Genomic DNA, 72,089 nt, shown 5'->3' on the forward strand with positions numbered 1-72,089 from the left:
CCGCCCACTGCCCCAGCCCCAGTTCAGCGGCCGAAAATCAGCCCTGTCTGAGTCTCCTGCCTCTAGAAGGAGTATTAGACCAACACTTCTAGAAAATGGGGTCCTCACGGGCAACTCATTGGAGGGACAGAAATAAATCTTTGCCGACTTTCTGCTGAAACTTAGGAGCGTTCACACCAAAGCCTCTTACAAGGTCAGCTCTTTAGCTAAACATGAGCTCATGATCTAAATTTACACAATAATGAAGTGATCAGCTACAAGGGGAGACAATCAGCAAAAACAATCAATACCAGAATTAGATTCCCAAGGCCATCCATCAGATGTTGGAATAATCAGGTGCAAGGCAGGATATATACATAACACTGGAACTGAAACAAGAAACAAGGGTGTTTTCAAATTCTGGTACGATCTCTAAACCATTTTTAAAGTACATGTCATTGATAAAGCTAAATACTCAAAGGTTGTGTAATCCAACAGATTAATCATTGAGAAGAGTGAAATTATGCTGTTTTGAAAATTATGGCAGGTGAGATTTTCTTCCTAATTATATAAGAAGATTTCTCTAAAACATACACATTATTTCAAAGACTTATTGGCTGTGAAATAAGTTAGGGTATTTCAAATGGCTTGTCTGCAATGAAAGGTGCTATGTAGGGAATCACAGAAAGTCGAGGGGAAAATATGTCAATATATACATTGCTATAGGTTGAACTAAGCCTTAGGACAGCAACAATGTAGAGGACCTGACCCTTAGAAGCTTACAAGTAAGCTGGAATCTTCAAAAGTTCCAATATTTATAAGTAAAAAGATTTATTAAAATGAATAACCAAGTGTTTGAATTGACATCAGAAGATCAAACCAATAAACCCTGAGAACATAGATAAAAGATAAATAAAGATATGAGCAGAACTTAATACAACAGCAAACGTATAAAATTGAGGTGATTTAGTAAGTCCAAAGAATATTCTTTGAAAAGATTGAAAAGACACACTTTGATTAAGGAAAACAAAAACATAAGTGAAGAATATACAGAAAGAATCAGGACAATGTTATAGCAGAGAATATATGAAATGCCAGTAAATTTGAACATTTCTGTAAAGGGGACCATTTCCTAGCTCCTAAAGTTTACCAAAACTGACACAAGAGGAAGTCATTTAAGGTCATCATGTCTGCCCTTGGCATTCTCGGAACGCCCTGGCCTCAGAATGCAGCAACTGTAGTCCATGGTAACCTGAGGAGAGGGGGCGGGGCTGAGGCAGGTTGGAACACTGCCCTCACTGAGGGAGTGGGTGTGGCCATCTCTGCTGTGACTGAACAAAGGGAAGGGGAGCATGGGGCCGAGGGCAGGGCCGTCAGAGCCCGGCAGGCCCAGTGGGGTGTCACAAGCATTTAGGCCCAGGCCAAAGGGCGCCTTCTTTGTCTGAAGAGCTGCCCAAACTCTCACCTTTCCACTCAGGCCGCCGTCTTACTTGAAGTGTGTGTGGAACCTCTCCACGCAGTACACCTCGCTGCACAGCTAACCATAGGTCTGGGCATCGTAGCTTCCTGCCAGGTGACCGATGTTTGCAGGTAGATCGGTCCCTGGGACACACGCGGAGAGGCTCCTGCCCGGGCCACAGGCCGCCCACTACCCCAGCCCCAGATTGGTGCCGCACAGCAGCCCTGTCTGAGTCCCCTCCCTCTAGAGGGAGTATTTAAACAACACTTCTAGTAAACGGAGTCCTCGCGCGCAACTCATTGGAGGGACACAAATTAATCTTTGCCGACTTTCTGCTGAAACTTAGGAGCATTCACACCTAAGCCTCTTACACGGTCAGCTGTTTAGCTAAACATGAGCTCATGATCTAAATTTACACAATAATGAAGAGATCAGCTACAAGGGGAGACAATCAGGAAAAACAATCAATACCATAATTAGATTCCCAAAGCCATCCATCAGATGTTGGAATAATCAGGTGCAAGGCAGGATATATACAGAAAACTGGAACTGAAACAAGAAACAAGGATGTTTTCAAAGTCTGGTAGGATCTCTAAAACATTTTTAAAGTACATGTCATTGATAAAGCTAACTACTCAAAGGTTGTGTAATACAACAGATTAATCATTGAGAAGAGTGAAATTATGCTGTTTTGAAAACTATGGCAGGTCAGATTTTCTGCCAAATTATATAAGAAGATTTATCTAAAACCTACACATTATTTCAAAGACTTATTGGCTGTGAAATAAGTTAAGGGTATTTCAAATGGCTTGTCTGCAATGAAAGGTGCTATGTAGGGAATCACAGAAAGTCGAGGGGAAAATATGTCAATATATACATTGCTATAGGTTGAACTAAGCCTTAGGACAGCAACAATGTAGAGGACCTGACCCTTAGAATCTTACAAGTAAGCTGGAATCTTCAAAAGTTCCAATATTTATAAGTAAAAAGATTTATTAAAATGAATAACCAAGTGTTTTAATTGACATCAGAAGATCAATCCAATAAACCCTGAGAACATAGATAAAAGATAAATAAAGATATGAGCAGAACTTAATACAACAGCAAACGTATAAAATTGAGGTGATTTAGTAAGTCCAAAGAATATTCTTTGAAAAGATTTAAAAGACACACTTTGAGTAAGGAAAACAAAAACATAAGTAAAGAATATATAGAAAGAGTCAGGACAATGTTATAGCAAAGAATATATGAAATGCCAGTAAATTTGAATATTTCTGTAAAGAGGACCATTTCCTAGCTCCTAAAGTTTACCAAAACTGAGACAAGAGGAAATCATTTAACGTCCTCATGCCTGCCCTTGTCATTCTGAGACCGAACTGACCTCAGAATGCAGCATCTGTAGTCCATGGTAACCTGCGGAGGTGGGGCGGGGCTGAGGGAGTTTGGAACACTGCCCTCACTGAGGGAGTGGGTGTGGCCATCTCTGCTGTGACTGAACAAAGTGCAGGGGAGCAGGGGTCCCAGGGAAGGGCACTCAGAGCCCAGCAGGCCCAGTGTGGTTTCACAAGCATTTAGGCCCAGGCCAAAGGGTGCCTTCTTTGCCTGAACAGCTGCCCAAACTCTCACCTTTCCACTCAGGCTACCCTCTTTCTTGAAGTGCGTGTGGAAGCTGTCCGCGCAGTACACCTCGCTGCACAGCTAACCATAGGACTGGGCATCGTAGCTTCCTGCCAGGTGACCGAAGTTCGCAGGAAGATGGGTCCCTGGGACACACAAGGAGAGGTTCCTGCCGGGGCCACAGGCCGCCCACTGCCCCAGCCCCAGTTCAGCGGCCGAAAATCAGCCCTGTCTGAGTCTCCTGCCTCTAGAAGGAGTATTAGACCAACACTTCTAGAAAATGGGGTCCTCACGGGCAACTCATTGGAGGGACAGAAATAAATCTTTGCCGACTTTCTGCTGAAACTTAGGAGCGTTCACACCAAAGCCTCTTACAAGGTCAGCTCTTTAGCTAAACATGAGCTCATTATCGAAATTTACACAATAATGAAGTGATCAGCTACAAGGGGAGACAATCAGCAAAAACAATCAATACCAGAATTAGATTCCCAAGGCCATCCATCAGATGTTGGAATAATCAGGTGCAAGGCAGGATATATACATAACACTGGAACTGAAACAAGAAACAAGGGTGTTTTCAAATTCTGGTATGATCTCTAAAACATTTTTAAAGTACATGTCATTGATAAAGCTAAATACTCAAAGGTTGTGTAATCCAACAGATTAATCATTGAGAAGAGTGAAATTATGCTGTTTTGAAAATTATGGCAGGTGAGATTTTCTTCCTAATTATATAAGAAGATTTCTCTAAAACATACACATTATTTCAAAGACTTATTGGCTGTGAAATAAGTTAGGGTATTTCAAATGGCTTGTCTGCAATGAAAGGTGCTATGTAGGGAATCACAGAAAGTCGAGGGGAAAATATGTCAATATATACATTGCTATAGGTTGAACTAAGCCTTAGGACAGCAACAATGTAGAGGACCTGACCCTTAGAAGCTTACAAGTAAGCTGGAATCTTCAAAAGTTCCAATATTTATAAGTAAAAAGATTTATTAAAATGAATAACCAAGTGTTTGAATTGACATCAGAAGATCAAACCAATAAACCCTGAGAACATAGATAAAAGATAAATAAAGATATGAGCAGAACTTAATACAACAGCAAACGTATAAAATTGAGGTGATTTAGTAAGTCCAAAGAATATTCTTTGAAAAGATTGAGAAGACACACTTTGATTAAGGAAAACAAAAACGTAAGTAAAGAATATCCAGAAAGAGACAGGACAAAGTTATAGCAGAGAATATATGAAATGCCAGTAAATTTGAATATTTCTGTAAAGGGGACCATTTCCTAGCTCCTAAAGTTTACCAAAACTGACACAAGAGGAAATCATTTAAGGTCATCAGATCTTCCCTTGGCATTCTCGGAATGCCCTGGCCTCAGAATGCAGCAACTGTAGTCCATGGTAACCTGAGGAGAGGGGGCTGGGCTGTGGCAGGTTGGAACACTGCCCTCACTGAGGGAGTGGGTGTGGCCATCTCTGCTGTGACTGAACAAAGGAAAGGGGAGCATGGGGCCGAGGGCAGGGCCGTCAGAGCCCTGCAGGCCCAGTGGGGTGTCCCAAGAATTTAGGCCCAGGCCAAAGGGCGCCTTCTTTGTCTGAACAGCTGCCCAAACTCTCACCTTTCCACTCAGGCCGCTCTCTTACTTGAAGTGTGTGTGGAACCTCTCCACGCAGTACACCTCGCTGCACAGCTAACCATAGGTCTGGGCATCGTAGCTTCCTGCCAGGTGACCGATGTTCGCAGGTAGATCGGTCCCTGGGACACACGCGGAGAGGCTCCTGCCCGGGCCACAGGCCGCCCACTGCCCCAGCCCCAGATCAGGGGCCGCAAAGCAGCCCTGTCTGAGTCCCCTGCCTCTGGAGGGAGTATTGTACCAACACTTCTATAAATAGGTGTCGTCGCGGGCAACTCATTGGAGGGACACAAATAAATCTTTGCCGACTTTCTGCTGAAACTTAGGAGCGTTCACACCTAAGCCTCTTACAAGGTCAGCTGTTTAGCTAAACATGAGCTCATGATCTAAATTTACACAATAATGAAGAGATCAGCTACAAGGGGAGACAATCAGCAAAAACAATCAATACCAGAATTAGATTCCCAAGGCCATCCATCAGATGTTGGAATAATCAGGTGCAAGGCAGGATATATACATAAAACTGGAACTGAAACAAGAAACAAGGATGTTTTCAAAGTCTGGTACGATCTCTAAAACATTTTTAAAGTACATGTCATTGATAAAGCTAAATTCTCAAAGGTTGTGTAATCCAACAGATTAATCATTGAGAAGAGTGAAATTATGCTGTTTCGAAAACTATGGCAGGTCAGATTTTCTGCCTAATTATATAAGAAGATTTATCTAAAACATACACATTATTTCAAAGACTTATTGGCTGTGAAATAAGTTAAGGGTATTTCAAATGGCTTGTCTGCAATGAAAGGTGCTATGTTGGGAATCACAGAAAGTCGAGGGGAAAATGTGTCAATATATACATTGCTATAGGTGAACTAAGCCTTAGGACAGCAACAATGTAGAGGACCTGACCCTTAGAAGCTTAGAAGTAAGCTGGAATCTTCAAAAGTTACAATTTTTATAAGTAAAAATATTTATTAAAATGAATAACCAAGTGTTTTAATTGACATCAGAAGATCAAACCAATAAACCCTGAGAACATAGATAAAAGAAAAATAAAGATATGAGCAGAACTTAATACAACAGCAAACGTATAAAATTGAGGTGATTTAGTAAGTCCAAAGAATATTCTTTGAAAAGATTGAAAAGACACACTTTGAGTAAGGAAAACAAAAACATAAGTAAAGAATATATAGAAAGAGTCAGGACAATGTTATAGCAAAGAATATATGAAATGCCAGTAAATTTGAATATTTCTTTAAAGGGGACCATTTCCTAGCTCCTAAAGTTTACCAAAACTGAGGCAAGAGGAAATCATTTAAGGTCCTCATGCCTGCCCTTGGCATTCTGAGAACGCCCTGGCCTCAGAATGCAGCATCTGTAGTCCATGGTAACCTGCGGAGGGGGGGCGTGGCTGAGGTAGTTTGGAACACTGCCCTCACTGAGGGAGTGGGTGTGGCCATCTCTGCTGTGACTGAACAAAGTGCAGGGGAGCAGGGGTCCCAGGGAAGGGCACTCAGAGCCCAGCAGGCCCAGTGTGGTTTCACAAGCATTTAGGCCCAGGCCAAAGGGTGCCTTCTTTGCCTGAACAGCTGCCCAAACTCTCACCTTTCCACTCAGGCCACCCTCTTTCTTGAAGTGTGTGTGGAAGCTGTCCGCGCAGTACACCTCGCTGCACAGCTAACCATAGGCCTGGGCATCGTAGCTTCCTGCCAGGTGACCGAAGTTCGCAGGAAGATGGGTCCCTGGGACACACACGGAGAGGCTCCTGCCCGGGCCACAGGCCGCCCACTGCCCCAGCCCCAGTTCAGCGGCCGAAAATCAGCCCTGTCTGAGTCTCCTGCCTCTAGAAGGAGTATTGGACCAACACTTCTAGAAAATGGGGTCCTCACGGGCAACTCATTGGAGGGACAGAAATAAATCTTTGCCGACTTTCTGCTGAAACTTAGGAGCGTTCACACCTAAGCCTCTTACAAGGTCAGCTCTTTAGCTAAACATGAGCTCATTATCGAAATTTACACAATAATGAAGTGATCAGCTACAAGGGGAGACAATCAGCAAAAACAATCAATACCAGAATTAGATTCCCAAGGCCATCCATCAGATGTTGGAATAATCAGGTGCAAGGCAGGATATATACATAACACTGGAACTGAAACAAGAAACAAGGGTGTTTTCAAATTCTGGTACGATCTCTAAAACATTTTTAAAGTACATGTCATTGATAAAGCTAAATACTCAAAGGTTGTGTAATACAACAGATTAATCATTGAGAAGAGTGAAATTATGCTGTTTTGAAAATTATGGCAGGTGAGATTTTCTTCCTAATTATATAAGAAGATTTCTCTAAAACATACACATTATTTCAAAGACTTATTGGCTGTGAAATAAGTTAGGGTATTTCAAATGGCTTGTCTGCAATGAAAGGTGCTATGTAGGGAATCACAGAAAGTCGAGGGGAAAATATGTCAATATATACATTGCTATATGTTGAACTAAGCCTTAGGACAGCAACAATGTAGAGGACCTACCCTTAGAAGCTTACAAGTAAGCTGGAATCTTCAAAAGTTCCAATATTTATAAGTAAAAAGATTTATTAAAATGAATAACCAAGTGTTTTAATTGACATCAGAAGATCAAACCAATAAACCCTGAGAACATAGATAAAAGATAAATAAAGATATGAGCAGAACTTAATACAACAGCAAACGTATAAAATTGAGGTGATTTAGTAAGTCCAAAGAATATTCTTTGAAAAGATTGAAAAGACACACTTTGATTAAGGAAAACAAAAACATAAGTGAAGAATATACAGAAAGAATCAGGACAATGTTATAGCAGAGAATATATGAAATGCCAGTAAATTTGAACATTTCTGTAAAGGGGACCATTTCCTAGCTCCTAAAGTTTACCAAAACTGACACAAGAGGAAGTCATTTAAGGTCATCATGTCTGCCCTTGGCATTCTCGGAACGCCCCGGACTCAGAATGCAGCAACTGTAGTCCATGGTAACCTGCGGAGAGGGGGCGGGGCTGAGGCAGGTTGGAACACTGTCCTCACTGAGGGAGTGTGTGTGGCCAACTCTGCTGTGACTGAAAAAAGGGAAGGGGAGCATGGGGCCGAGGGCAGGGCCGTCAGAGCCCGGCAGGTCCAGTGGGGTGTCACAAGCATTTAGGCCCAGGCCAAAGGGCGCCTTCTTTGTCTGAACAGCTGCCCAAACTCTCACCTTTCCACTCAGGCCGCCCTCTTACTTGAAGTGTGTGTGGAACCTCTCCACGCAGTACACCTCACTGCACAGCTAACCATAGGTCTGGGCATCGTAGCTTCCTGCCAGGTGACCGATGTTCGCAGGTAGATCGGTCCCTGGGACACACGCGGAGAGGCTCCTGCCCGGGCCACACGCCGCCCACTACCCCAGCCCCAGATTGGTGCCGCACAGCAGCCCTGTCTGAGTCCCCTCCCTCTAGAGGGTGTATTTAACCAACACTTCTAGAAAACGGAGTCCTCGCGTGCAACTCATTGGAGGGACACAAATTAATCTTTGCCGACTTTCTGCTGAAACTTAGGAGCATTCACACCTAAGCCTCTTACACGGTCAGCTGTTTAGCTAAACATGAGCTCATGATCTAAATTTACACAATAATGAAGAGATCAGCTACAAGGGGAGACAATCAGCAAAAACAATCAATACCAGAATTAGATTCCCAAGGCCATCCATCAGAAGTTGGAATAATCAGGTGCAACGCAGGATATATACATAAAACTGGAACTGAAACAAGAAACAAGGATGTTTTCAAAGTCTGGTAGGATCTCTAAAACATTATTAAAGTACATGTCATTGATAAAGCTAAATACTCAAAGGTTGTGTAATACAACAGATTAATCATTGAGAAGAGTGAAATTATGCTGTTTCGAAAACTATGGCAGGTCAGATTTTCTGCCTAATTATATAAGAAGATTTCTCTAAAACATACACATGATTTCAAAGAGTTATTGGCTGTGAAATAAGTTAAGGGTATTTCAAATGGCTTGTCTGCAATGAAAGGTGCTATGTAGGGAATCACAGAAAGTCGAGGGGAAAATATGTCAATATATACATTGCTATAGGTTAAAGTAAGCCTTAGGACAGCAACAATGTAGAGGACCTGACCCTTAGAAACTTACAAGTAAGCAGGAATCTTCAAAAGTTCCAATATTTATAAGTAAAAAGATTTATTAAAATGAATAACCAAGTGTTTTAATTGACATCAGAAGATCAAACAAATAAACCCTGAGAACATAGATAAAAGTTAAATAAAGATAAGAGCAGAACTTAATACAACAGCAAACGTATAAAATTGGGGTGATTTAGTAAGTCCAAAGAATATTCTTTGAAAAGATTGAAAAGACACACTTTGATTAAGGAAAACAAAAATGTAAGTAAAGAATATACAGAAAGAGTCAGGACAAAGTTATAGCAGAGAATATATGAAATGCCAGTAAATTTGAACATTTCTGTAAAGGGGACCATTTCCTAGCTCCTAAAGTTTACCAAAACTGACACAAGAGGAAATCATTTAAGGTCATCATGTCTGCCCTTGGCATGCTCGGAACGCCCTGGCCTCAGAATGCAGCATCAGTAGTCCATGGTAACCTGCGGAGAGGGGGCGGGGCTGAGCGAGTTTGGAACACTGCCCTCACTGAGGGAGTGGGTGTGGCCAGCTCTGCTGTGACTGACAAAGTCCAGGGGAGCATGTGGCCGAGGGCAGGGCCCTCAGTGCCCGGCAGGCCCAGTGGGGTGTCACAAGCTTTTACGCCCAGGCCAAAAGGCGCCTTCTTTGTCTGAACAGCTGCCCAAACACTCATCTTACCACTCAGGCCGCCCTCTTACTTGAAGTGTGTGTGGAACCTGTCCACGCAGTACACCTCGCTGCACAGCTAACCATAGGTCTGGGCATCGTAGATTCCTGCCAGGTGACCGAAGTTCGCAGGCAGATGGGTCCCTGGGACACACGCGGAGAGGCTCCTGCCTGGGCCACAGGCCGCCCACTACCCCAGCCCCAGATTGGGGGCCACAAAGCAGCCCTGTATGAGTCCTCTGCCTGTAGAGGGAGTATTGGACCAACACATCTAGAAAACGGGGTCCTCGCGGGCAACTCATTGGAGGGACACAAATAAATCTTTGCCGACTGTCTGCTGAAACTTTGGAGCGTTCACACCTAAGCCTCTTACAAGCTCAGCTGTTTAGCTAAACATGATCTCGTGATCGAAATTTACACAATAATGAAGAGATCAGCTACAAGGGGAGAAAATCAGCAAAAACAATCAATACCAGAATTAGATTCCCAAGTCCATCCATCAGATGTTGGAACAATCAGGTGCCAGGCAGGATATATACATAAAACTGGAACTGAAAGAAGAAACAAGGATGTTTTCAAAGTCTAGTACGATCTCTAAAACATTTTTAAAGTACATGTCATTGATAAAGCTAAATACTCAAAGGTTGTGTAATACAACAGATTAATCATTGAGAAGAGTGAAATTATGCTGTTTTGAAAACTATGGCAGGTCAGATTTTCTGCCTAATTATATAAGAAGATTTATCTAAAACCTCCACATTATTTCAAAGACTTATTGGCTGTGAAATAAGTTAAGGGTATTTCAAATGGCTTGTCTGCAATGAAAGGTGCTATGTAGGGAATCACAGAAAGTCGAGGGGAAAATATGTCAATATATACATTGCTATAGGTTAAAGTAAGCCTTAGGACAGCAACAATGTAGAGGACCTGACCCTTAGAAACTTACAAGTAAGCAGGAATCTTCAAAAGTTCCAATCTTTATAAGTAAAAAGATTTATTAAAATGAATAACCAAGTGTTTTAATTGACATCAGAAGATCAAACAAATAAACCCTGAGAACATAGATAAAAGATAAATAAAGATATGAGCAGAACTTAATACAACAGCAAACGTATAAAATTGAGGTGATTTAGTAAGTCCAAAGAATATTCTTTGAAAAGATTGAAAAGACACACTTTGATTAAGGAAAACAAAAATGTAAGTAAAGAATATACAGAAAGAGTCAGGACAAAGTTATAGCAGAGAATATATGAAATGCCAGTAAATTTGAACATTTCTGTAAAGGGGACCATTTCCTAGCTCCTAAAGTTTACCAAAACTGACACAAGAGGAAATCATTTAAGGTCATCATGTCTGCCCTTGGCATGCTCGGAACGCCCTGGCCTCAGAATGCAGCATCAGTAGTCCATGGTAACCTGCGGAGAGGGGGCGGGGCTGAGCGAGTTTGGAACACTGCCCTCACTGAGGGAGTGGGTGTGGCCAGCTCTGCTGTGACTGACAAAGGCCAGGGGAGCATGTGGCCGAGGGCAGGGCCCTCAGTGCCCGGCAGGCCCAGTGGGGTGTCACAAGCTTTTACGCCCAGGCCAAAAGGCGCCTTCTTTGTCTGAACAGCTGCCCAAACACTCATCTTACCACTCAGGCCGCCCTCTTACTTGAAGTGTGTGTGGAACCTGTCCACGCAGTACACCTCGCTGCACAGCTAACCATAGGTCTGGGCATCGTAGATTCCTGCCAGGTGACCGAAGTTCGCAGGCAGATGGGTCCCTGGGACACACGCGGAGAGGCTCCTGCCTGGGCCACAGGCCGCCCACAACCCCAGCCCCAGATTGGGGTCCACACAGCAGCCCTGTCTGAGTCCTCTGACTGTAGAGGGAGTATTGGACCAACACATCTAGAAAACGGGGTCCTCGCGGGCAACTCATTGGAGGGACACAAATAAATCTTTGCCGACTTTCTGCTGAAACTTTGGAGCGTTCACACCTAAGCCTCTTACAAGCTCAGCTGTTTAGCTAAACATGATCTCGTGATCGAAATTTACACAATAATGAAGAGATCAGCTACAAGGGGAGAAAATCAGCAAAAACAATCAATACCAGAATTAGATTCCCAAGGCCATCCATCAGATGTTGGAACAATCAGGTGCAAGGCAGGATATATACATAAAACTGGAACTGAAAGAAGAAACAAGGATGTTTTCAAAGTCTAGTACGATCTCTAAAACATTTTTAAAGTACATGTCATTGATAAAGCTAAATACTCAAAGGTTGTGTAATACAACAGATTAATCATTGAGAAGAGTGAAATTATGCTGTTTTGAAAACTATGGCAGGTCAGATTTTCTGCCTAATTATATAAGAAGATTTATCTAAAACCTACACATTATTTCAAAGACTTATTGGCTGTGAAATAAGTTAAGGGTATTTCAAATGGCTTGTCTGCAATGAAAGGTGCTATGTAGGGAATCACAGAAAGTCGAGGGGAAACTATGTCAATATATACATTGCTATATGTTGAACTAAGCCTTAGGACAGCAACAATGTAGAGCACCTGACACTTAGAAACTTGCAAGTAAGCTAGAATCTTCAAAAGTTCAAATCTTTATAAGTAAAAAGATTTATTAAAATGAATAACCAAGTGTTTTAATTGACATCAGAAGATCAAACAAATAAACCCTGAGAACATAGATAAAAGATAAATAAAGATATGAGCAGAACTTAATACAACAGGAAAAGTATAAAATTGAGGTGATTTGGTAAGTCCAAAGAATATTCTTTGAAAAGATTGAAAAGACACACTTTGATTAAGGAAAACAAAAACATAAGTAAAGAATATACAGAAAGAGTCAGGACTATGTTATAGCAGAGAATATATGAAATGACAGTAAATTTGAACATTTCTGTAAAGGGGACAATTTCCTAGCTCCTAAAGTTTACCAAAACTGACACAAGAGGAAGTCATTTAAGGTCATCATGTCTGCCCTTGGCATTCTCGGAACGCCCTGGCCTCAGAATGCAGCAACAGTAGTCCATGGTAACCTTCGGAGAGGGGGCGGGGCTGAGGGAGGTTGGAACACTGCCCTCACTGAGGGACTGGGTGTGGCCTTCTCTGCTGTGACTGAACAAAGGGCAGGGGAGCTTGGGGCCGAGGGCAGGGCCCTCAGAGCCCCGCAGGCCCAGTGGGGTGTCACAAGCATTTAGGCCCAGGCCAAAGGGCGCCTTCTTTGTCTGAACAGCTGCCCAAACTCTCACCTTTCCACTCAGGCCGCCCTCTTACTTGAAGTGTGTGTGGAACCAGTCCACGCAGTACACCTCGATGCACAGCTATCCATAGGTCTGGGCATCGTAGCTTCCTGTCAGGTGACCGAAGTTCGCAGGTAGATGGGTCCCTGGGACACACGCGGAGAGGCTCCTGCCCGGGCCACAGGCCGCCCACTACCCCAGCCCCAGATTGAGGCCACAGAGCAGCCCTGTCTGAGTCCCCTCCCTCTAGAGGGAGTATTGGACCAACATTTCTAGAAAACGGAGTCCTCGCGGGCAACTCATTGGAGGGACACAAATAAATCTTTGCCGACTTTCTGCTGAAACTTAGGAGCATTCACACCTAAGCCTCTTACAAGGTCATCTGTTTAGCTAAACATGAGCTCATGATCTAAATTTACACAATAATGAAGAGATCAGCTAAAAGGGGAGACAATCCGCAAAAACAATCAATACCAGAATTAGATTTCCAAGGCCATCCATCAGATGTTGGAATAATCAGGTGCAAGGCAGGATATATACATAAAACTGGAACTAAAAGAAGAAACAAGGATGTTTTCAAAGTCTGGTAGGATCTCTAAAACATTTTTAAAGTACATGTCATTGATAAAGCTAAATACTCAAAGTTTGTGTAATACAACAGATTAATCATTGAGAAGAGTGTAATTATGCTGTTTTGAAAACTATGGCAGGTCAGATTTTCTGCCTAATTATATAAGAAGATTTATCTAAAACATACACATTATTTCAAAGACTTATTGGCTGTGAAATAAGTTAAGGGTATTTCAAATGGCTTGTCTGCAATGAAAGGTGCTATGTAGGGAATCACAGAAAGTCGAGGGGAAAATATGTCAATATATACATTGCTATAGGTTGAACTAAGCCTTAGGACAGCAACAATGTAGAGGACCTGACCCTTAGAAGCTTACAAGTAAGCTGGAATCTTCAAAAGTTCCAATATTTATAAGTAAAAAGATTTATTAAAATGAATAACCAAGTGTTTTAATTGACATCAGAAGATCAAACCAATAAACCCTGAGAACATAGATAAAAGATAAATAAAGATATGAGCAGAACTTAATACAACAGCAAACGTATAAATTGAGGTGATTTAGTAAGTCCAAAGAATATTCTTTGAAAAGATTGAGAAGACACACTTTGATTAAGGAAAACAAAAACGTAAGTAAAGAATATCCAGAAAGAGACAGGATAAAGTTATAGCAGAGAATATATGAAATGATAGTAAATTTGAATATTTCTGTAAAGGGGACCATTTCCTAGCTCGTAAAGTTTACCAAAACTGACACAAGAGGAAATCATTTAAGATCATCAGGTCTGCCCTTGGCATTCTCGGAACGCCCTGGCCTCAGAATTCAGCATCTGTAGTCCATGGTAACCTGCGGAGAGGGGGCGGGGCTGAGTGTGGTTGGAACACTGCCCTCACTGAGGGAGTGGGTGTGGCCATCTCTGCTGTGACTGAACAATGGCAGGGGAGCAGGGGTCCCAGGGAACGGCCCTCAGAGCCCAGCAGGCCCAGTGTGGTGTCACAAGCATTTAGGCCCAGACCAAAGGGCGCCTTCTTTGTCTGAAGAGCTGCCCAAACTCTCACCTTTCCACTCAGGCCGCCCTCTTACTTAAAGTGTGTTTGGAAGCTGTCCGAGCAGTACACTTCGCTACACAGGTAACCATAGGTCTGGGCATCGTAGCTTCCTGGCAGGTGACCAAAGTTCGCAGGCATATGAGTCCCTGGGACACACGCGGAGAGGCTCCTGCCCGGGCCACAGGCCGCCCACTGCCCCAACCCCAGATCAGGGGCCGCAAAGCAGCCCTGTCTGAGTCCCCTGCCTCTGGAGGGAGTATTGTACCAACACTTCTAGAAATAGGTGTCGTCGCGGGCAACTCATTGGAGGGACACAAATAAATCTTTGCCGACTTTCTGCTGAAACTTAGGAGCATTCACACCTAAGCCTCTTACAAGGTCAGCTGTTTAGCTAAACATGAGCTCATGATCTAAATTTACACAATAATGAAGAGATCAGCTACAAGGGGAGACAATCAGCAAAAACAATCAATACCAGAATTAGATTCCCAAGGCCATCCATCAGATGTTGGAATAATCAGGTGCAAGGCAGGATATATACATAAAACTGGAACTGAAACAAGAAACAAGGATGTTTTCAAAGTCTGGTACGATCTCTAAAACATTTTTAAAGTACATGTCATTGATAAAGCTAAATACTCAAAGGTTGTGTAATCCAACAGATTAATCATTGAGAAGAGTGAAATTATGCTGTTTCGAAAACTATGCCAGGTCAGATTTTCTGCCTAATTATATAAGAAGATTTATCTAAAACATACACATTATTTCAAAGACTTATTGGCTGTGAAATAAGTTAAGGGTATTTCAAATGGCTTGTCTGCAATGAAAGGTGCTATGTAGGGAATCACAGAAAGTCGAGGGGAAAATGTGTCAATATATACATTGCTATAGGTGAACTAAGCCTTAGGACAGCAACAATGTAGAGGACCTGAACCTTAGAAGCTTACAAGTAAGCTGGAATCTTCAAAATTTACAATTTTTATAAGTAAAAATATTTATTAAAATGAATAACCAAGTGTTTTAATTGACATCAGAAGATCAAACCAATATACCCTGAGAACATAGATAAAAGAAAAATAAAGATATGAGCAGAACTTAATACAACAGCAAACGTATAAAATTGAGGTGATTTAGTAAGTCCAAAGAATATTCTTTGAAAAGATTTAAAAGACACAGTTTGAGTAAGGAAAACAAAAACATAAGTAAAGAATATATAGAAAGAGTCAGGACAATGTTATAGCAAAGAATATATGAAATACCAGTAAATTTGAATATTTCTGTAAAGGGGACCATTTCCTAGCTCCTAAAGTTTACCAAAACTGAGACAAGAGGAAATCATTTAAGGTCCTCATGCCTGCCCTTGTCATTCTGAGAAGGACCTGGCCTCAGAATGCAGCATCTGTAGTCCATGGTAACCTGCGGAGGTGGGGCGGGGCTGAGGGAGTTTGGAACACTGCCCTCACTGAGGGAGTGGGTGTGGCCATCTCTGCTGTTACTGAACAAAGGGCAGGGGAGCAGGGGTCCCAGGGAAGGGCACTCAGAGCCCAGCAGGCCCAGTGTGGTTTCACAAGCATTTAGGCCCAGGCCAAAGGGTGCCTTCTTTGCCTGAACAGCTGCCCAAACTCTCACCTTTCCACTCAGGCCACCCTCTTTCTTGAAGTGCGTGTGGAAGCTGTCCGCACAGTACACCTCGCTGCACAGCTAACCATAGGACTGGGCATCGTAGCTTCCTGCCAGGTGACCGAAGTTCGCAGGAAGATGGGTCCCTGGGACACACACGGAGAGGCTCCTCCCGGGGCCACAGGCCGCCCACTGCCCCAGCCCCAGTTCAGCGGCCGAAAATCAGCCCTGTCTGAGTCTCCTGCCTCTAGAAGGAGTATTGGACCAACACTTCTAGAAAATGGGGTCCTCACGGGCAACTCATTGGAGGGACAGAAATAAATCTTTGCCGACTTTCTGCTGAAACTTAGGAGCGTTCACACCAAAGCCTCTTACAAGGTCAGCTGTTTAGCTAAACATGAGCTCATTATCGAAATTTACACAATAATGAAGTGATCAGCTACAAGGGGAGACAATCAGCAAAAACAATCAATACCAGAATTAGATTCCCAAGGCCATCCATCAGATGTTGGAATAATCAGGTGCAAGGCAGGATATATACATAACACTGGAACTGAAACAAGAAACAAGGGTGTTTTCAAATTCTGGTACGATCTCTAAAACATTTTTAAAGTACATGTCATTGATAAAGCTAAATACTCAAAGGTTGTGTAATCCAACAGATTAATCATTGAGAAGAGTGAAATTATGCTGTTTTGAAAATTATGGCAGGTGAGATTTTCTTCCTAATTATATAAGAAGATTTCTCTAAAACATACACATTATTTCAAAGACTTATTGGCTGTGAAATAAGTTAGGGTATTTCAAATGGCTTGTCTGCAATGAAAGGTGCTATGTAGGGAATCACAGAAAGTCGAGGGGAAAATATGTCAATATATACATTGCTATAGGTTGAACTAAGCCTTAGGACAGCAACAATGTAGAGGACCTGACCCTTAGAAGCTTACAAGTAAGCTGGAATCTTCAAAAGTTACAATATTTATAAGTAAAAAGATTTATTAAAATGAATAACCAAGTGTTTTAATTGACATCAGAAGATCAAACCAATAAACCCTGAGAACATAGATAAAAGATAAATAAAGATATGAGCAGAACTTAATACAACAGCAAACGTATAAAATTGAGGTGATTTAGTAAGTCCAAAGAATATTCTTTGAAAAGATTGAGAAGACACACTTTGATTAAGGAAAACAAAAACGTAAGTAAAGAATATCCAGAAAGAGACAGGACAAAGTTATAGCAGAGAATATATGAAATGCCAGTAAATTTGAATATTTCTGTAAAGGGGACCATTTCCTAGCTCCTAAAGTTTACCAAAACTGACACAAGAGGAAATCATTTAAGGTCATCAGGTCTTCCCTTGGCATTCTCGGAACGCCCTGGCCTCAGAATTCAGCATCTGTAGTCCATGGTAACCTGCGGAGAGGGGGCGGGGCTGAGTGTGGTTGGAACACTGCCCTCACTGAGGGAGTGGGTGTGGCCATCTCTGCTGTGACCGAACAATGGCAGGGGAGCATGGGTCCCAGGGAAGGGCCCTCAGAGCCCAGCAGGCCCTGTGTGGTGTCACAAGCATTTAGGCCCAGACTAAAGGGCGCCTTCTTTGTCTGAAGAGCTGCCCAAACTCTCACCTTTCCACTCAGGCCGCCCTCTTACTTGAAGTGTGTTTGGAAGCTGTCCGCGCAGTACACTTCGCTACACAGCTAACCATAGGTCTGGGCATCGTAGCTTCCTGGCAGGTGACCGAAGTTCGCAGGCATATGAGTCCCTGGGACACACGCGGAGAGGCTCCTGCCCGGGCCACAGGCCGCCCACTGCCCCAGCCCCAGATCAGGGGCCGCAAAGCAGCCCTGTCTGAGTCCCCTGCCTCTGGAGGGAGTATTGTACCAACACTTCTAGAAATAGGTGTCGTCGCGGGCAACTCATTGGAGGGACACAAATAAATCTTTGCCGACTTTCTGCTGAAACTTAGGAGCGTTCACACCTAAGCCTCTTACAAGGTCAGCTGTTTAGCTAAACATGAGCTCATGATCTAAATTTACATAATAATGAAGAGATCAGCTACAAGGGGAGAAAATCAGCAAAAACAATCAATACCAGAATTAGATTCCCAAGGCCATCCATCAGATGTTGGAATAATCAGGTGCAAGGCAGGATATATACATAAAACTGGAACTGAAACAAGAAACAAGGATGTTTTCAAAGTCTGGTAGGATCTCTAAAACATTTTTAAAGTACATGTCATTGATAAAGCTAAATACTCAAAGGTTGTGTAATCCAACAGATTAATCATTGAGAAGAGTGAAATTATGCTGTTTTGAAAACTATGCCAGGTCAGATTTTCTGCCTAATTATATAAGAAGATTTCTCTAAAACATACACATTATTTCAAAGACTTATTGGCTGTGAAATAAGTTAGGGTATTTCAAATGGCTTGTCTGCAATGAAAGGTGCTATGTAGGGAATCACAGAAAGTCGAGGGGAAAATATGTCAATATATACATTGCTATAGGTTGAACTAAGCCTTAGGACAGCAACAATGTAGAGGACCTGACCCTTAGAAGCTTACAAGTAAGCTGGAATCTTCAAAAGTTACAATTTTTATAAGTAAAAAGATTTATTAAAATGAATAACCAAGTGTTTTAATTGACATCAGAAGATCAAACCAATATACCCTGAGAACATAGATAAAAGAAAAATAAAGATATGAGCAGAACTTAATACAGCAGCAAACGTATAAAATTGAGGTGATTTAGTAAGTCCAAAGAATATTCTTTGAAAAGATTTAAAAGACACACTTTGAGTAAGGAAAACAAAAACATAAGTAAAGAATATATAGAAAGAGTCAGGACAATGTTATAGCAAAGAATATATGAAATGCCAGTAAATTTGAATATTTCTGTAAAGGGGACCATTTCCTAGCTCCTAAAGTTTACCAAAACTGAGACAAGAGGAAATCATTTAAGGTCCTCATGCCTGCCCTTGTCATTCTGAGAACAACCTGGCCTCAGAATGCAGCATCTGTAGTCCATGGTAACCTGCGGAGGTGGGGCGGGGCTGAGGGAGTTTGGAACACTGCCCTCACTGAGGGAGTGGGTGTGGCCATCTCTGCTGTGACTGAACAAAGTGCAGGGGAGCAGGGGTCCCAGGGAAGGGCACTCAGAGCCCAGCAGGCCCAGTGTGGTTTCACAAGCATTTAGGCACAGGCCAAAGGGTGTCTTCTTTGCCTGAACAGCTGCCCAAACTCTCACCTTTCCACTCAGGCCACCCTCTTTCTTGAAGTGTGTGTGGAAGCTGTCCGCACAGTACACCTCGCTGCACAGCTAACCATAGGACTGGGCATCGTAGCTTCCTGCCAGGTGACCGAAGTTCGCAGGAAGATGGGTCCCTGGGACAAACACGGAGAGGCTCCTCCCGGGGCCACAGGCCGCCCACTGCCCCAGCCCCAGTTCAGCGGCCGAAAATCAGCCCTGTCTGAGTCTCCTGCCTCTAGAAGGAGTATTAGACCAACACTTCTAGAAAATGGGGTCCTCACGGGCAACTCATTGGAGGGACAGAAATAAATCTTTGCCGACTTTCTGCTGAAACTTAGGAGCGTTCACACCAAAGCCTCTTACAAGGTCAGCTCTTTAGCTAAACATGAGCTCATTATCGAAATTTACACAATAATGAAGTGATCAGCTACAAGGGGAGACAATCAGCAAAAACAATCAATACCAGAATTAGATTCCCAAGGCCATCCATCAGATGTTGGAATAATCAGGTGCAAGGCAGGATATATACATAACACTGGAACTGAAACAAGAAACAAGGGTGTTTTCAAATTCTGGTACGATTTCTAAAACATTTTTAAAGTACATGTCATTGATAAAGCTAAATACTCAAAGGTTGTGTAATCCAACAGATTAATCATTGAGAAGAGTGAAATTATGCTGTTTTGAAAATTATGGCAGGTGAGATTTTCTTCCTAATTATATAAGAAGATTTCTCTAAAACATACACATTATTTCAAAGACTTATTGGCTGTGAAATAAGTTAGGGTATTTCAAATGGCTTGTCTGCAATGAAAGGTGCTATGTAGGGAATCACAGAAAGTCGAGGGGAAAATATGTCAATATATACATTGCTATAGGTTGAACTAAGCCTTAGGACAGCAACAATGTAGAGGACCTGACCCTTAGAAGCTTACAAGTAAGCTGGAATCTTCAAAAGTTACAATATTTATAAGTAAAAAGATTTATTAAAATGAATAACCAAGTGTTTTAATTGACATCAGAAGATCAAACCAATAAACCCTGAGAACATAGATAAAAGATAAATAAAGATATGAGCAGAACTTAATACAACAGTAAACGTATAAAATTGAGGTGATTTAGTAAGTCCAAAGAATATTCTTTGAAAAGATTGAAAAGACACACTTTGATTAAGGAAAACAAAAACATAAGTGAAGAATATACAGAAAGAATCAGGACAATGTTATAGCAGAGAATATATGAAATGCCAGTAAATTTGAACATTTCTGTAAAGGGGACCATTTCCTAGCTCCTAAAGCTTACCAAAACTGACACAAGAGGAAGTCATTTAAGGTCATCATGTCTGCCCTTGGCATTCTCGGAACGCCCTGGCCTCAGAATGCAGCAACTGTAGTCCATGGTAACCTAAGGAGAGGGGGCGGGGCTGAGGCAGGTTGGAACACTGCCCTCACTGAGGGAGTGGGTGTGGCCATCTCTGCTGTGACTGAACAAAGGGAAGGGGAGCATGGGGCCGAGGGCAGGGCCGTCAGAGCCCGGCAGGCCCAGTGGGGTGTCACAAGCATTTAGGCCCAGGCCAAAGGGCGCCTTCTTTGTCTGAACAGCTGCCCAAACTCTCACCCTTCCACTCAGGCCGCCCTCTTACTTGAAGTGTGTGTGGAACCTCTCCACGCAGTACACCTCGCTGCACAGCTAACCATAGGTCTGGGCATCGTAGCTTCCTGCCTGGTGACCGATGTTCGCAGGTAGATCGGTCCCTGGGACACACGCGGAGAGGCTCCTGCCCGGGCCACAGGCCGCCCACTACCCCAGCCCCAGATTGGTGCCGCACAGCAGCCCTGTCTGAGTCCCCTCCCTCTAGAGGGAGTATTTAAACAACACTTCTAGAAAACGGAGTCCTCGCGCGCAACTCATTGGAGGGACACAAATTAATCTTTGCCGACTTTCTGCTGAAACTTAGGAGCATTCACACCTAAGCCTCTTACACGGTCAGCTGTTTAGCTAAACATGAGCTCATGATCTAAATTTACACAATAATGAAGAGATCAGCTACAAGGGGAGACAATCAGCAAAAACAATCAATACCATAATTAGATTCCCAAAGCCATCCATCAGATGTTGGAATAATCAGGTGCAAGGCAGGATATATACAGAAAACTGGAACTGAAACAAGAAACAAGGATGTTTTCAAAGTCTGGTAGGATCTCTAAAACATTTTTAAAGTACATGTCATTGATAAAGCTAACTACTCAAAGGTTGTGTAATACAACAGATTAATCATTGAGAAGAGTGAAATTATGCTGTTTTGAAAACTATGGCAGGTAAGATTTTCTGCCTAATTATATAAGAAGATTTATCTAAAACATACACATTATTTCAAAGACTTATTGGCTGTGAAATAAGTTAAGGGTATTTCAAATGGCTTGTCTGCAATGAAAGGTGCTATGTACGGAATCACAGAAAGTCGAGGGGAAAATATGTCAATATATACATTGCTATAGGTTGAACTAAGCCTTAGGACAGCAACAATGTAGAGGACCATACCCTTAGAAGCTTACAAGTAAGCTGGAATCTTCAAAAGTTCCAATATTTATAAGTAAAAAGATTTATTAAAATGAATAACCAAGTGTTTTAATTGACATCAGAAGATCAAACCAATAAACCCTGAGAACATAGATAAAAGATAAATAAAGATATGAGCAGAACTTAATACAACAGCAAACGTATAAAATTGAGGTGATTTAGTAAGTCCAAAGAATATTCTTTGAAAAGATTGAGAAGACACACTTTGATTAAGGAAAACAAAAACGTAAGTAAAGAATATCCAGAAAGAGACAGGACAAAGTTATAGCAGAGAATATATGAAATGCCAGTAAATTTGAATATTTCTGTAAAGGGGACCATTTCCTAGCTCCTAAAGTTTACCAAAACTGACACAAGAGGAAATCATTTAAGGTCATCAGGTCTTCCCTTGGCATTCTCGGAACGCCCTGGCCTCAGAATTCAGCATCTGTAGTCCAGGGTAACCTGCGGAGAGGGGGCGGGGCTGAGTGTGGTTGGAACACTGCCCTCACTGAGGGAGTGGGTGTGGCCATCTCTGCTGTGACCGAACAATGGCAGGGGAGCATGGGTCCCAGGGAAGGGCCCTCAGAGCCCAGCACGCCCTGTGTGGTGTCACAAGCATTTAGGCCCAGACTAAAGGGCGCCTTCTTTGTCTGAAGAGCTGCCCAAACTCTCACCTTTCCACTCAGGCCGCCCTCTTACTTGAAGTGTGTTTGGAAGCTGTCCGCGCAGTACACTTCGCTACACAGCTAACCATAGGTCTGGGCATCGTAGCTTCCTGGCAGGTGACCGAAGTTCGCAGGCATATGAGTCCCTGGGACACACGCGGAGAGGCTCCTGCCCGGGCCACAGGCCGCCCACTGCCCCAGCCCCAGATCAGGGGCCGCAAAGCAGCCCTGTCTGAGTCCCCTGCCTCTGGAGGTAGTATTGTACCAACACTTCTAGAAATAGGTGTCGTCGCGGGCAACTCATTGGAGGGACACAAATAAATCTTTGCCGACTTTCTGCTGAAACTTAGGAGCGTTCACACCTAAGCCTCTTACAAGGTCAGCTGTTTAGCTAAACATGAGCTCATGATCTAAATTTACACAATAATGAAGAGATCAGCTACAAGGGGAGACAATCAGCAAAAACAATCAATACCAGAATTAGATTCCCAAGGCCATCCATCAGATGTTGGAATAATCAGGTGCAAGGCAGGATATATACATAAAACTGGAACTGAAACAAGAAACAAGGATGTTTTCAAAGTCTGGTACGATCTCTAAAACATTTTTAAAGTACATGTCATTGATAAAGCTAAATACTCAAAGGTTGTGTAATCCAACAGATTAATCATTGAGAAGAGTGAAATTATGCTGTTTTGAAAACTATGCCAGGTCAGATTTTCTGCCTAATTATATAAGAAGATTTATCTAAAACATACACATTATTTCAAAGACTTATTGGCTGTGAAATAAGTTAACGGTATTTCAAATGGCTTGTCTGCAATGAAAGGTGCTATGTAGGGAATCACAGAAAGTCGAGGGGAAAATGTGTCAATATATACATTGCTATAGGTGAACTAAGCCTTAGGACAGCAACAATGTAGAGGACCTGACCCTTAGAAGCTTACAAGTAAGCTGGAATCTTCAAAAGTTACAATTTTTATAAGTAAAAATATTTATTAAAATGAATAACCAAGTGTTTTAATTGACATCAGAAGATCAAACCAATAAACCCTGAGAACATAGATAAAAGAAAAATAAAGTTATGAGCAGAACTTAATACAACAGCAAACGTATAAAATTGAGGTGATTTAGTAAGTCCAAAGAATATTCTTTGAAAAGATTTAAAAGACACACTTTGAGTAAGGAAAACAAAAACATAAGTAAAGAATATATAGAAAGATTTAGGACAATGTTATAGCAAAGAATATATGAAATGCCAGTAAATTTGAATATTTCTGTAAAGGGGACCATTTCCTAGCTCCTAAAGTTTACCAAAACTGAGACAAGAGGAAATCATTTAAGGTCCTCATGCCTGCCCTTGTCATTCTGAGAACGAACTGGCCTCAGAATGCAGCATCTGTAGTCCATGGTAACCTGCGGAGGTGGGGCGGGGCTGAGGGAGTTTGGAACACTGCCCTCACTGAGGGAGTGGGTGTGGCCATCTCTGCTGTGACTGAACAAAGTGCAGGGGAGCAGGGGTCCCAGGCAAGGGCACTCAGAGCCCAGCAGGCCCAGTGTGGTTTCACAAGCATTTAGGCACAGGCCAAATGGTGCCTTCTTTGCCTGAACAGCTGCCCAAACTCTCACCTTTCCACTCAGGCCACCCTCTTTCTTGAAGTGTGTGTGGAAGCTGTCCGTGCAGTACACCTCGCTGCACAGCTAACCATAGGACTGGGCATCGTAGCTTCCTGCCAGGTGACCGAAGTTCGCAGGAAGATGGGTCCCTGGGACACACACGGAGAGGCTCCTGCCCGGGCCACAGGCCGCCCACTGCCCCAGCCCCAGTTCAGCGGCCGAAAATCAGCCCTGTCTGAGTCTCCTGCCTCTAGAAGGAGTATTGGACCAACACTTCTAGAAAATGGGGTCCTCACGGGCAACTCATTGGAGGGACAGAAATAAATCTTTGCCGACTTTCTGCTGAAACTTAGGAGCGTTCACACCAAAGCCTCTTACAAGGTCAGCTCTTTAGCTAAACATGAGCTCATTATCGAAATTTACACAATAATGAAGTGATCAGCTACAAGGGGAGACAATCAGCAAAAACAATCAATACCAGAATTAGATTCCCAAGGCCATCCATCAGATGTTGGAATAATCAGGTGCAAGGCAGGATATATACATAACACTGGAACTGAAACAAGAAACAAGGGTGTTTTCAAATTCTGGTACGATCTCTAAAACATTTTTAAAGTACATGTCATTGATAAAGCTAAATACTCAAAGGTTGTGTAATCCAACAGATTAATCATTGAGAAGAGTGAAATTATGCTGTTTTGAAAATTATGGCAGGTGAGATTTTCTTCCTAATTATATAAGAAGATTTCTCTAAAACATACACATTATTTCAAAGACTTATTGGCTGTGAAATAAGTTAGGGTATTTCAAATGGCTTGTCTGCAATGAAAGGTGCTATGTAGGGAATCACAGAAAGTCGAGGGGAAAATATGTCAATATATACATTGCTATAGGTTGAACTAAGCCTTAGGACAGCAACAATGTAGAGGACCTGACCCTTAGAAGCTTACAAGTAAGCTGGAATCTTCAAAAGTTACAATATTTATAAGTAAAAAGATTTATTAAAATGAATAACCAAGTGTTTTAATTGACATCAGAAGATCAAACCAATAAACCCTGAGAACATAGATAAAAGATAAATAAAGATATGAGCAGAACTTAATACAACAGCAAACGTATAAAATTGAGGTGATTTAGTAAGTCCAAAGAATATTCTTTGAAAAGATTGAAAAGACACACTTTGATTAAGGAAAACAAAAACATAAGTGAAGAATATACAGAAAGAATCAGGACAATGTTATAGCAGAGAATATATGAAATGCCAGTAAATTTGAACATTTCTGTAAAGGGGACCATTTCCTAGCTCCTAAAGCTTACCAAAACTGACACAAGAGGAAGTCATTTAAGGTCATCATGTCTGCCCTTGGCATTCTCGGAACGCCCTGGCCTCAGAATGCAGCAACTGTAGTCCATGGTAACCTGAGGAGAGGGGGCGGGGCTGAGGCAGGTTGGAACACTGCCCTCACTGAGGGAGTGGGTGTGGCCATCTCTGCTGTGACTGAACAAAGGGAAGGGGAGCATGGGGCCGAGGGCAGGGCCGTCAGAGCCCGGCAGGCCCAGTGGGGTGTCACAAGCATTTAGGCCCAGGCCAAAGGGCGCCCTCTTTGTCTGAACAGCTGCCCAAACTCTCACCTTTCCACTCAGGCCGCCGTCTTACTTGAAGTGTGTGTGGAACCTCTCCACGCAGTACACCTCGCTGCACAGCTAACCATAGGTCTGGGCATCGTAGCTTCCTGCCAGGTGACCGATGTTCGCAGGTAGATCGGTCCCTGGGACACACGCGGAGAGGCTCCTGCCGGGGCCACAGGCCGCCCACTACCCCAGCCCCAGATTGGTGCCGCACAGCAGCCCTGTCTGAGTCCCCTCCCTCTAGAGGGAGTATTTAAACAACACTTCTAGAAAACGGAGTCCTCGCGCGCAACTCATTGGAGGGACACAAATTAATCTTTGCCGACTTTCTGCTGAAACTTAGGAGCATTCACACCTAAGCCTCTTACACGGTCAGCTGTTTAGCTAAACATGAGCTCATGATCTAAATTTACACAATAATGAAGAGATCAGCTACAAGGGGAGACAATCAGCAAAAACAATCAATACCATAATTAGATTCCCAAAGCCATCCATCAGATGTTGGAATAATCAGGTGCAAGGCAGGATATATACAGAAAACTGGAACTGAAACAAGAAACAAGGATGTTTTCAAAGTCTGGTAGGATCTCTAAAACATTTTTAAAGTACATGTCATTGATAAAGCTAACTACTCAAAGGTTGTGTAATACAACAGATTAATCATTGAGAAGAGTGAAATTATGCTGTTTTGAAAACTATGGCAGGTAAGATTTTCTGCCTAATTATATAAGAAGATTTATCTAAAACATACACATTATTTCAAAGACTTATTGGCTGTGAAATAAGTTAAGGGTATTTCAAATGGCTTGTCTGCAATGAAAGGTGCTATGTACGGAATCACAGAAAGTCGAGGGGAAAATATGTCAATATATACATTGCTATAGGTTGAATTAAGCCTTAGGACAGCAACAATGTAGAGGACCATACCCTTAGAAGCTTACAAGTAAGCTGGAATCTTCAAAAGTTCCAATATTTATAAGTAAAAAGATTTATTAAAATGAATAACCAAGTGTTTTAATTGACATCAGAAGATCAAACCAATAAACCCTGAGAACATAGATAAAAGATAAATAAAGATATGAGCAGAACTTAATACAACAGCAAACGTATAAAATTGAGGTGATTTAGTAAGTCCAAAGAATATTCTTTGAAAAGATTGAGAAGACACACTTTGATTAAGGAAAACAAAAACGTAAGTAAAGAATATCCAGAAAGAGACAGGACAAAGTTATAGCAGAGAATATATGAAATGCCAGTAAATTTGAATATTTCTGTAAAGGGGACCATTTCCTAGCTCCTAAAGTTTACCAAAACTGACACAAGAGGAAATCATTTAAGGTCATCAGGTCTTCCCTTGGCATTCTCGGAACGCCCTGGCCTCAGAATTCAGCATCTGTAGTCCAGGGTAACCTGCGGAGAGGGGGCGGGGCTGAGTGTGGTTGGAACACTGCCCTCACTGAGGGAGTGGGTGTGGCCATCTCTGCTGTGACCGAACAATGGCAGGGGAGCATGGGTCCCAGGGAAGGGCCCTCAGAGCCCAGCACGCCCTGTGTGGTGTCACAAGCATTTAGGCCCAGACTAAAGGGCGCCTTCTTTGTCTGAAGAGCTGCCCAAACTCTCACCTTTCCACTCAGGCCGCCCTCTTACTTGAAGTGTGTTTGGAAGCTGTCCGCGCAGTACACTTCGCTACACAGCTAACCATAGGTCTGGGCATCGTAGCTTCCTGGCAGGTGACCGAAGTTCGCAGGCATATGAGTCCCTGGGACACACGCGGAGAGGCTCCTGCCCGGGCCACAGGCCGCCCACTGCCCCAGCCCCAGATCAGGGGCCGCAAAGCAGCCCTGTCTGAGTCCCCTGCCTCTGGAGGTAGTATTGTACCAACACTTCTAGAAATAGGTGTCGTCGCGGGCAACTCATTGGAGGGACACAAATAAATCTTTGCCGACTTTCTGCTGAAACTTAGGAGCGTTCACACCTAAGCCTCTTACAAGGTCAGCTGTTTAGCTAAACATGAGCTCATGATCTAAATTTACACAATAATGAAGAGATCAGCTACAAGGGGAGACAATCAGCAAAAACAATCAATACCAGAATTAGATTCCCAAGGCCATCCATCAGATGTTGGAATAATCAGGTGCAAGGCAGGATATATACATAAAACTGGAACTGAAACAAGAAACAAGGATGTTTTCAAAGTCTGGTACGATCTCTAAAACATTTTTAAAGTACATGTCATTGATAAAGCTAAATACTCAAAGGTTGTGTAATCCAACAGATTAATCATTGAGAAGAGTGAAATTATGCTGTTTTGAAAACTATGCCAGGTCAGATTTTCTGCCTAATTATATAAGAAGATTTATCTAAAACATACACATTATTTCAAAGACTTATTGGCTGTGAAATAAGTTAACGGTATTTCAAATGGCTTGTCTGCAATGAAAGGTGCTATGTAGGGAATCACAGAAAGTCGAGGGGAAAATGTGTCAATATATACATTGCTATAGGTGAACTAAGCCTTAGGACAGCAACAATGTAGAGGACCTGACCCTTAGAAGCTTACAAGTAAGCTGGAATCTTCAAAAGTTACAATTTTTATAAGTAAAAATATTTATTAAAATGAATAACCAAGTGTTTTAATTGACATCAGAAGATCAAACCAATAAACCCTGAGAACATAGATAAAAGAAAAATAAAGTTATGAGCAGAACTTAATACAACAGCAAACGTATAAAATTGAGGTGATTTAGTAAGTCCAAAGAATATTCTTTGAAAAGATTTAAAAGACACACTTTGAGTAAGGAAAACAAAAACATAAGTAAAGAATATATAGAAAGATTTAGGACAATGTTATAGCAAAGAATATATGAAATGCCAGTAAATTTGAATATTTCTGTAAAGGGGACCATTTCCTAGCTCCTAAAGTTTACCAAAACTGAGACAAGAGGAAATCATTTAAGGTCCTCATGCCTGCCCTTGTCATTCTGAGAACGAACTGGCCTCAGAATGCAGCATCTGTAGTCCATGGTAACCTGCGGAGGTGGGGCGGGGCTGAGGGAGTTTGGAACACTGCCCTCACTGAGGGAGTGGGTGTGGCCATCTCTGCTGTGACTGAACAAAGTGCAGGGGAGCAGGGGTCCCAGGCAAGGGCACTCAGAGCCCAGCAGGCCCAGTGTGGTTTCACAAGCATTTAGGCACAGGCCAAATGGTGCCTTCTTTGCCTGAACAGCTGCCCAAACTCTCACCTTTCCACTCAGGCCACCCTCTTTCTTGAAGTGTGTGTGGAAGCTGTCCGTGCAGTACACCTCGCTGCACAGCTAACCATAGGACTGGGCATCGTAGCTTCCTGCCAGGTGACCGAAGTTCGCAGGAAGATGGGTCCCTGGGACACACACGGAGAGGCTCCTGCCCGGGCCACAGGCCGCCCACTGCCCCAGCCCCAGTTCAGCGGCCGAAAATCAGCCCTGTCTGAGTCTCCTGCCTCTAGAAGGAGTATTGGACCAACACTTCTAGAAAATGGGGTCCTCACGGGCAACTCATTGGAGGGACAGAAATAAATCTTTGCCGACTTTCTGCTGAAACTTAGGAGCGTTCACACCAAAGCCTCTTACAAGGTCAGCTCTTTAGCTAAACATGAGCTCATTATCGAAATTTACACAATAATGAAGTGATCAGCTACAAGGGGAGACAATCAGCAAAAACAATCAATACCAGAATTAGATTCCCAAGGCCATCCATCAGATGTTGGAATAATCAGGTGCAAGGCAGGATATATACATAACACTGGAACTGAAACAAGAAACAAGGGTGTTTTCAAATTCTGGTACGATCTCTAAAACATTTTTAAAGTACATGTCATTGATAAAGCTAAATACTCAAAGGTTGTGTAATCCAACAGATTAATCATTGAGAAGAGTGAAATTATGCTGTTTTGAAAATTATGGCAGGTGAGATTTTCTTCCTAATTATATAAGAAGATTTCTCTAAAACATACACATTATTTCAAAGACTTATTGGCTGTGAAATAAGTTAGGGTATTTCAAATGGCTTGTCTGCAATGAAAGGTGCTATGTAGGGAATCACAGAAAGTCGAGGGGAAAATATGTCAATATATACATTGCTATAGGTTGAACTAAGCCTTAGGACAGCAACAATGTAGAGGACCTGACCCTTAGAAGCTTACAAGTAAGCTGGAATCTTCAAAAGTTACAATATTTATAAGTAAAAAGATTTATTAAAATGAATAACCAAGTGTTTTAATTGACATCAGAAGATCAAACCAATAAACCCTGAGAACATAGATAAAAGATAAATAAAGATATGAGCAGAACTTAATACAACAGCAAACGTATAAAATTGAGGTGATTTAGTAAGTCCAAAGAATATTCTTTGAAAAGATTGAAAAGACACACTTTGATTAAGGAAAACAAAAACATAAGTGAAGAATATACAGAAAGAATCAGGACAATGTTATAGCAGAGAATATATGAAATGCCAGTAAATTTGAACATTTCTGTAAAGGGGACCATTTCCTAGCTCCTAAAGCTTACCAAAACTGACACAAGAGGAAGTCATTTAAGGTCATCATGTCTGCCCTTGGCATTCTCGGAACGCCCTGGCCTCAGAATGCAGCAACTGTAGTCCATGGTAACCTGAGGAGAGGGGGCGGGGCTGAGGCAGGTTGGAACACTGCCCTCACTGAGGGAGTGGGTGTGGCCATCTCTGCTGTGACTGAACAAAGGGAAGGGGAGCATGGGGCCGAGGGCAGGGCCGTCAAAGCCCGGCAGGCCCAGTGGGGTGTCACAAGCATTTAGGCCCAGGCCAAAGGGCGCCTTCTTTGTCTGAACAGCTGCCCAAACTCTCACCTTTCCACTCAGGCCGCCGTCTTACTTGAAGTGTGTGTGGAACCTCTCCACGCAGTACACCTCGCTGCACAGCTAACCATAGGTCTGGGCATCGTAGCTTCCTGCCAGGTGACCGATGTTCGCAGGTAGATCGGTCCCTGGGACACACGCGGAGAGCCTCCTGCCGGGGCCACAGGCCGCCCACTACCCCAGCCCCAGATTGGTGCCGCACAGCAGCCCTGTCTGAGTCCCCTCCCTCTAGAGGGAGTACTTAAACAACACTTCTAGAAAACGGAGTCCTCGCGCGCAACTCATTGGAGGGACACAAATTAATCTTTGCCGACTTTCTGCTGAAACTTAGGAGCATTCACACCTAAGCCTCTTACACGGTCAGCTGTTTAGCTAAACATGAGCTCATGATCTAAATTTACACAATAATGAAGAGATCAGCTACAAGGGGAGACAATCAGCAAAAACAATCAATACCATAATTAGATTCCCAAAGCCATCCATCAGATGTTGGAATAATCAGGTGCAAGGCAGGATATATACAGAAAACTGGAACTGAAACAAGAAACAAGGATGTTTTCAAAGTCTGGTAGGATCTCTAAAACATTTTTAAAGTACATGTCATTGATAAAGCTAACTACTCAAAGGTTGTGTAATACAACAGATTAATCATTGAGAAGAGTGAAATTATGCTGTTTTGAAAACTATGGCAGGTAAGATTTTCTGCCTAATTATATAAGAAGATTTATCTAAAACATACACATTATTTCAAAGACTTATTGGCTGTGAAATAAGTTAAGGGTATTTCAAATGGCTTGTCTGCAATGAAAGGTGCTATGTACGGAATCACAGAAAGTCGAGGGGAAAATATGTCAATATATACATTGCTATAGGTTGAACTAAGCCTTAGGACAGCAACAATGTAGAGGACCATACCCTTAGAAGCTTACAAGTAAGCTGGAATCTTCAAAAGTTCCAATATTTATAAGTAAAAAGATTTATTAAAATGAATAACCAAGTGTTTTAATTGACATCAGAAGATCAAACCAATAAACCCTGAGAACATAGATAAAAGATAAATAAAGATATGAGCAGAACTTAATACAACAGCAAACGTATAAAATTGAGGTGATTTAGTAAGTCCAAAGAATATTCTTTGAAAAGATTGAGAAGACACACTTTGATTAAGGAAAATAAAAACGTAAGTAAAGAATATCCAGAAAGAGACAGGACAAAGTTATAGCAGAGAATATATGAAATGCCAGTAAATTTGAATATTTCTGTAAAGGGGACCATTTCCTAGCTCCTAAAGTTTACCAAAACTGAGACAAGAGGAAATCATTTAAGGTCCTCATGCCTGCCCTTGTCATTCTGAGAACGAACTGGCCTCAGAATGCAGCATCTGTAGTCCATGGTAACCTGCGGAGGTGGGGCGGGGCTGAGGGAGTTTGGAACACTGCCCTCACTGAGGGAGTGGGTGTGGCCATCTCTGCTGTGACTGAACAAAGTGCAGGGGAGCAGGGGTCCCAGGCAAGGGCACTCAGAGCCCAGCAGGCCCAGTGTGGTTTCACAAGCATTTAGGCACAGGCCAAATGGTGCCTTCTTTGCCTGAACAGCTGCCCAAACTCTCACCTTTCCACTCAGGCCGCCCTCTTACTTGAAGTGTGTTTGGAAGCTGTCCGCGCAGTACACTTCGCTACACAGCTAACCATAGGTCTGGGCATCGTAGCTTCCTGGCAGGTGACCGAAGTTCGCAGGCATATGAGTCCCTGGGACACACGCGGAGAGGCTCCTGCCCGGGCCACAGGCCGCCCACTGCCCCAGCCCCAGATCAGGGGCCGCAAAGCAGCCCTGTCTGAGTCCCCTGCCTCTGGAGGTAGTATTGTACCAACACTTCTAGAAATAGGTGTCGTCGCGGGCAACTCATTGGAGGGACACAAATAAATCTTTGCCGACTTTCTGCTGAAACTTAGGAGCGTTCACACCTAAGCCTCTTACAAGGTCAGCTGTTTAGCTAAACATGAGCTCATGATCTAAATTTACACAATAATGAAGAGATCAGCTACAAGGGGAGACAATCAGCAAAAACAATCGATACCAGAATTAGATTCCCAAGGCCATCCATCAGATGTTGGAATAATCAGGTGCAAGGCAGGATGTATACATAAAACTGGAACTGAAACAAGAAATAAGGATGTTTTCAAAGTCTGGTACGATCTCTAAAACATTTTTAAAGTACATGTCATTGATAAAGCTAAATACTCAAAGGTTGTGTAATCCAACAGATTAATCATTGAGAAGAGTGAAATTATGCTGTTTTGAAAACTATGCCAGGTCAGATTTTCTGCCTAATTATATAAGAAGATTTATCTAAAACATACACATTATTTCAAAGACTTATTGGCTGTGAAATAAGTTAACGGTATTTCAAATGGCTTGTCTGCAATGAAAGGTGCTATGTAGGGAATCACAGAAAGTCGAGGGGAAAATATGTCAATATATACATTGCTATAGGTTGAACTAAGCCTTAGGACAGCAACAATGTAGAGGACCTGACCCTTAGAAGCTTACAAGTAAGCTGGAATCTTCAAAAGTTATAATTTTTATAAGTAAAAATATTTATTAAAATGAATAACCAAGTGTTTTAATTGACATCAGAAGATCAAACCAATAAACCCTGAGAACATAGATAAAAGAAAAATAAAGATATGAGCAGAACTTAATACAACAGCAAACGTTTAAAATTGAGGTGATTTAGTAAGTCCAAAGAATATTCTTTGAAAAGATTTAAAAGACACACTTTGAGTAAGGAAAACAAAAACATAAGTAAAGAATATACAGAAAGAGTCAGGACAATGTTATAGCAAAGAATATATGAAATGCCAGTAAATTTGAATATTTCTGTAAAGGGGACCATTTCCTAGCTCCTAAAGTTTACCAAAACTGAGACAAGAGGAAATCATTTAAGGTCCTCATGCCTGCCCTTGTCATTCTGAGAACGAACTGGCCTCAGAATGCAGCATCTGTAGTCCATGGTAACCTGCGGAGGTGGGGCGGGGCTGAGGGAGTTTGGAACACTGCCCTCACTGAGGGAGTGGGTGTGGCCATCTCTGCTGTGACTGAACAAAGTGCAGGGGAGCAGGGGTCCCAGGCAAGGGCACTCAGAGCCCAGCAGGCCCAGTGTGGTTTCACAAGCATTTAGGCCCAGGCCAAAGGGTGCCTTCTTTGCCTGAACAGCTGCCCAAACTCTCACCTTTCCACTCAGGCCACCCTCTTTCTTGAAGTGTGTGTGGAAGCTGTCCGCGCAGTACACCTCTCTGCACAGCTAACCATAGGACTGGGCATCGTAGCTTCCTGCCAGGTGACCGAAGTTCGCAGGAAGATGGGTCCCTGGGACACACACGGAGAGGCTCCTGCCCGGGCCACAGGCCGCCCACTGCCCCAGCCCCAGTTCAGCGGCCGAAAATCAGCCCTGTCTGAGTCTCCTGCCTCTAGAAGGAGTATTGGACCAACACTTCTAGAAAATGGGGTCCTCACGGGCAACTCATTGGAGGGACAGAAATAAATCTTTGCCGACTTTCTGCTGAAACTTAGGAGCGTTCACACCAAAGCCTCTTACAAGGTCAGCTCTTTAGCTAAACATGAGCTCATTATCGAAATTTACACAAAAATGAAGTGATCAGCTACAAGGGGAGACAATCAGCAAAAACAATCAATACCAGAATTAGATTCCCAAGGCCATCCATCAGATGTTGGAATAATCAGGTGCAAGGCAGGATATATACATAACACTGGAACTGAAACAAGAAACAAGGGTGTTTTCAAATTCTGGTACGATCTCTAAAACATTTTTAAAGTACATGTCATTGATAAAGCTAAATACTCAAAGGTTGTGTAATCCAACAGATTAATCATTGAGAAGAGTGAAATTATGCTGTTTTGAAAATTATGGCAGGTGAGATTTTCTTCCTAATTATATAAGAAGATTTCTCTAAAACATACACATTATTTCAAAGACTTATTGGCTGTGAAATAAGTTAGGGTATTTCAAATGGCTTGTCTGCAATGAAAGGTGCTATGTAGGGAATCACAGAAAGTCGAGGGGAAAATATGTCAATATATACATTGCTATAGGTTGAACTAAGCCTTAGGACAGCAACAATGTAGAGGACCTGACCCTTAGAAGCTTACAAGTAAGCTGGAATCTTCAAAAGTTACAATATTTATAAGTAAAAAGATTTATTAAAATGAATAACCAAGTGTTTTAATTGACATCAGAAGATCAAACCAATAAACCCTGAGAACATAGATAAAAGATAAATAAAGATATGAGCAGAACTTAATACAACAGCAAACGTATAAAATTGAGGTGATTTAGTAAGTCCAAAGAATATTCTTTGAAAAGATTGAAAAGACACACTTTGATTAAGGAAAACAAAAACATAAGTGAAGAATATACAGAAAGAATCAGGACAATGTTATAGCAGAGAATATATGAAATGCCAGTAAATTTGAACATTTCTGTAAAGGGGACCATTTCCTAGCTCCTAAAGCTTACCAAAACTGACACAAGAGGAAGTCATTTAAGGTCATCATGTCTGCCCTTGGCATTCTCGGAACGCCCTGGCCTCAGAATGCAGCAACTGTAGTCCATGGTAACCTGAGGAGAGGGGGCGGGGCTGAGGCAGGTTGGAACACTGCCCTCACTGAGGGAGTGGGTGTGGCCATCTCTGCTGTGACTGAACAAAGGGAAGGGGAGCATGGGGCCGAGGGCAGGGCCGTCAGAGCCCGGCAGGCCCAGTGGGGTGTCACAAGCATTTAGGCCCAGGCCAAAGGGCGCCTTCTTTGTCTGAACAGCTGCCCAAACTCTCACCTTTCCACTCAGGCCGCCCTCTTACTTGAAGTGTGTGTGGAACCTCTCCACGCAGTACACCTCGCTGCACAGCTAACCATAGGTCTGGACATCGTAGCTTCCTGCCAGGTGACCGATGTTCGCAGGTAGATCGGTCCCTGGGACACACGCGGAGAGGCTCCTGCCCGGGCCACAGGCCGCCCACTACCCCAGCCCCAGATTGGTGCCGCACAGCAGCCCTGTCTGAGTCCCCTCCCTCTAGAGGGAGTATTTAAACAACACTTCTAGAAAACGGAGTCCTCGCGCGCAACTCATTGGAGGGACACAAATTAATCTTTGCCGACTTTCTGCTGAAACTTAGGAGCATTCACACCTAAGCCTCTTACACGGTCAGCTGTTTAGCTAAACATGAGCTCATGATCTAAATTTACACAATAATGAAGAGATCAGCTACAAGGGGAGACAATCAGCAAAAACAATCAATACCATAATTAGATTCCCAAAGCCATCCATCAGATGTTGGAATAATCAGGTGCAAGGCAGGATATATACAGAAAACTGGAACTGAAACAAGAAACAAGGATGTTTTCAAAGTCTGGTCGGATCTCTAAAACATTTTTAAAGTACATGTCATTGATAAAGCTAACTACTCAAAGGTTGTGTAATACAACAGATTAATCATTGAGAAGAGTGAAATTATGCTGTTTTGAAAACTATGGCAGGTAAGATTTTCTGCCTAATTATATAAGAAGATTTATCTAAAACATACACATTATTTCAAAGACTTATTGGCTGTGAAATAAGTTAAGGGTATTTCAAATGGCTTGTCTGCAATGAAAGGTGCTATGTACGGAATCACAGAAAGTCGAAGGGAAAATATGTCAATATATACATTGCTATAGGTTGAACTAAGCCTTAGGAGAGCAACAATGTAGAGGACCATACCCTTAGAAGCTTACAAGTAAGCTGGAATCTTCAAAAGTTCCAATATTTATAAGTAAAAAGATTTATTAAAATGAATAACCAAGTGTTTTAATTGACATCAGAAGATCAAACCAATAAACCCTGAGAACATAGATAAAAGATAAATAAAGATATGAGCAGAACTTAATACAACAGCAAACGTATAAAATTGAGGTGATTTAGTAAGTCCAAAGAATATTCTTTGAAAAGATTGAGAAGACACACTTTGATTAAGGAAAACAAAAACGTAAATAAAGAATATCCAGAAAGAGACAGGACAAAGTTATAGCAGAGAATATATGAAATGCCAGTAAATTTGAATATTTCTGTAAAGGGGACCATTTCCTAGCTCCTAAAGTTTACCAAAACTGACACAAGAGGAAATCATTTAAGGTCATCAGGTCTTCCCTTGGCATTCTCGGAACGCCCTGGCCTCAGAATTCAGCATCTGTAGTCCAGGGTAACCTGCGGAGAGGGGGCGGGGCTGAGTGTGGTTGGAACACTGCCCTCACTGAGGGAGTGGGTGTGGCCATCTCTGCTGTGACCGAACAATGGCAGGGGAGCATGGGTCCCAGGGAAGGGCCCTCAGAGCCCAGCACGCCCTGTGTGGTGTCACAAGCATTTAGGCCCAGACTAAAGGGCGCCTTCTTTGTCTGAAGAGCTGCCCAAACTCTCACCTTTCCACTCAGGCCGCCCTCTTACTTGAAGTGTGTTTGGAAGCTGTCCGCGCAGTACACTTCGCTACACAGCTAACCATAGGTCTGGGCATCGTAGCTTCCTGGCAGGTGACCGAAGTTCGCAGGCATATGAGTCCCTGGGACACACGCGGAGAGGCTCCTGCCCGGGCCACAGGCCGCCCACTGCCCCAGCCCCAGATCAGGGGCCGCAAAGCAGCCCTGTCTGAGTCCCCTGCCTCTGGAGGTAGTATTGTACCAACACTTCTAGAAATAGGTGTCGTCGCGGGCAACTCATTGGAGGGACACAAATAAATCTTTGCCGACTTTCTGCTGAAACTTAGGAGCGTTCACACCTAAGCCTCTTACAAGGTCAGCTGTTTAGCTAAACATGAGCTCATGATCTAAATTTACACAATAATGAAGAGATCAGCTACAAGGGGAGACAATCAGCAAAAACAATCAATACCAGAATTAGATTCCCAAGGCCATCCATCAGATGTTGGAATAATCAGGTGCAAGGCAGGATATATACATAAAACTGGAACTGAAACAAGAAATAAGGATGTATTCAAAGTCTGGTACGATCTCTAAAACATTTTTAAAGTACATGTCATTGATAAAGCTAAATACTCAAAGGTTGTGTAATCCAACAGATTAATCATTGAGAAGAGTGAAATTATGCTGTTTTGAAAACTATGCCAGGTCAGATTTTCTGCCTAATTATATAAGAAGATTTATCTAAAACATACACATTATTTCAAAGACTTATTGGCTGTGAAATAAGTTAACGGTATTTCAAATGGCTTGTCTGCAATGAAAGGTGCTATGTAGGGAATCACAGAAAGTCGAGGGGAAAATATGTCAATATATACATTGCTATAGGTTGAACTAAGCCTTAGGACAGCAACAATGTAGAGGACCTGACCCTTAGAAGCTTACAAGTAAGCTGGAATCTTCAAAAGTTCCAATATTTATAAGTAAAAATATTTATTAAAATGAATAACCAAGTGTTTTAATTGACATCAGAAGATCAAACCAATAAACCCTGAGAACATAGATAAAAGAAAAATAAAGATATGAGCAGAACTTAATACAACAGCAAACGTATAAAATTGAGGTGATTTAGTAAGTCCAAAGAATATTCTTTGAAAAGATTTAAAAGACACACTTTGAGTAAGGAAAACAAAAACATAAGTAAAGAATATATAGAAAGAGTCAGGACAATGTTATAGCAAAGAATATATGAAATGCCAGTAAATTTGAATATTTCTGTAAAGGGGACCATTTCCTAGCTCCTAAAGTTTACCAAAACTGAGACAAGAGGAAATCATTTAAGGTCCTCATGCCTGCCCTTGTCATTCTGAGAATGAACTGGCCTCAGAATGCAGCATCTGTAGTCCATGGTAACCTGCGGAGGTGGGGCGGGGCTGAGGGAGTTTGGAACACTGCCCTCACTGAGGGAGTGGGTGTGGCCATCTCTGCTGTGACTGAACAAAGTGCAGGGGAGCAGGGGTCCCAGGCAAGGGCACTCAGAGCCCAGCAGGCCCAGTGTGGTTTCACAAGCATTTAGGCCCAGGCCAAAGGGTGCCTTCTTTGCCTGAACAGCTGCCCAAACTCTCACCTTTCCACTCAGGCCACCCTCTTTCTTGAAGTGTGTGTGGAAGCTGTCCGCGCAGTACACCTCGCTGCACAGCTAACCATAGGACTGGGCATCGTAGCTTCCTGCCAGGTGACCGAAGTTCGCAGGAAGATGGGTCCCTGGGACACACACGGAGAGGCTCCTGCCCGGGCCACAGGCCGCCCACTGCCCCAGCCCCAGTTCAGCGGCCGAAAATCAGCCCTGTCTGAGTCTCCTGCCTCTAGAAGGAGTATTGGACCAACACTTCTAGAAAATGGGGTCCTCACGGGCAACTCATTGGAGGGACAGAAATAAATCTTTGCCGACTTTCTGCTGAAACTTAGGAGCGATCACACCAAAGCCTCTTACAAGGTCAGCTCTTTAGCTAAACATGAGCTCATTATCGAAATTTACACAATAATGAAGTGATCAGCTACAAGGGGAGACAATCAGCAAAAACAATCAATACCAGAATTAGATTCCCAAGGCCATCCATCAGATGTTGGAATAATCAGGTGCAAGGCAGGATATATACATAACACTGGAACTGAAACAAGAAACAAGGGTGTTTTCAAATTCTGGTACGATCTCTAAAACATTTTTAAAGTACATGTCATTGATAAAGCTAAATACTCAAAGGTTGTGTAATCCAACAGATTAATCATTGAGAAGAGTGAAATTATGCTGTTTTGAAAATTATGGCAGGTGAGATTTTCTTCCTAATTATATAAGAAGATTTCTCTAAAACATACACATTATTTCAAAGACTTATTGGCTGTGAAATAAGTTAGGGTATTTCAAATGGCTTGTCTGCAATGAAAGGTGCTATGTAGGGAATCACAGAAAGTCGAGGGGAAAATATGTCAATATATACATTGCTATAGGTTGAACTAAGCCTTAGGACAGCAACAATGTAGAGGACCTGACCCTTAGAAGCTTACAAGTAAGCTGGAATCTTCAAAAGTTACAATATTTATAAGTAAAAAGATTTATTAAAATGAATAACCAAGTGTTTTAATTGACATCAGAAGATCAAACCAATAAACCCTGAGAACATAGATAAAAGATAAATAAAGATATGAGCAGAACTTAATACAACAGCAAACGTATAAAATTGAGGTGATTTAGTAAGTCCAAAGAATATTCTTTGAAAAGATTGAAAAGACACACTTTGATTAAGGAAAACAAAAACATAAGTGAAGAATATACAGAAAGAATCAGGACAATGTTATAGCAGAGAATATATGAAATGCCAGTAAATTTGAACATTTCTGTAAAGGGGACCATTTCCTAGCTCCTAAAGTTTACCAAAACTGACACAAGAGGAAGTCATTTAAGGTCATCCTGTCTGCCCTTGGCATTCTCGGAACGCCCTGGCCTCAGAATGCAGCAACTGTAGTCCATGGTAACCTGAGGATAGGGGGCGGAGCTGAGGCAGGTTGGAACACTGCCCTCACTGAGGGAGTGGGTGTGGCCATCTCTGCTGTGACTGAACAAAGGGAAGGGGAGCATGGGGCCGAGGGCAGGGCCGTCAGAGCCCGGCAGGCCCAGTGGGGTGTCACAAGCATTTAGGCCCAGGCCAAAGGGCGCCTTCTTTGTCTGAACAGCTGCCCAAACTCTCACCTTTCCACTCAGGCCGCCCTCTTACTTGAAGTGTGTGTGGAACCTCTCCACGCAGTACACCTCGCTGCACAGCTAACCATAGGTCTGGGCATCGTAGCTTCCTGCCAGGTGACCGATGTTCGCAGGTAGCTCGGTCCCTGGGACACACGCGGAGAGGCTCCTGCCCGGGCCACAGGCCGCCCACTACCCCAGCCCCAGTTTGGTGCCGCACAGCAGCCCTGTCTGAGTCCCCTCCCTCTAGAGGGAGTATTTAAACAACACTTCTAGAAAACGGAGTCCTCGCGCGCAACTCATTGGAGGCACACAAATTAATCTTTGCCGACTTTCTGCTGAAACTTAGGAGCATTCACACCTAAGCCTCTTACACGGTCAGCTGTTTAGCTAAACATGAGCTCATGATCTAAATTTACACAATAATGAAGAGATCAGCTACAAGGGGAGACAATCAGCAAAAACAATCAATACCATAATTAGATTCCCAAAGCCATCCATCAGATGTTGGAATAATCAGGTGCAAGGCAGGATATATACAGAAAACTGGAACTGAAACAAGAAACAAGGATGTTTTCAAAGTCTGGTAGGATCTCTAAAACATTTTTAAAGTACATGTCATTGATAAAGCTAACTACTCAAAGGTTGTGTAATACAACAGATTAATCATTGAGAAGAGTGAAATTATGCTGTTTCGAAAACTATGGCAGGTCAGATTTTCTGCCTAATTATATAAGAAGATTTCTCTAAAACATACACATGATTTCAAAGAGTTATTGGCTGTGAAATAACTTAAGGGTATTTCAAATGGCTTGTCTGCCATGAAAGGTGCTATGTAGGGTATCACAGAAACTCGAGGGGAAAATATGTCAATATATACATTGCTATAGGTTAAAGTAAGCCTTAGGACAGCAACAATGTAGAGGACCTGACCCTTAGAAACTTACAAGTAAGCTGGAATCTTCAAAAGTTCCAATCTTTATAAGTAAAAAGATTTATTAAAATGAATAACCAAGTGTTTTAATTGACATCAGAAGATCAAACAAATAAACCCTGAGAACATAGATAAAAGATAAATAAAGATATGAGCAGAACTTAATACAACAGCAAACGTATAAAATTGGGGTGATTTAGTAAGTCCAAAGAATATTCTTTGAAAAGATTGAAAAGACACACTTTGATTAAGGAAAACAAAAATGTAAGTAAAGAATATACAGAAAGAGTCAGGACAACGTTATAGCAGAGAATATATGAAATGCCAGTAAATTTGAACATTTCTGTAAAGGGGACCATTTCCTAGCTCCTAAAGTTTACCAAAACTGACACAAGATGAAATTATTTAAGGTCATCATGTCTGCCCTTGGCATGCTCGGAACGCCCTGGCCTCAGAATGCAGCATCTGTAGTCCATGGTAACCTGCGGAGAGGTGGCGGGGATGAGCGAGGTTGGAACACTGCCCTCACTGAGGGAGTGGGTGTGGCCAGCTCTGCTGTGACTGACAAAGGCCAGGGGAGCATGTGGCTGACGGCAGGGCCCTCAGTGCCCGGCAGGCCCAGTGGGGTGTCACAAGCTTTTACGCCCAGGCCAAAAGGCGCCTTCTTTGTCTGAACAGCTGCCCAAACACTCATCTTACCACTCAGGCCGCCCTCTTACTTGAAGTGTGTGTGGAACCTGTCCACGCAGTACACCTCGCTGCACAGCTAACCATAGGTCTGGGCATCGTAGATTCCTGTCAGGTGACCAAAGTTCGCAGGCTGATTGGTCCCTGGGACACACGCGGAGAGGCTCCTGCCTGGGCCACAGGCCGCCCACTACCCCAGCCCCAGATTGAGGCCGCAGAGCAGCCCTGTCTGAGTCCCCTGCCTCTAGAGGGAGTATTGGACCAACATTTCTAGAAAACGGAGTCCTCGCGGGCAACTCATTGGAGGGACACAAATAAATCTTTGCCGACTTTCTGCTGAAACTTAGGAGCGTTCACACCTAAGCCTCTTCCAAGCTCAGCTGTTTAGCTAAACATGATCTCGTGATCGAAATTTACACAATAATGAAGAGATCTGCTACAAGGGGAGAAAATCAGCAAAAACAATCAATACCAGAATTAGATTCCCAAGGCCATCCATCAGATGTTGGAACAATCAGGTGCAAGGCAGGATATATACATAAAACTGGAACTGAAAGAAGAAACAAGGATGTTTTCAAAGTCTAGTACGATCTCTAAAACATTTTTAAAGTACATGTCATTGATAAAGCTAAATACTCAAAGGTTGTGTAATACAACAGATTAATCATTGAGAAGAGTGAAATTATGCTGTTTTGAAAACTATGGCAGGTCAGATTTTCTGCCTAATTATATAAGAAGATTTATCTAAAACCTACACATTATTTCAAAGACTTATTGGCTGTGAAATAAGTTAAGGGTATTTCAAATGGCTTGTCTGCAATGAAAGGTACTATCTAGGGAATCACAGAAAGTCGAGGGGAAAATATGTCAATATATACATTGCTATATGTTGAACTAAGCCTTAGGACAGCAACAATGTAGAGCACCTGACACTTAGAAACTTGCAAGTAAGCTAGAATCTTCAAAAGTTCAAATCTTTATAAGTAAAAAGATTTATTAAAATGAATAACCAAGTGTTTTAATTGACGTCAGAATATCAAACAAATAAACGCTGAGAACATAGATAAAAGATAAATAAAGATATGAGCAGAACTTAATACAACAGGAAAAGTATAAAATTGAGGTGATTTGGTAAGTCCAAAGAATATTCTTTGAAAAGATTGAAAAGACACACTTTGATTAAGGAAAACAAAAACATAAGTAAAGAATATACAGAAAGAGTCAGGACAATGTTATAGCAGAGAATATATGAAATGACAGTAAATTTGAACATTTCTGTAAAGGGGACCATTTCCTAGCTCCTAAAGTTTACCAAAACTGACACAAGAGGAAGTCATTTAAGGTCATCATGTCTGCCCTTGGCATTCTCGGAACGCCCTGGCCTCAGAATGCAGCAACTGTAGTCCATGGTAACCTGCGGAGCGGGGGCGGGGCTGAGGGAGGTTGGAACACTGCCCTCACTGAGGGACTGGGTGTGGCCATCTCTGCTGTGACTGAAAAAAGGGCAGGGGAGCTTGGGGCCGAGGGCAGGGCCCTCAGAGCCCCGCAGGCCCAGTGGGGTGTCACAAGCATTTAGGCCCAGGCCAAAGGGCGCCTTCTTTGTCTGAACAGCTGCCCAAACTCTCACCTTTCCACTCAGGCCGCCCTCTTACTTGAAGTGTGTGTGGAACCAGTCCACGCAGTACACCTCGATGCACAGCTAACCATAGGTCTGGGCATCGTAGCTTCCTGTCAGGTGACCGAAGTTCGCAGGTAGATGGGTCCCTGGGACACACGCGGAGAGGCTCCTGCCCGGGCCACAGGCCGCCCACTACCCCAGCCCCAGATTGAGGCCACAGAGCAGCCCTGTCTGAGTCCCCTCCCTCTAGAGGGAGTATTGGACCAACATTTCTAGAAAACGGAGTCCTCGCGGGCAACTCATTGGAGGGACACAAATAAATCTTTGCCGACTTTCTGCTGAAACTTAGGAGCATTCACACCTAAGCCTCTTACAAGGTCATCTGTTTAGCTAAACATGAGCTCATGATCTAAATTTACACAATAATGAAGAGATCACCTAAAAGGGGAGACAATCCGCAAAAATAATCAATACCAGAATTAGATTTCCAAGGCCATCCATCAGATGTTGGAATAATCAGGTGCAAGGCAGGATATATACATAAAACTGGAACTGAATTAAGAAACCACATGTTTTCAAAGTCTGGTAGGATCTCTAAAACATTTTTAAAGTACATGTCATTGATAAAGCTAAATACTCAAAGGTTGTGTAATCCAACAGATTAATCATTGAGAAGAGTGAAATTATGCTGTTTTGAAAATTATGGCAGGTGAGATTTTCTTCCTAATTATATAAGAAGATTTCTCTAAAACATACACATTATTTCAAAGACTTATTGGCTGTGAAATAAGTTAGGGTATTTCAAATGGCTTGTCTGCAATGAAAGGTGCTATGTAGGGAATCACAGAAAGTCGAGGGGAAAATATGTCAATATATTCATTGCTATAGGTTGAACTAAGCCTTAGGACAGCAACAATGTAGAGGACCTGACCCTTAGAAGCTTACAAGTAAGCTGGAATCTTCAAAAGTTACAATATTTATAAGTAAAAAGATTTATTAAAATGAATAACCAAGTGTTTTAATTGACATCAGAAGATCAAACCAATAAACCCTGAGAACATAGATAAAAGATAAATAAAGATATGAGCAGAACTTAATACAACAGCAAACGTATAAAATTGAGGTGATTTAGTAAGTCCAAAGAATATTCTTTGAAAAGATTGAAAAGACACACTTTGATTAAGGAAAACAAAAACATAAGTGAAGAATATACAGAAAGAATCAGGACAATGTTATAGCAGAGAATATATGAAATGCCAGTAAATTTGAACATTTCTGTAAAGGGGACCATTTCTTAGCTCCTAAAGTTTACCAAAACTGACACAAGAGGAAGTCATTTAAGGTCATCCTGTCTGCCCTTGGCATGCTCGGAACGCCCTGGCCTCAGAATGCAGCAACTGTAGTCCATGGTAACCTGAGGATAGGGGGCGGAGCTGAGGCAGGTTGGAACACTGCCCTCACTGAGGGAGTGGGTGTGGCCATCTCTGCTGTGACTGAACAAAGGGAAGGGGAGCATGGGGCCGAGGGCAGGGCCGTCAGAGCCCGGCAGGCCCAGTGGGGTGTCACAAGCATTTAGGCCCAGGCCAAAGGGCGCCTTCTTTGTCTGAACAGCTGCCCAAACTCTCACCTTTCCACTCAGGCCGCCCTCTTACTTGAAGTGTGTGTGGAACCTCTCCACGCAGTACACCTCGCTGCACAGCTAACCATAGGTCTGGGCATCGTAGCTTCCTGCCAGGTGACCGATGTTCGCAGGTAGATCGGTCCCTGGGACACACGCGGAGAGGCTCCTGCCCGGGCCACAGGCCGCCCACTACCCCAGCCCCAGATTGGTGCCGCACAGCAGCCCTGTCTGAGTCCCCTCCCTCTAGAGGGAGTATTTAAACAACACTTCTAGAAAACGGAGTCCTCGCGCGCAACTCATTGGAGGGACACAAATTAATCTTTGCCGACTTTCTGCTGAAACTTAGGAGCATTCACACCTAAGCCTCTTACACGGTCAGCTGTTTAGCTAAACATGAGCTCATGATCTAAATTTACACAATAATGAAGAGATCAGCTACAAGGGGAGACAATCAGCAAAAACAATCAATACCATAATTAGATTCCCAAAGCCATCCATCAGATGTTGGAATAATCAGGTGCAAGGCAGGATATATACAGAAAACTGGAACTGAAACAAGAAACAAGGATGTTTTCAAAGTCTGGTAGGATCTCTAAAACATTTTTAAAGTACATGTCATTGATAAAGCTAACTACTCAAAGGTTGTGTAATACAACAGATTAATCATTGAGAAGAGTGAAATTATGCTGTTTCGAAAACTATGGCAGGTCAGATTTTTTGCCTAATTATATAAGAAGATTTCTCTAAAACATACACATGATTTCAAAGAGTTATTGGCTGTGAAATAACTTAAGGGTATTTCAAATGGCTTGTCTGCAATGAAAGGTGCTATGTAGGGTATCACAGAAACTCGAGGGGAAAATATGTCAATATATACATTGCTATAGGTTAAAGTAAGCCTTAGGACAGCAACAATGTAGAGGACCTGACCCTTAGAAACTTACAAGTAAGCTGGAATCTTCAAAAGTTCCAATCTTTATAAGTAAAAAGATTTATTAAAATGAATAACCAAGTGTTTTAATTGACATCAGAAGATCAAACCAATAAACCCTGAGAACATAGATAAAAGATAAATAAAGATATGAGCAGAACTTAATACAACAGCAAACGTATAAAATTGGGGTGATTTAGTAAGTCCAAAGAATATTCTTTGAAAAGATTGAAAAGACACACTTTGATTAAGGAAAACAAAAATGTAAGTAAAGAATATACAGAAAGAGTCAGGACAAAGTTATAGCAGAGAATATATGAAATGCCAGTAAATTTGAACATTTCTGTAAAGGGGACCATTTCCTAGCTCCTAAAGTTTACCAAAACTGACACAAGAGGAAATCATTTAAGGTCATCATGTCTGCCCTTGGCATGCTCGGAACGCCCTGGCCTCAGAATGCAGCATCTGTAGTCCATGGTAACCTGCGGAGAGGGGGCGGGGATGAGCGAGGTTGGAACACTGCCCTCACTGAGGGAGTGGGTGTGGCCAGCTCTGCTGTGACTGACAAAGGCCAGGGGAGCATGTGGCCGAGGGCAGGGCCCTCAGTGCCCGGCAGGCCCAGTGGGGTGTCACTAGCTTTTACGCCCAGGCCAAAAGGCGCCTTCTTTGTCTGAACAGCTGCCCAAACACTCATCTTACCACTCAGGCCGCCCTCTTACTTGAAGTGTGTGTGGAACCTGTCCACGCAGTACACCTCCCTGCACAGCTAACCATAGGTCTGGGCATCGTAGATTCCTGCCAGGTGACCAAAGTTCGCAGGCAGATTGGTCCCTGGGACACACGCGGAGAGGCTCCTGCCTGGGCCACAGGCCGCCCACTACCCCAGCCCCAGATTGGGGGCCACACAGCAGCCCTGTCTGAGTCCTCTGCCTGTAGAGGGAGTATTGGACCAACACATCTAGAAAACGGGGTCCTCGCGGGCAACTCATTGAAGGGACACAAATAAATCTTTGCCGACTTTCTGCTGAAACTTTGGAGCGTTCACACCTAAGCCTCTTACAAGCTCAGCTGTTTAGCTAAACATGATCTCGTGATCGAAATTTACACAATAATGAAGAGATCAGCTACAAGGGGAGAAAATCAGCAAAAACAATCAATACCAGAATTAGATTCCCAAGGCCATCCATCAGATGTTGGAACAATCAGGTGCAAGGCAGGATATATACATAAAACTGGAACTGAAAGAAGAAACAAGGATGTTTTCAAAGTCTAGTACGATCTCTAAAACATTTTTAAAGTACATGTCATTGATAAAGCTAAATACTCAAAGGTTGTGTAATACAACAGATTAATCATTGAGAAGAGTGAAATTATGCTGTTTTGAAAACTATGGCAGGTCAGATTTTCTGCCTAATTATATAAGAAGATTTATCTAAAACCTACACATTATTTCAAAGACTTATTGGCTGTGAAATAAGTTAAGGGTATTTCAAATGGCTTGTCTGCAATGAAAGGTACTATCTAGGGAATCACAGAAAGTCGAGGGGAAAATATGTCAATATATACATTGCTATATGTTGAACTAAGCCTTAGGACAGCAACAATGTAGAGCACCTGACACTTAGAAACTTGCAAGTAAGCTAGAATCTTCAAAAGTTCAAATCTTTATAAGTAAAAAGATTTATTAAAATGAATAACCAAGTGTTTTAATTGACGTCAGAATATCAAACAAATAAACGCTGAGAACATAGATAAAAGATAAATAAAGATATGAGCAGAACTTAATACAACAGGAAAAGTATAAAATTGAGGTGATTTGGTAAGTCCAAAGAATATTCTTTGAAAAGATTGAAAAGACACACTTTGATTAAGGAAAACAAAAACATAAGTAAAGAATATACAGAAAGAGTCAGGACAATGTTATAGCAGAGAATATATGAAATGACAGTAAATTTGAACATTTCTGTAAAGGGGACCATTTCCTAGCTCCTAAAGTTTACCAAAACTGACACAAGAGGAAGTCATTTAAGGTCATCATGTCTGCCCTTGGCATTCTCGGAACGCCCTGGCCTCAGAATGCAGCAACTGTAGTCCATGGTAACCTGCGGAGAGGGGGCGGGGCTGAGGGAGGTTGGAACACTGCCCTCACTGAGGGACTGGGTGTGGCCATCTCTGCTGTGACTGGACAAAGGGCAGGGGAGCTTGGGGCCGAGGGCAGGGCCCTCAGAGCCCCGCAGGCCCAGTGGGGTGTCACAAGCATTTAGGCCCAGGCCAAAGGGCGCCTTCTTTGTCTGAACAGCTGCCCAAACTCTCACCTTTCCACTCAGGCCGCCCTCTTACTTGAAGTGTGTGTGGAACCAGTCCACGCAGTACACCTCGATGCACAGCTAACCATAGGTCTGGGCATCGTAGCTTCCTGTCAGGTGACCGAAGTTCGCAGGTAGATGGGTCCCTGGGACACACGCGGAGAGGCTCCTGCCCGTGCCACAGGCCGCCCACTACCCCAGCCCCAGATTGAGGCCACAGAGCAGCCCTGTCTGAGTCCCCTCCCTCTAGAGGGAATATTGGACCAACATTTCTAGAAAACGGAGTCCTCGCGGGCAACTCATTGGAGGGACACAAATAAATCTTTGCCGACTTTCTGCTGAAACTTAGGAGCATTCACACCTAAGCCTCTTACAAGGTCATCTGTTTAGCTAAACATGAGCTCATGATCTAAATTTACACAATAATGAAGAGATCAGCTACAAGGGGAGACAATCCGCAAAAATAATCAATACCAGAATTAGATTTCCAAGGCCATCCATCAGATGTTGGAATAATCAGGTGCAAGGCAGGATATATACATAAAACTGGAACTGAATTAAGAAACCACATGTTTTCAAAGTCTGGTAGGATCTCTAAAACATTTTTAAAGTACATGTCATTGATAAAGCTAAATACTCAAAGTTTGTGTAATACAACAGATTAATCATTGAGAAGAGTGTAATTATGCTGTTTTGAAAACTATGGCAGGTCACATTTTCTGCCTAATTATATAAGAAGAATTATCTAAAACATACACATTATTTCAAAGACTTATTGGCTGTGAAATAAGTTAAGGGTATTTCAAATGGCTTGTCTGCAATGAAAGGTGCTATGTAGGGAATCACAGAAAGTCGAGGGGAAAATATGTCAATATATACATTGCTATAGGTTGAACTAAGCCTTAGGACAGCAACAATGTAGAGGACCTGATCCTTAGAAGCTTACAAGTAAGCTGGAATCTTCAAAAGTTCCAATATTTATAAGTAAAAAGATTTATTAAAATGAATAACCAAGTGTTTTAATTAACATCAGAAGATCAAACCAATAAACCCTGAGAACATAGATAAAAGAAAAATAAAGATATGAGCAGAACTTAATACAACAGCAAACGTATAAAATTGAGGTGATTTAGTAAGTCCAAAGAATATTCTTTGAAAAGATTTAAAAGACACACTTTGAGTAAGGAACACAAAAACATAAGTAAAGAATATATAGAAAGAGTCAGGACAATGTTATAGCAAAGAATATATGAAATGCCAGTAAATTTGAATATTTCTGTAAAGGGGACCATTTCCTAGCTCCTAAAGTTTACCAAAACTGAGACAAGAGGAAATCATTTAAGGTCCTCATGCCTGCCCTTGGCATTCTTAGAACGCCCTGGCCTCAGAATGCAGCATCTGTAGTCCATGGTAACCTGTGGAGGGGGGGCGGGGCTGAGGGAGTTTGGAACACTGCCCTCACTGAGGGAGTGGGTGTGGCCATCTCTGCTGTGACTGAACAAAGTGCAGGGGAGCAGGGGTCCCAAGGAAGGGCACTCAGAGCCCAGCAGGCCCAGTGTGGTTTCACAAGCATTTAGGCCCAGGCCAAAGGGTGCCTTCTTTGCCTGAACAGCTGCCCAAACTCTTACCTTTCCACTCAGGCCACCCTCTTTCTTGAAGTGTGTGTGGAACCTCTCCACGCAGTACCCCTCGCTGCACAGCTAACCATAGGTCTGGGCATCGTAGCTTCCTGCCAGGTGACCGATGTTCGCAGGTAGATCGGTCCCTGGGACACACGCGGAGAGGCTCCTGCCCGGGCCACAGGCCGCCCACTACCTCAGCCCCAGATTGGTGCCGCACAGCAGCCCTGTCTGAGTTCCCTCCCTCTAGAGGGAGTATTTAACCAACACTTCTAGAAAACGGAGTCCTCGCACACAACTCATTGGAGGGACACAAATTAATCTTTGCCGACTTTCTGCTGAAACTTAGGAGCATTCACACCTAAGCCTCTTACACGGTCAGCTGTTTAGCTAAACATGAGCTCATGATCTAAATTTACAGAATAATGAAGAAATCAGCTACAAGGGGAGACAATCAGCAAAAACAATCAATACCATAATTAGATTCCCAAAGCCATCCATCAGATGTTGGAATAATCAGGTGCAAGGCAGGATATATACAGAAAACTGGAACTGAAACAAGAAACAAGGATGTTTTCAAAGTCTGGTAGGATCTCTAAAACATTTTTAAAGTACATGTCATTGATAAAGCTAACTACTCAAAGGTTGTGTAATACAACAGATTAATCATTGAGAAGAGTGAAATTATGCTGTTTCGAAAACTATGGAAGGTCAGATTTTCTGCCTAATTATATAAAAAGATTTCTCTAAAACATACACATTATTTCAAAGAGTTATTGGCTGTGAAATAACTTAAGGGTATTTCAAATGGCTTGTCTGCAATGAAAGGTGCTATGTAGGGAATCACAGAAAGTCGAGGGGAAAATATGTCAATATATACATTGCTATAGGTTAAAGTAAGCCTTAGGACAGCAACAATGTAGAGGACCTGACCCTTAGAAACTTACAATTAAGCTGGAATCTTCAAAAGTTCCAATCTTTATAAGTAAAAAGATTTATTAAAATGAATAACCAAGTGTTTTAATTGACATCAGAAGATCAAACAAATAAACCCTGAGAACATAGATAAAAGATAAATAAAGATATGAGCAGAACTTAATACAACAGCAAACGTATGAAATTGGGGTGATTTAGTAAGTCCAAAGAATATTCTTTGAAAAGATTGAAAAGACACACTTTGATTAAGGAAAACAAAAACATAAGTAAAAAATATACAGAAAGAGTCAGGACAATGTTATAGCAGAGAATATATGAAATGCCAGTAAATTTGAACATTTCTGTAAAGGGGACCATTTCCTAGCTCCTAAAGTTTACCAAAACTGACACAAGAGGAAATCATTTAAGGTCATCATGTCTGCCCTTGTCATGCTCGGAACGCCCTGGCCTCAGAATGCAGCATCTGTAGTCCATGGTAACCTGCGGAGAGGGGGCGGGGCTCAGCGACTTTGGAACACTGCCCTCACTGAGGGAGTGGGTGTGGCCAGCTCTGCTGTGACTGAACAAAGGCCAGGGGAGCATGTGGCCGAGGGCAGGGCCCTCAGTGCCCGGCAGGCCCAGTGGTGTGTCACAAGCTTTTACGCCCAGGCCAAAGGGCGCCTTCTTTGTCTGAACAGCTGCCCAAACACTCATCTTACCACTCAGGCCTCCCTCTTACTTGAAGTGTGTGTGGATCCTGTCCACGCAGTACACCTCGCTGCACAGCTAACCATAGGTCTGGGCATCGTAGATTCCTGCCAGGTGACCGAAGTTCGCAGGCAGATGGGTCCCTGGGACACACGCGGAGAGGCTCCTGCCTGGGCCACAGGCCGCCCACTACCCCAGCCCCAGATTGGGGCCACACAGCAGCCCTGTCTGAGTCCTCTGCCTGTAGAGGGAGTATTGGACCAACACATCTAGAAAACGGGGTCCTCGCGGGCAACTCATTGGAGGGACACAAATAAATCTTTGCCGACTTTCTGCTGAAACTTTGGAGCGTTCACACCTAAGCCTCTTACAAGCTCAGCTGTTTAGCTAAACATGATCTCGTGATCGAAATTTACACAATAATGAAGAGATCAGCTACAAGGGGAGAAAATCAGCAAAAACAATCAATACCAGAATTAGATTCCCAAGGCCATCCATCAGATGTTGGAACAATCAGGTGCAAGGCAGGATATATACATAAAACTGGAACTGAAAGAAGAAACAAGGATGTTTTCAAAGTCTAGTACGATCTCTAAAACATTTTTAAAGTACATGTCATTGATAAAGCTAAATACTCAAAGGTTGTGTAATACAACAGATTAATCATTGAGAAGAGTGAAATTATGCTGTTTTGAAAACTATGGCAGGTCAGATTTTCTGCCTAATTATATAAGAAGATTTATCTAAAACCTACACATTATTTCAAAGACTTATTGGCTGTGAAATAAGTTAAGGGTATTTCAAATGGCTTGTCTGCAATGAAAGGTGCTATGTAGGGAATCACAGAAAGTCGAGGGGAAAATATGTCAATATATACATTGCTATATGTTGAACTAAGCCTTAGGACAGCAACAATGTAGAGCACCTGACACTTAGAAACTTGCAAGTAAGCTAGAATCTTCAAAAGTTCAAATCTTTATAAGTAAAAAGATTTATTAAAATGAATAACCAAGTGTTTTAATTGACATCAGAAGATCAAACAAATAAACCCTGAGAACATAGATAAAAGATAAATAAAGATATGAGCAGAACTTAATACAACAGCAAACGTATAAAATTGAGGTGATTTAGTAAGTCCAAAGAATATTCTTTGAAAAGATTGAGAAGACACACTTTGATTAAGGAAAACAAAAACGTAAGTAAAGAATATCCGGAAAGAGACAGGACAAAGTTATAGCAGAGAATATATGAAATGACAGTAAATTTGAACATTTCTGTAAAGGGGACCATTTCCTAGCTCCTAAAGTTTACCAAAACTGACACAAGAGGAAGTCATTTAAGGTCATCATGTCTGCCCTTGGCATTCTCGGAACGCCCTGGCCTCAGAATGCAGCAACTGTAGTCCATGGTAACCTGCGGAGAGGGGGCGGGGCTGAGGGAGGTTGGAACACTGCCCTCACTGAGGGACTGGGTGTGGCCATCTCTGCTGTGACTGAACAAAGGGCAGGGGAGCTTGGGGCCGAGGGCAGGGCCCTCAGAGCCCGGCAGGCCCAGTGGGGTGTCACAAGCATTTAGGCCCAGGCCAAAGGGCGCCTTCTTTGTCTGAACAGCTGCCCAAACTCTCACCTTTCCACTCAGGCCGCCCTCTTACTTGAAGTGTGTGTGGAACCAGTCCACGCAGTACACCTCGATGCACAGCTAACCATAGGTCTGGGCATCGTAGCTTCCTATCAGGTGACCGAAGTTCGCAGGTAGATGGGTCCCTGGGACACACGCGGAGAGGCTCCTGCCCGTGCCACAGGCCGCCCACTACCCCAGCCCCAGATTGAGGCCACAGAGCAGCCCTGTCTGAGTCACCTCCCTCTAGAGGGAGTATTGGACCAACATTTCTAGAAAACGGAGTCCTCGCGGGCAACTCATTGGAGGGACACAAATAAATCTTTGCCGACTTTCTGCTGAAACTTAGGAGCATTCACACCTAAGCCTCTTACAAGGTCATCTGTTTAGCTAAACATGAGCTCATGATCTAAATTTACACAATAATGAAGAGATCACCTAAAAGGGGAGACAATCCGCAAAAACAATCAATTCCAGAATTAGATTTCCAAGGCCATCCATCAGATGTTGGAATAATCAGGTGCAAGGCAGGATATATACATAAAACTGGAACTGAAATAAGAAACCAGGATGTTTTCAAAGTCTGGTAGGATCTCTAAAACATTTTTAAAGTACATGTCATTGATAAAGCTAAATACTCAAAGTTTGTGTAATACAACAGATTAATCATTGAGAAGAGTGTAATTATGCTGTTTTGAAAACTATGGCAGGTCAGATTTTCTGCCTAATTATATAAGAAGATTTATCTAAAACATACACATTATTTCAAAGACTTATTGGCTGTGAAATAAGTTAAGGGTATTTCAAATGGCTTGTCTGCAATGAAAGGTGCTATGTAGGGAATCACAGAAAGTCGAGGGGAAAATATGTCAATATATACATTGCTATAGGTTGAACTAAGCCTTAGGACAGCAACAATGTAGAGGACCATACCCTTAGAAGCTTACAAGTAAGCTGGAATCTTCAAAAGTTCCAATATTTATAAGTAAAAAGATTTATTAAAATGAATAACCAAGTGTTTGAATTGACATCAGAAGATCAAACCAATAAACCCTGAGAACTTAGATAAAAGATAAATAAAGTTATGAGCAGAACTTAATACAACAGCAAACGTATAAAATTGAGGTGATTTAGTAAGTCCAAAGAATATTCTTTGAAAAGATTGAGAAGACACACTTTGATTAAGGAAAACAAAAACGTAAGTAAAGAATATCCAGAAAGAGACAGGACAAAGTTATAGCAGAGAATATTTGAAATGCCAGTAAATTTGAATATTTCTGTAAAGGGGACCATTTCCTAGCTCCTAAAGTTTACCAAAACTGACACAAGAGGAAATCATTTAAGGTCATCAGGTCTGCCCTTGGCATTCTCGGAACGCCCTGGCCTCAGAATTCAGCATCTGTAGTCCATGGTAACCTGCGGAGAGGGGGCGGGGCTGAGTGTGGTTGGAACACTGCCCTCACTGAGGGAGTGGGTGTGGCCAGCTCTGCTGTGACTGAACAATGGCAGGGGAGCAGGGGTCCCAGGGAAGGGCCCTCAGAGCCCAGCAGGCCCAGTGTGGTTTCACAAGCATTTAGGCCCAGGGCAAAGGGTGCCTTCTTTGCCTGAACAGCTGCCCAAACTCTCACCTTTCCACTCAGGCCACCCTCTTTCTTGAAGTGTGTGTGGAAGCTGTCCGCGCAGTACACCTCGCTGCACAGCTAACCATAGGACTGGGCATCGTAGCTTCCTGCCATGTGACCGAAGTTCGCAGGAAGATGGGTCCCTGGGACACACACGGAGAGGCTCCTGCCCGGGCCACAGGCCGCCCACTGCCCCAGCCCCAGTTCAGTGGCCGAAAATCAGCCCTGTCTGAGTCTCCTGCCTCTAGAAGGAGTATTGGACCAACACTTCTAGAAAATAGGGTCCTCACGGGCAACTCATTGGAGGGACAGAAATAAATCTTTGCCGACTTTCTGCTGAAACTTAGGAGCATTCACACCTAAGCCTCTTACAAGGTCAGCTCTTTAGCTAAACATGAGCTCATTATCGAAATTTACACAATAATGAAGAGATCAGCTACAAGGGGAGACAATCAGCAAAAACAATCAATACCAGAATTAGATTCCCAAGGCCATCCATCAGATGTTGGAATAATCAGGTGCAAGGCAGGATATATACATAACACTGGAACTGAAACAAGAAACAAGGGTGTTTTCAAATTCTGGTACGATCTCTAAAACATTTTTAAATACATGTCATTGATAAAGCTAAATACTCAAAGGTTGTGTAATACAACAGATTAATCATTGAGAAGAGTGAAATTATGCTGTTTTGAAAATTATGGCAGGTGAGATTTTCTTCCTAATTATATAAGAAGATTTCTCTAAAACATACACATTATTTCAAAGACTTATTGGCTGTGAAATAAGTTAGGGTATTTCAAATGGCTTGTCTGCAATGAAAGGTGCTATGTAGGGAATCACAGAAAGTCGAGGGGAAAATATGTCAATATATACATTGCTATAGGTTGAACTAAGCCTTAGGACAGCAACAATGTAGAGGACCTGACCCTTAGAAGCTTACAAGTAAGCTGGAATCTTCAAAAGTTACAATATTTATAAGTAAAAAGATTTATTAAAATGAATAACCAAGTGTTTTAATTGACATCAGAAGATCAAACCAATAAACCCTGAGAACATAGATAAAAGATAAATAAAGATATGAGCAGAACTTAATACAACAGCAAACGTATAAAATTGAGGTGATTTAGTAAGTCCAAAGAATATTCTTTGAAAAGATTGAAAAGACACACTTTGATTAAGAAAAACAAAAACATAAGTGAAGAATATACAGAAAGAATCAGGACAATGTTATAGCAGAGAATATATGAAATGCCAGTAAATTTGAACATTTCTGTAAAGGGGTCCATTTCCTAGCTCCTAAAGTTTACCAAAACTGACACAAGAGGAAGTCATTTAAGGTCATCATGTCTGCCCTTGGCATTCTCGGAACGCCCTGGACTCAGAATGCAGCAACTGTAGTCCATGGTAACCTGCGGAGAGGGGGCGGGGCTGAGGCAGGTTGGAACACTGCCCTCACTGAGGGAGTGGGTGTGGCCATCTCTGCTGTGACTGAACAAAGGGAAGGGGAGCATGGGGCCGAGGGCAGGGCCGTCAGAGCCCGGCAGGCCCAGTGGGGTGTCACAAGCATTTAGGCCCAGGCCAAAGGGCGCCTTCTTTGTCTGAACAGCTGCCCAAACTCTCACCCTTCCACTCAGGCCGCCCTCTTACTTGAAGTGTGTGTGGAACCTCTCCACGCAGTACACCTCGCTGCACAGCTAACCATAGGTCTGGGCATCGTAGCTTCCTGCCAGGTGACTGATGTTCGCAGGTAGATCGGTCCCTGGGATACACGTGGAGAGGCTCCTGCCCGGGCCACAGGCCGCCCACTACCCCAGCCCCAGATTGGTGCCGCACAGCAGCCCTGTCTGAGTCCCCTCCCTCTAGAGGGAGTATTTAACCAACACTTCTAGAAAACGGAGTCCTCGCGTGCAACTCATTGGAGGGACACAAATTAATCTTTGCCGACTTTCTGCTGAAACTTAGGAGCATTCACACCTAAGCCTCTTACACGGTCAGCTGTTTAGCTAAACATGAGCTCATGATCTAAATTTACACAATAATGAAGAGATCAGCTACAAGGGGAGACAATCAGCAAAAACAATCAATACCAGAATTAGATTCCCAAGGCCATCCATCAGAAGTTGGAATAATCAGGTGCAACGCAGGATATATACATAAAACTGGAACTGAAACAAGAAACAAGGATGTTTTCAAAGTCTGGTAGGATCTCTAAAACATTATTAAAGTACATGTCATTGATAAAGCTAAATACTCAAAGGTTGTGTAATACAACAGATTAATCATTGAGAAGAGTGAAATTATGCTGTTTCGAAAACTATGGCAGGTCAGATTTTCTGCCTAATTATATAAGAAGATTTCTCTAAAACATACACATGATTTCAAAGAGTTATTGGCTGTGAAATAACTTAAGGGTATTTCAAATGGCTTGTCTGCAATGAAAGGTGCTATGTAGGGAATCACAGAAAGTCGAGGGGAAAATATGTCAATATATACATTGCTATAGGTTAAAGTAAGCCTTAGGACAGCAACAATGTAGAGGACCTGACCCTTAGAAACTTACAAGTAAGCAGGAATCTTCAAAAGTTCCAATCTTTATAAGTAAAAAGATTTATTAAAATTAATAACCAAGTGTTGTAATTGACATCAGAAGATCAAACAAATAAACCCTGAGAACATAGATAAAAGATAAATAAAGATATGAGCAGAACTTAATACAACAGCAAACGTATAAAATTGGGGTGATTTAGTAAGTCCAAAGAATATTCTTTGAAAAGATTGAAAAGACACACTTTGATTAAGGAAAACAAAAATGTAAGTAAAGAATATACAGAAAGAGTCAGGACAAAGTTATAGCAGAGAATATATGAAATGCCAGTAAATTTGAACATTTCTGTAAAGGGGACCATTTCCTAGCTCCTAAAGTTTACCAAAACTGACACAAGAGGAAATCATTTAAGGTCATCATGTCTGCCCTTGGCATGCTCGGAACGCCCTGGCCTCAGAATGCAGCATCAGTAGTCCATGGTAACCTGCGGAGAGGGGGCGGGGCTGAGCGAGTTTGGAACACTGCCCTCACTGAGGGAGTGGGTGTGGCCAGCTCTGCTGTGACTGACAAAGTCCAGGGGAGCATGTGGCCGAGGGCAGGGCCCTCAGTGCCCGGCAGGCCCAGTGGGGTGTCACAAGCTTTTACGCCCAGGCCAAAAGGCGCCTTCTTTGTCTGAACAGCTGCCCAAACACTCATCTTACCACTCAGGCCGCCCTCTTACTTGAAGTGTGTGTGGAACCTGTCCACGCAGTACACCTCGCTGCACAGCTAACCATAGGTCTGGGCATCGTAGATTCCTGCCAGGTGACCGAAGTTCGCAGGCAGATGGGTCCCTGGGACACACGCGGAGAGGCTCCTGCCTGGGCCACAGGCCGCCCACTACCCCAGCCCCAGATTGGGGGCCGCACAGCAGCCCTGTCTGAGTCCTCTGCCTGTAGAGGGAGTATTGGACCAACACATCTAGAAAACGGGGTCCTCGCGGGCAACTCATTGGAGGGACACAAATAAATCTTTGCCGACTTTCTGCTGAAACTTTGGAGCGTTCACACCTAAGCCTCTTACAAGCTCAGCTGTTTAGCTAAACATGATCTCGTGATCGAAATTTACACAATAATGAAGAGATCAGCTACAAGGGGAGAAAATCAGCAAAAACAATCAATACCAGAATTAGATTCCCAAGGCCATCCATCAGATGTTGGAACAATCAGGTGCAAGGCAGGATATATACATAAAACTGGAACTGAAAGAAGAAACAAGGATGTTTTCAAAGTCTAGTACGATCTCTAAAACATTTTTAAAGTACATGTCATTGATAAAGCTAAATACTCAAAGGTTGTGTAATACAACAGATTAATCATTGAGAAGAGTGTAATTATGCTGTTTTGAAAACTATGGCAGGTCAGATTTTCTGCCTAATTATATAAGAAGATTTATCTAAAACATACACATTATTTCAAAGACTTATTGGCTGTGAAATAAGTTAAGGGTATTTCAAATGGCTTGTCTGCAATGAAAGGTGCTATGTAGGGAATCACAGAAAGGCGAGGGGAAAATATGTCAATATATACATTGCTATAGGTTGAACTAAGCCTTAGGACAGCAACAATGTAGAGGACCTGACCCTTAGAAGCTTACAAGTAAGCTGGAATCTTCAAAAGTTCCAATATTTATAAGTAAAAAGATTTATTAAAATGAATAACCAAGTGTTTTAATTGACATCAGAAGATCAAACCAATAAACCCTGAGAACATAGATAAAAGATAAATAAAGATATGAGCAGAACTTAATACAACAGCAAACGTATAAAATTGAGGTGATTTAGTAAGTCCAAAGAATATTCTTTGAAAAGATTTAGAAGACACACTTTGATTAAGGAAAACAAAAACGTAAGTAAACAATATCCAGAAAGAGACAGGACAAAGTTATAGCAGAGAATATATGAAATGATTGTAAATTTGAATATTTCTGTAAAGGGGACCATTTCCTAGCTCCTAAAGTTTACCAAAACTGACACAAGAGGAAATCATTTAAGATCATCAGGTCTGCCCTTGGCATTCTCGGAACGCCCTGGCCTCAGAATTCAGCATCTGTAGTCCATGGTAACCTGCGGAGAGGGGGCGGGGCTGAGTGTGGTTGGAACACTGCCCTCACTGAGGGAGTGGGTGCGGCCATCTCTGCTGTGACTGAACAATGGCAGGGGAGCAGGGGTCCCAGGGAAGGGCCCTCAGAGCCCAGCAGGCCCAGTGTGGTGTCACAAGCATTTAGGCCCAGACCAAAGGGCGCCTTCTTTGTCTGAAGAGCTGCCCAAACTCTCACCTTTCCACTCAGGCCGCCCTCTTACTTGAAGTGTGTTTGGAAGCTGTCCGCGCAGTACACTTCGCTACACAGCTAACCATAGGTCTGGGCATCGTAGCTTCCTGGCAGGTGACCAAAGATCACAGGCATATGAGTCCCTGGGACACACGCGGAGAGGCTCCTGCCCAGGCCACAGGCCGCCCACTGCCCCAGCCCCAGATCAGGGGCCGCAAAGCAGCCCTGTCTGAGTCCCCTGCCTCTGGAGGGAGTATTGTACCAACACTTCTAGAAATAGGTGTCGTCGCGGGCAACTCATTGGAGGGACACAAATAAATCTTTGCCGACTTTCTGCTGAAACTTAGGAGCGTTCACACCTAAGCCTCTTACAAGGTCAGCTGTTTAGCTAAACATGAGCTCATGATCTAAATTTACACAATAATGAAGAGATCAGCTACAAGGGGAGACAATCAGCAAAAACAATCAATACCAGAATTAGATTCCCAAGGCCATCCATCAGATGTTGGAATAATCAGGTGCAAGGCAGGATATATACATAAAACTGGAACTGAAACAAGAAACAAGGATGTTTTCAAAGTCTGGTACGATCTCTAAAACATTTTTAAAGTACATGTCATTGATAAAGCTAAATACTCAAAGGTTGTGTAATACAACAGATTAATCATTGAGAAGAGTGAAATTATGCTGTTTTGAAAATTATGGCAGGTGAGATTTTCTTCCTAATTATATAAGAAGATTTCTCTAAAACATACACATTATTTCAAAGACTTATTGGCTGTGAAATAAGTTAGGGTATTTCAAATGGCTTGTCTGCAATGAAAGGTGCTATGTAGGGAATCACAGAAAGTCGAGGGGAAAATATGTCAATATATACATTGCTATAGGTTGAACTAAGCCTTAGGACAGCAACAATGTAGAGGACCTGACCCTTAGAAGCTTACAAGTAAGCTGGAATCTTCAAAAGTTCCAATATTTATAAGTAAAAAGATTTATTAAAATGAATAACCAAGTGTTTGAATTGACATCAGAAGATCAAACCAATAAATCCTGAGAACATTGATAAAAGATAAATAAAGATATGAGCAGAACTTAATACAACAGCAAACGTATAAAATTGAGGTGATTTAGTAAGTCCAAAGAATATTCATTGAAAAGATTGAAAAGACACACTTTGATTAAGGAAAACAAAAACATAAGTGAAGAATATACAGAAAGAATCAGGACAATGTTATAGCAGAGAATATATGAAATGCCAGTAAATTTGAACATTTCTGTGAAGGGGACCATTTCCTAGCTCCTAAAGTTTACCAAAACTGACACAAGAGGAAGTCATTTAAGGTCATCATGTCTGCCCTTGGCATTCTCGGAACGCCCTGGACTCAGAATGCAGCAACTGTAGTCCATGGTAACCTGAGGAGAGGGGGCGGGGCTGAGGCAGGTTGGAACACTGCCCTCACTGAGGGAGTGGGTGTGGCCATCTCTGCTGTGTCTGAACAAAGGGAAGGGGAGCATGGGGCCGAGGGCAGGGCCGTCAGAGCCCGGCAGGCCCAGTGGGGTGTCACAAGCATTTAGGCCCAGGCCAAAGGGCGCCTTCTTTGTCTGAACAGCTGCCCAAACTCTCACCTTTCCACTCAGGCCGCCCTCTTACTTGAAGTGTGTGTGGAACCTCTCCACGCAGTACACCTCGCTGCACAGCTAACCATAGGTCTGGGCATCGTAGCTTCCTGCCAGGTGACCGATGTTCGCAGGTAGATCGGTCCCTGGGACACACGCGGAGAGGCTCCTCCCCGGGCCACAGACCGCACACTACCCCAGCCCCAGATTTGTGCCACACAGCAGCCCTGTCTGAGTCCCCTCCCTCTAGAGGGAGTATTTAAACAACACTTCTAGAAAATGGAGTCCTCGCGCGCAACTCATTGGAGGGACACAAATTAATCTTTGCCGACTTTCTGCTGAAACTTAGGAGCATTCACACCTAAGCCTCTTACACGGTCAGCTGTTTAGCTAAACATGAGCTCATGATCTAAATTTACACAATAATGAAGAGATCAGCTACAAGGGGAGACAATCAGCAAAAACAATCAATACCATAATTAGATTCCCAAAGCCATCCATCAGATGTTGGAATAATCAGTTGCAAGGCAGTATATATACAGAAAACTGGAACTGAAACAAGAAACAAGGATGTTTTCAAAGTCTGGTAGGATCTCTAAAACATTTTTAAAGTACATGTCATTGATAAAGCTAACTACTCAAAGGTTGTGTAATACAACAGATTAATCATTGAGAAGAGTGAAATTATGTTGTTTCGAAAACTATGGCAGGTCAGATTTTCTGCCTAATTATATAAGAAGATTTCTCTAAAACATACACATTATTTCAAAGAGTTATTGGCTGTGAAATAACTTAAGGGTATTTCAAATGGCTTGTCTGCAATGAAAGGTGCTATGTAGGGAATCACAGAAACTCGAGGGGAAAATATGTCAATATATACATTGCTATAGGTTAAAGTAAGCCTTAGGACAGCAACAATGTAGAGGACCTGACCCTTAGAAACTTACAAGTAAGCTGGAATCTTCAAAAGTTCCAATCTTTATAAGTAAAAAGATTTATTAAAATGAATAACCAAGTGTTTTAATTGACATCAGAAGATCAAACAAATAAACCCTGAGAACATAGATAAAAGATAAATAAAGATATGAGCAGAACTTAATACAACAGCAAACGTATAAAATTGGGGTGATTTAGTAAGTCCAAAGAATATTCTTTGAAAAGATTGAAAAGACACACTTTGATTAAGGAAAACAAAAACGTAAGTAAAGAATATACAGAAAGAGTCAGGACAAAGATATAGCAGAGAATATATGAAATGCCAGTAAATTTGAATATTTCTGTAAAGGGGACCATTTCCTAGCTCCTAAAGTTTCCCAAAACTGACACAAGAGGAAATCATTTAAGGTCATCATGTCTGCCCTTGGCATGCTCGGAAGGCCCTGGCCTCAGAATGCAGCATCTGTAGTCCATGGTAACCTGCGGAGAGGGGGCGGGGCTCAGCGAGGTTGGAACACTGCCCTCACTGAGGGAGTGGGTGTCGCCAGCTCTGCTGTGACTGAACAAAGGCCAGGGGAGCATGTGGCCGAGGGCAGGGCCCTCAGTGCCCGGCAGGCCCAGTGGGGTATCACAAGCTTTTACGCCCAGGCCAAAGGGCGCCTTCTTTGTCTGAACAGCTGCCCAAACACTCATCTTACCACTCAGGCCGCCCTCTTACTTGAAGTGTGTGTGGAACCTGTCCACGCAGTACACCTCGCTGCACAGCTAACCATAGGTCTGGGCATCGTAGATTCCTGCCAGGTGACTGAAGTTCGCAGGCAGATGGGTCCCTGGGACACACGCGGAGAGGCTCCTGCCTGGGCCACAGGTCGCCCACTACCCCAGCCCCAGATTGGGGGCCACACAGCAGCTCTGTCTGAGTCCTCTGCCTGTAGAGGGAGTATTGGACCAACACATCTAGAAAACGGGGTCCTCGTGGGCAACTCATTGGAGGGACACAAATAAATCTTTGCCGACTTTCTGCTGAAACTTTGGAGCGTTCACACCTAAGCCTCTTACAAGCTCAGCTGTTTAGCTAAACATGATCTCGTGATCGAAATTTACACAATAATGAAGAGATCAGCTACAAAGGGAGAAAATCAGCAAAAACAATCAATACCAGAATTAGATTCCCAAGGCCATCCATCAGATGTTGGAACAATTAGGTTCAAGGCAGGATATATACATAAAACTGGAACTGAAAGAAGAAACAAGGATGTTTTCAAAGTCTAGTACGATCTCTAAAACATTTTTAAATTACATGTCATTGATAAACCTAAATACTCAAAGGTTGTGTAATACAACAGATTAATCATTGAGAAGAGTGAAATTATGCTGTTTTGAAAACTAAGGCAGGTCAGATTTTCTGCCTAATTATATAAGAAGATTTATCTAAAACCTACACATTATTTCAAAGACTTATTGGCTGTGAAATAAGTTAAGGGTATTTCAAATGGCTTGTCTGCAATGAAAGGTACTATCTAGGGAATCACAGAAAGTCGAGGGGAAAATATGTCAATATATACATTGCTATATGTTGAACTAAGCCTTAGGACAGCAACAATGTAGAGCACCTGACACTTAGAAACTTGCAAGTAAGCTAGAATCTTCAAAAGTTCAAATCTTTATAAGTAAAAAGATTTATTAAAATGAATAACCAAGTGTTTTAATTGACATCAGAAGATCAAACCAATAAACCCTGAGAACATAGATAAAATATAAATAAAGATATGAGCAGAACTTAATACAACAGGAAAAGTATAAAATTGAGGTGATTTGGTAAGTCCAAAGAATATTCTTTGAAAAGATTGAAAAGACACACTTTGATTAAGGAAAACAAAAACATAAGTAAAGAATATACAGAAAGAGTCAGGACAATGTTATAGCAGAGAATATATGAAATGACAGTAAATTTGAACATTTCTGTAAAGGGGACCATTTCCTAGCTCCTAAAGTTTACCAAAACTGACACAAGAGGAAGTCATTTAAGATCATCATGTCTGCCCTTGGCATTCTCGGAACGCCCTGGCCTCAGAATGCAGCAACTGTAGTCCATGGTAACCTGCGGAGATGGGGCGGGGCTGAGGGAGGTTGGAACACTGCCCTCACTGAGGGACTGGGTGTGGCCATCTCTGCTGTGACTGAACAAAGGGCAGGGGAGCTTGGGGCCGAGGGCAGGGCCCTCAGAGCCTGGCAGGCCCAGTGGGGTGTCACAAGCATTTAGGCCCAGGCCAAAGGGCGCCTTCTTTGTCTGAACAGCTGCCCAAACTCTCACCTTTCCACTCAGGCCGCCCTCTTACTTGAAGTGTGTGTGGAACCTGTCCACGCAGTACACCTCGATGCACAGCTAACCATAGGTCTGGGCGTCGTAGCTTCCTGTCAGGTGACCGAAGTTCGCAGGTAGATGGGTCCCTGGGACACACGCGGAGAGGCTCCTGCCCGGGCCACAGGCCGCCCACTATCCCAGCCCCAGATTGAGGCCACAGAGCAGCCCTGTCTGAGTCACCTCCCTCTAGAGGGAGTATTGGACCAACATTTCTAGAAAACGGAGTCCTCGCGGGCAACTCATTGGAGGGACACAAATAAATCTTTGCCGACTTTCTGCTGAAACTTAGGAGCATTCACACCTAAGCATCTTACAAGGTCATCTCTTTAGCTAAACATGAGATCATGATCTAAATTTACACAATAATGAAGAGATCAGCTAAAAGGGGAGACAATCCGCAAAAACAATCAATACCAGAATGAGATTTCCAAGGCCATCCATCAGATGTTGTAATAATCAGGTGCAAGGCAGGATATATACATAAAACTGGAACTGAAATAAGAAACCAGGATGTTTTCAAAGTCTGGTAGGATCTCTAAAACTTTTTTAAAGTACATGTCATTGATAAAGCTAAATACTCAAAGTTTGTGTAATACAACAGATTAATCATTGAGAAGAGTGTAATTATGCTGTTTTGAAAACTATGGCAGGTCAGATTTTCTGCCTAATTATATAAGAAGATTTATCTAAAACATACACATTATTTCAAAGACTTATTGGCTGTGAAATAAGTTAAGGGTATTTCAAATGGCTTGTCTGCAATGAAAGGTGCTATGTAGGGAATCACAGAAAGTCGAGGGGAAAATATGTCAATATATACATTGCTATAGGTTGAACTAAGCCTTAGGACAGCAACAATGTAGAGGACCATACTCTTAGAAGCTTACAAGTAAGCTGGAATCTTCAAAAGTTCCAATATTTATAAGTAAAAAGATTTATTAAAATGAATAACTAAGTGTTTGAATTGACATCAGAAGATCAAACCAATAAACCCTGAGAACATAGATAAAAAATAAATAAAGATATGAGCAGAACTTAATACAACAGCAAACGTATAAAATTGAGGTGATTTAGTAAGTCCAAAGAATATTCTTTGAAAAGATTGAAAAGACACACTTTGATTAAGGAAAACAAAAACGTAAGTAAAGAATATCCAGAGAGAAACAGGACAAAGTTATAGCAGAGAATATATGAAATGCCAGTAAATTTGAATATTTCTGTAAAGGGGACCATTTCCTAGCTCCTAAAGTTTACCAAAACTGACACAAGAGGAAGTCATTTAAGGACATCAGGTCTGCCCTTGGCATTCTCGGAAAGCCCTGGCCTCAGAATTCAGCATCTGTAGTCCATGGTAACCTGCGGAGAGGGGGCGGGGCTGAGTGTGGTTGGAACACTGCCCTTACTGAGGGAGTGGGTGTGGCCATCTCTGCTGTGACTGAACAATGGCAAGGGAGCATGGGTCCCAGGGAAGGGCCCTCAGAGCCCAGCAGGCCCAGTGTGGTGTCACAAGCATTTAGGCCCAGACCAAAGGGCGCCTTCTTTGTCTGAAGAGCTGCCCAAACTCTCACCTTTCCACTCAGGCCGACCTCTTACTTGAAGTGTGTTTGGAAGCTGTCTGCGCAGTACACTTCGCTACACAGCTAACCATAGGTCTGGGCATCGTAGCTTCCTGGCAGGTGACCGAAGTTCGCAGGCATATGAGTCCCTGGGGCACACATGGAGAAGCTCCTGCCCGGGTCACAGGCAGCCCACTGCCCCAGCCCCAGATCAGGGGCCGCAAAGCAGCCCTGTCTGAGTCCCCTGCCTCTGGAGGGAGTATTGTACCAACACTTCTAGAAATAGGTGTCGTCGCGGGCAACTCATTGGAGGGACACAAATAAATCTTTGCCGACTTTCTGCTGAAACTTAGGAGCGTTCACACCTAAGCCTCTTACAAGGTCAGCTGTTTAGCTAAACATGAGCTCATGATCTAAATTTACACAATAATGAAGAGATCAGCTACAAGGGGAGACAATCAGCAAAAACAATCAATACCAGAATTAGATTCCCAAGGCCATCCATCAGATGTTGGAATAATCAGGTGCAAGGCAGGATATATACAGAAAACTGGAACTGAAACAAGAAACAAGGATGTTTTCAAAGTCTGGTACGATCTCTAAAACATTTTTAAAGTACATGTCATTGATAAAGCTAAATACTCAAAGGTTGTGTAATCCAACAGATTAATCTTTGAGAAGAGTGAAATTATGCTGTTTCGAAAACTATGGCAGGTCAGATTTTCTGCCTAATTATATAAGAAGATTTATCTAAAACATACACATTATTTCAAAGACTTATTGGCTGTGAAATAAGTTAAGGGTATTTCAAATGGCTTGTCTGCAATGAAAGGTGCTATGTAGGGAATCACAGAAAGTCGAGGGGAAAATGTGTCAACATATACATTGCTATAGGTGAACTAAGCCTTAGGACAGCAACAATGTAGAGGACCTGACCCTTAGAAGCTTACAAGTAAGCTGGAATCTTCAAAAGTTACAATTTTTATAAGTAAAAATATTTATTAAAATGAATAACCAAGTGTTTTAATTGACATCAGAAGATCAAATCAATAAACCCTGAGAACATAGATAAAAGAAAAATAAAGATATGAGCAGAACTTAATACAACAGCAAACGTATAAAATTGAGGTGATTTAGTAAGTCCCAAGAATATTCTTTGAAAAGATTTAAAACACACACTTTGAGTAAGGAAAACAAAAACATAAGTAAAGAATATACAGAAAGAGTCAGGACAATGTTATAGCAGAGAATATATGAAATGCCAGTAAATTTGAACATTTCTGTGAAGGGGACCATTTCCTAGCTCCTAAAGTTTACCAAAAATGACACAAGAGGAAATCATTTATGGTCATCATGTCTGCCCTTGGCATGCTCGGAATGCCCTGGCCTCAGAATGCAGCATCTGTAGTCCATGGTAACCTGCGGAGAGGGGGCGGGGCTCAGCGAGGTTGGAACACTGCCCTCAGTGAGGGAGTGGGTGTGGCCAGCTCTGCTGTGACTGAACAAAGGCCAGGGGAGCATGTGGCCGAGGGCAGAGCCCTCAGTGCCCGGCAGGCCCAGTGGGGTGTCACAAGCTTTTACGCCCAGGCCAAAGGGCGCCTTCTTTGTCTGAACAGCTGCCCAAACACTCATCTTACCACTCAGGCCGCCCTCTTACTTGAAGTGTGTGTGGAACCTGTCCACGCAGTACACCTCGCTGCACAGCTAACCATAGGTCTGGGCATCGTAGATTCCTGCCAGGTGACCGAAGTTCGCAGGCAGATGGGTCCCTGGGACACACGCGGAGAGGCTCCTGCCTGGGCCACAGGCCGCCCACTACCCCAGCCCCAGATTGGGGGCCACACAGCAGCCCTGTCTGAGTCCTCTGCCTGTAGAGGGAGTATTGGACCAACACATCTAGAAAACGGGGTCCTCGCGGGCAACTCATTGGAGGGACACAAATAAATCTTTGCCGACTTTCTGCTGAAACTTTGGAGCGTTCACACCTAAGCCTCTTACAAGCTCAGCTGTTTAGCTAAACATGATCTCGTGATCGAAATTTACACAATAATGAAGAGATCAGCTACAAGGGGAGAAAATCAGCAAAAACAATCAATACCAGAATTAGATTCCCAAGGCCATCCATCAGATGTTGGAATAATCAGGTGCTAGGCAGGATATATACATAAAACTGGAACTGAAAGAAGAAACAAGGATGTTTTCAAAGTCTAGTACGATCTCTAAAATATTTTTAAAGTACATGTCATTGATAAAGCTAAATACTCAATTGTTGTGTAATACAACAGATTAATCATTGAGAAGAGTGAAATTATGCTGTTTTGAAAACTATGGCAGGTCAGATTTTCTGCCTAATTATATAAGAAGATTTATCTAAAACATACACATTATTTCAAAGACTTATTGGCTGTGAAATAAGTTAGGGGTATTTCAAATGGCTTGTCTGCAATGAAAGGTGCTATGTAGGGAATCACAGAAAGTCGAGGGGAAAATATGTCAATATATACATTGCTATAGGTTGAACTAAGCCTTAGGACAGCAACAATGTAGAGGACCTGACCCTTAGAAGCTTACAAGTAAGCTGGAATCTTCAAAAGTTCCAATATTTATAAGTAAAAAGATTTATTAAAATGAATAACCAAGTGTTTTAATTGACATCAGAAGATCAAACCAATAAACCCTGAGAACATAGATAAAAGATAAATAAAGATATGAGCAGAACTTAATACAACAGCAAACGTATAAAATTGAGGTGATTTAGTAAGTCCAAAGAATATTCTTTGAAAAGATTGAGAAGACACACTTTGATTAAGGAAAACAAAAACGTAAGTAAAGAATATCCAGAAAGAGACAGGACAAAGTTATAGCAGAGAATATATGAAATGCCAGTAAATTTGAATATTTCTGTAAAGGGGACCATTTCCTAGCTCCTAAAGTTTACCAAAACTGACACAAGAGGAAATCATTTAAGGTCATCAGGTCTTCCCTTGGCATTCTCGGAACGCCCTGGCCTCAGAATTCAGCATCTGTAGTCCATGGTAACCTGCGGAGAGGGGGCGGGGCTGAGTGTGGTTGGAACACTGCCCTCACTGAGGGAGTGGGTGTGGCCATCTCTGCTGTGACTGAACAATGGCAGGGGAGCATGGGTCCCAGGGAAGGGCCCTCAGAGCCCAGCAGGCCCAGTGTGGTGTCACAAGCATTTAGGCCAAGACCAAAGGGCGCCTTCTTTGTCTGAAGAGCTGCCCAAACTCTCACCTTTCCACTCAGGCCGCCCTCTTACTTGAAGTGTGTTTGGAAGCTGTCCGCGCAGTACACTTCGCTACACAGCTAACCATAGGTCTGGGCATCGTATCTTCCTGGCAGGTGACCGAAGTTTGCAGGCTTATGAGTCCCTGGGACACACGCAGAGAGGCTCCTGCCCGGGCCACAGGCCGCCCACTGCCCCAGCCCCAGATCAGGGGCCGCAAAGCAGCCCTGTCTGAGTCCCCTGCCTCTGGAGGGAGTATTGTACCAACACTTCTAGAAATAGGTGTCGTCGCGGGCAACTCATTGGAGGGACACAAATAAATCTTTGCCGACTTTCTGCTGAAACTTAGGAGCGTTCACACCTAAGCCTCTTACAAGGTCAGCTGTTTAGCTAAACATGAGCTCATGATCTAAATTTACACAATAATGAAGAGATCAGCTACAAGGGGAGACAATCAGCAAAAACAATCAATACCAGAATTAGATTCCCAAGGCCATCCATCAGATGTTGGAATAATCAGGTGCAAGGCAGGATATATACAGAAAACTGGAACGGAAACAAGAAACAAGGATGTTTTCAAAGTCTGGTACGATCTCTAAAACATTTTTAAAGTACATGTCATTGATAAAGCTAAATACTCAAAGGTTGTGTAATCCAACAGATTAATCATTGAGAAGAGTGAAATTATGCTGTTTTGAAAACTATGGCAGGTCAGATTTTCTGCCTAATTATATAAGAAGATTTCTCTAAAACATACACATTATTTCAAAGAGTTATTGGCTGTGAAATAACTTAAGGGTATTTCAAATGGCTTGTCTGCAATGAAAGGTGCTATGTAGGGAATCACAGAAAGTCGAGGGGAAAATGTGTCAATATATACATTGCTATAGGTGAACTAAGCCTTAGGACTGCAACAATGTAGAGGACCTGACGCTTAGAAGCTTACAAGTAAGCTGGAATCTTCAAAAGTTACAATTTTTATAAGTAAAAATATTTATTAAAATGAATAACCAAGTGTTTTAATTGACATCAGAAGATCAAACCAATAAACCCTGAGAACATAGATAAAAGAAAAATAAAGATATGAGCAGAACTTAATACAACAGCAAACGTACAAAATTGAGGTGATTTAGTAAGTCCAAAGAATATTCTTTGAAAAGATTTAAAAGACACACTTTGAGTAAGGAAAACAAAAACATAAGTAAAGAATATATAGAAAGAGTCAGGACAATGTTATAGCAAAGAATATATGAAATGCCAGTAAATTTGAATATTTCTGTAAAGGGGACCATTTCCTAGCTCCTAAAGTTTACCAAAACTGAGACAAGAGGAAATCATTTAAGGTCCTCATGCCTGCCCTTGGCATTCTGAGAACGCCCTGGCCTCAGAATGCAGCATCTGTAGTCCATGGTAACCTGCGGAGGGGGGGCGGGGCTGAGGGAGTTTGGAACACTGCCCTCACTGAGGGAGTGGGTGTGGCCATCTCTGCTGTGACTGAACAAAGTGCAGGGGAGCAGGGGTCCCAGGGAAGGGCACTCAGAGCCCAGCAGGCCCAGTGTGGTTTCACAAGCATTTAGGCCCAGGCCAAAGGGTGCCTTCTTTGCCTGAACAGCTGCCCAAACTCTCACCTTTCCACTCAGGCCACCCTCTTTCTTGAAGTGTGTGTGGAAGCTGTCCGCGCAGGACACCTCGCTGCACAGCTAACCATAGGACTGGGCATCGTAGCTTCCTGCCAGGTGACCGAAGTTCGCAGGAAGATGGGTCCCTGGGACACACACGGAGAGGCTCCTGCCCAGGCCACAGGCCGCCCACTGCCCCAGCCCCAGTTCAGCGGCCGAAAATCAGCCCTGTCTGAGTCTCCTGCCTCTAGAAGGAGTATTGGACAAACACTTCTAGAAAATGGGGTCCTCACGGGCAACTCATTGGAGGGACAGAAATAAATCTTTGCCGACTTTCTGCTGAAACTTAGGAGCGTTCACACCTAAGCCTCTTACAAGGTCAGCTCTTTAGCTAAACATGAGCTCATTATCGAAATTTACACAATAATGAAGTGATCAGCTACAAGGGGAGACAATCAGCAAAAACAATCAATACCAGAATTAGATTCCCAAGGCCATCCATCAGATGTTGGAATAATCAGGTGCAAGGCAGGATATATACATAACACTGGAACTGAAACAAGAAACAAGGATGTTTTCAAAGTCTGGTACGATCTCTAAAACATTTTTAAAGTACATGTCATTGATAAAGCTAAATACTCAAAGGTTGTGTAATACAACAGATTAATCATTGAGAAGAGTGAAATTATGCTGTTTTGAAAATTATGGCAGGTGAGATTTTCTTCCTAATTATATAAGAAGATTTCTCTAAAACATACACATTATTTCAAAGACTTATTGGCTGTGAAATAAGTTAAGGGTATTTCAAATGGCTTGTCTGCAATGAAAGGTGCTATGTAGGGAATCACAGAAAGTCAAGGGGAAAATATGTCAATATGTACATTGCTATATGTTGAACTAAGCCTTAGGACAGCAACAATGTAGAGCACCTGACACTTAGAAACTTGCAAGTAAGCTAGAATCTTCAAAAGTTCAAATCTTTATAAGTAAAAATATTTATTAAAAT

This window comes from Mesoplodon densirostris, chromosome 6 (genome assembly GCF_025265405.1).
Source record: "Mesoplodon densirostris isolate mMesDen1 chromosome 6, mMesDen1 primary haplotype, whole genome shotgun sequence".
NCBI classification, from domain to species: Eukaryota; Metazoa; Chordata; class Mammalia; order Artiodactyla; family Ziphiidae; genus Mesoplodon; species Mesoplodon densirostris.